The 53325-nt window shown below is 39.8% G+C and overlaps 3 protein-coding genes across 4 annotated transcripts; 1 reads left to right on the top strand and 2 right to left on the bottom strand.

Moving 5' to 3' along the window:
- Nucleotides 1-2547: 2547 nt before the first annotated feature.
- ABCG8 (ATP binding cassette subfamily G member 8) lies at nucleotides 2548-14564 on the bottom strand. The gene is made up of 13 exons (XM_040059499.1): nucleotides 14478-14564; nucleotides 12975-13079; nucleotides 12092-12248; nucleotides 10071-10309; nucleotides 9550-9682; nucleotides 8248-8517; nucleotides 6233-6398; nucleotides 6061-6144; nucleotides 5548-5747; nucleotides 5357-5433; nucleotides 3797-4064; nucleotides 3146-3273; nucleotides 2548-2685 (listed from the first exon to the last, which is right to left on the bottom strand). Exons 1-13 carry the CDS (start codon nucleotides 14526-14528, stop codon nucleotides 2548-2550), a joined length of 2016 nt encoding a protein of 671 aa, XP_039915433.1. The 5' UTR covers nucleotides 14529-14564.
- Nucleotides 14565-14996: 432 nt separating this feature from the next.
- ABCG5 (ATP binding cassette subfamily G member 5) lies at nucleotides 14997-31260 on the top strand. The gene is made up of 13 exons (XM_040059608.1): nucleotides 14997-15118; nucleotides 15967-16088; nucleotides 16536-16672; nucleotides 16896-16994; nucleotides 17938-18070; nucleotides 19406-19545; nucleotides 20799-20928; nucleotides 23459-23672; nucleotides 23926-24131; nucleotides 24951-25089; nucleotides 28044-28229; nucleotides 29818-29936; nucleotides 31070-31260. The coding sequence occupies exons 1-13, from the start codon at nucleotides 14997-14999 to the stop codon at nucleotides 31258-31260; spliced, it is 1938 nt and encodes a 645-aa protein (XP_039915542.1).
- Nucleotides 31261-32869: 1609 nt separating this feature from the next.
- On the bottom strand, nucleotides 32870-51604 carry DYNC2LI1 (dynein cytoplasmic 2 light intermediate chain 1). 2 transcript variants are annotated; one of them, XM_040058907.1, is made up of 13 exons: nucleotides 51522-51604; nucleotides 50588-50708; nucleotides 50162-50196; nucleotides 49710-49779; nucleotides 49527-49615; nucleotides 47275-47461; nucleotides 45013-45081; nucleotides 43593-43670; nucleotides 42013-42089; nucleotides 41608-41678; nucleotides 41097-41194; nucleotides 39798-39890; nucleotides 32870-33424 (listed from the first exon to the last, which is right to left on the bottom strand). In XM_040058907.1, the coding sequence occupies exons 1-13, from the start codon at nucleotides 51533-51535 to the stop codon at nucleotides 33359-33361; spliced, it is 1068 nt and encodes a 355-aa protein (XP_039914841.1). In that variant the 5' UTR covers nucleotides 51536-51604; the 3' UTR covers nucleotides 32870-33358. The 2 variants fall into 2 exon arrangements, with proteins under 2 accessions (XP_039914841.1, XP_039914842.1); XM_040058908.2 differs by lacking the exon at nucleotides 51522-51604 and adding an exon at nucleotides 51036-51216.
- Between the last annotated feature and the right edge of the window lie 1721 nt (nucleotides 51605-53325).

The raw sequence follows: 53325 nt of genomic DNA, 5'->3' as shown, positions 1-53325 counted from the left end.
AGCTACTCTCAAACTTGGAAAGCAAAGCTGTGCTGAAATTCAGTTACGGCTTCTAGCCTTGGTTGGAGCTCGCTGGCAGGCTTCTGTTGCCCCATCAACCATTTGCTTTTGCAGCAGCAGCTCTGCTGTCGAGCCAAGCGCAGAGGCCGAGGCACACGTGACCTTCACTGGCTGAGTGGGGCATCGTTCCCCCGAGCTTGCACTATTTGCAAGTGCCAGCAGTGCGAGTGGGCAGGTTGTGGCATCCACCCACTCCTCCCTGAGCTCTTCTCCGTACACAGCCCCACGGGTGCTATTGTTAGGCACGAACGCTAATTGCTGGTGTTTCAAGGCTCCTACCTTCTTATTGCTAAAGCCTGTAACAATAATCACAGCCTATATTCCCCATCTCTCGGCATCAAGGAAACAAGATATGATCGCAGGCAGTGTGCTAATGTAATTGTAGTATATAGAATATGAGCTTTTCCTATGTAAACAGAGGCCTGGCCGCATCCTATGATAGCTCTTCCCGCACTCCGCACGCAGGCTGTTCCTCGGCTCACCGCTCAAGTCCCCATTATGGATACATCCACCCTTGTCATAACACCACCTCTGAAACACTCACACCGTTTGGTCCTGCTGCATAATGGTAAGAGGGTGGAATATTAAATGGAAAAAGGCTGTTTAAGTAATGTCAGCAGCCTGACTAATTTCACAAAAGGAAGGAAATTCAAAGTTAAGGCTACGGTATGTTCTTATCTAGATGCCTGAAGATTTCCGTGCATGACAATATGCCCCTAAAATTCAGAGCTGTCCCTTATGTCTTTAATTTCTCCCATTGTGTCGCTCCTTTTTTTCTATTAAACATCAAAGTGAATTCACAACAGAGAGTCAGCCTAGAATTTAATCCTCTAAATACCTTGAAAATAGAGGTTTAGACTAGAACTACCAATATATACCCTTAAAACTTCAGTGTAATATAAAAGAGATTCTAATCACAACAGATCATTACAAAGAAGAGTAAACCACTTTAAAAAAAATTAAGTGTCTTAAATATAATAAAAAGGAATAATTAAGAATCAAACAGGAAGCTGCTATTCTGACAATTTAATGATGCTGAATTGGACTGAAAGAATTGGCTTTGCCACTAAAAGGCAGTGAAAATCTGATAATTTCAAAATGGCTCTCAGATCAGATCAAGTGGGGTTTTTGAAATCAAATGCAGCAGAATGAGAAGAAACGGTAGAATTCACCTTAGAAGAACCTTGTAGTGTTTTGGATTCCTACTGCTGCACAGGGCTGAAGAACTTATCAGACCTGCCTACCATCTATAGACCAGGGTCCTCGTGGGAATTTAATACCCTGTGGAAAGTAACGTGGCAGTCCTAACTGCCAAGTAGAATAATAAAACACTCTTCCATTCCTGTTTCTTAAAAAAATCCAAAACAAAACCACCAAAACCAACCAAACCTCACAATTCAGGTAACAGTATCCGGGACATTAACAGCTGATTACACTTGGAGTTTCCCACTCTGTGCAACATGCAAATGAAAGTCAAGTAGACAATCTGCTTTGGGTTTCTCTGTGTAAGAGCAGAGATCTAGCAAGCAAGCTACTCTTACAAACCCTCACAGCAACTGTACACCTAATTTGCCCATGCACTTACCATGATTCTGTGAATTATGGCCTTTTATTTACTGATGCTCATTTTCTGAGCAGAACTAGGTGCACCGTGACAAGCGTCGTTAGATTTTTAATTACTCAGGGGCAGGTTGGTGTTGTCTACCCGAGAACCTTAGGAAGCAAATTTGGCAAATTGCTACAATGTGTATTGCAACGGAGAAAAGATGTCATTCATAACAATCAGTAGGTATGCATTCCTATTGTAAAAATAAATCCAAAAAGGCGAGAAAATTTTATTTGTTACAAGATCTCATCTCTACAGTGAGCAAATACCTGGTTTGGGCATCATCAGCATATTACCAGAACACAGAGGCAAAGCTTTAAAACAGAACTAAAGATTTTAAGCACTTAAGCAATTAGAACACAGAGCAGTTAACAGTTGTTTTCCATCCTTGTATGTCCTCCTGAAGCCCCTGTGAAACCCTCTGTGTTGCCTTCCTCTGTGGTGTTCCTAACATATGCCGCACACACTACAGAAAGCGTTTTGATCCCGTTCTCTTGTAGCCCTCTGAATTAAGTCAGTGATCATAGTACGTTCAAACATGGACGAAAACAGCAATGGCGTTTCGGAGTGCAATGGGTCCTTTTATAGCGGCGGCCCATAGCTCAGACTATCTCCAGCTGTGCAGGACTCACAAGCGCCTTGTCACTCGTTCAAACCGTACGCGAAGCGAACAAAATGCCCAAAGCCCGCCCCCGACCCAAATCCCAGGCAGCAGCCGCGGTCCGTGGCAGGCTCCCGGCAGCGTCCCGACTCCTGAGGTTCTGCTGCCATCCTGTGGCAGCCGCGCTGCCGCTCCCCGCTCCTGCCGGGTCCCCTGCACCGGGAGCCTTCCTCCCCTGCCTTCCTGCAAGGGAGGCCGTCACCCGCTGCCGCCGCTGCTCTTACCAGTCTTGCGTTGATTTCTGCTTGATAAAGCGCAGAGACAAATAGTATAAAAGCAGGAAGCTGCAAATTATGCCAGTGAGGACAAGGTAGCTCACGTAGAGAGGGTGGGAGTCCAGGTCCAGAGCCCGAGTGATCTGTAATGACCAATAACACAAAATCAGGAAAAGACACGAACTTTTCATGCTGGATCTGTGAAGTGTGTTTTATGTGTAAGCTTCCCTGGCCCCTGCTACCTTCTGTCTTCCAGCTTGGGTGTAGCTTCCAGGGTGGTTTGATAGAGGGTTGCAGCTACACTATTCCTATTTCAGAACAACACAGTTCAGCTTCTAAACAATTCTGGCAAAGTACATAGTTGGGGCTGGTCTAGGAAGAGTTGCCCTTTATTATTTTGTGATAATATCTTCAATTATAAGAAAGGCTACAAGAAGGAGTGACTGCTGTAGGGCCATCTTTAGGAACAGATTTACAGCTTTGGGTGGTGATTTGGCAATTGCTGAATTTGAGGCCTACACCATCTATTTAAATATGACGGGTATATAAATAACATTCCAATTTCTTATCAGACGCGTGCAACAATTTTTATTACTGACTTACAAGTTTCCCTGGTATTTGGTAAGTAATGTTTCGATCAGTCATTTCATATGTGGTGTCAGTGAACTGAACTTGCATCATTCCTTGAAAATTCCATCTGAGAAAAGAGATCTTTGAAACCCAGAAAGGAACTGAAAAAGAGAATGACAGAAATTGATACACACACACAAAACTTGAGACCTTGAATACTGCTGTGCTGCTGCCAAATACAGCAGGTTTGTCTCACTTCTTGACAGCCAGAGGCTGTAAACATGTGACAGTTTATTATTGGACAAAATGGCAGATATGCTTTACATAGTTACATGGAGATGGGAAATCAGGAGTTATGATATCCATATCCATCAAACTCCTCCTGTCAACTAAGTCTTCCTGGAGCTCCATCATCTTCTTTTGAATTCAAATGTTTTTACTGAAGAATTTAGCAACCACATAAGAAGCTAACCTTTCACGAGTGCTTTTTTGACCAAACTTCTTGTTGCCTCATTTTCAGATGGAGAAACTGATGTAAAATGGATGACCTGACTGCAGGGTCCCCATCCAAGAAGGTAATTACAAAGGTAAGAATAAAGCAGAGTTTTCCTGCACAGGACTCACTGTCACTGACGGAAGCCATTGATGTTTCGGTCTGGAGGGAGGGTGGGAGCTTTGTCTTACCTGTCCAGAGGCTGTTCAGGCTTATCACAAAGCCCCCACTCAGGTAGAAGGACGTGAAGAGGACATTGCCAAGGAAGGCTGAGAGCTGTAATGTCGGCAGCAGAGCTGACACCCAAAGTGCCATGGCACGGGCACTGTAAACAGCCAACCACAACAGCAGGAAGTTCAGCAGGAAGTGTTCTGGCTCAGGAACAAGGTTTGCCAGCCAGTAGATGGGAATCCCATAAATTATAACAAAAATGCAGTGTTCTGGGAGCTCCCCCAGAATCTGTTGGGAAGATGAAAAAGAAAATAAAATTTCAAAAAAGGTGAATGATACAAAAATATGTGAGATGTGCCTTAATTTACTTAGGGACTGTTTATAAAAGCTACAGGAAATACTCCCTTAGAAGGCAGTCATCTCCCTGTCAGGGCTTGCCAGTGACATGCAAAACCAATCCACAACAGAAACAAATCCTTGCTGATTTTTTCTCAGGTTGTGACAATGTCTAAAACTAATTGTTACAGCTTGTTTTGTTAAGAGTTTTGGGAGCTTCTAAGAATGCAATACACTTTTGCTTCGAGCTGGTGTGCTCCTTAACAGTAACCGTGTTACTGACTCACGGCAAATGAATGTTTTGTCCCAATTTGGTTGAGATCCAATTTGAGACAAATTTGGCTGTTGGTCCCTTCACCTCCTCGTCCCAAAGGCAGTCCAGTCAGCAACTTGATTCAATGTAAAACAAAAGCATAACGGGAATTTTCTCCAATATCAAAAGAGGTATATAGAGAGAATTAGTTCTTCCCAAGAGGGTTGCTACTATCCTCTTAATACTAAGGTTGTAACAAATTACATCGATTTCTCTGTGAATAATGTGCAATCTTTGTGACACAATGCAAAGAATATTTTTCTCTGGCAACCACTAATAAGCATTTAAAATCTTGTGCAGAAATGGAAACCTAAATTACAGATGCCATGGCAGGCAGAACTCATCTAACATCACAAAAGAGGGATTATTCAAAACCCTTGTGAAAAAGAGAATGTAGTTTTTAAAAAGTTCTAAATTTAATTCTAGAAGCTCTGGCTCTTTGTGCACATAATGCATTTTTTAGCTCAGTCCCATAGAGGTCCAAACAACTACTGGAAATATCACAGCCTTTTGTCGTTTCTGTTTTACCTCTGCTTTAGCATTTGATACGAATGTTTTGTTTTACAGATCAAGACATGTAAGCAAACTTTCAAAGATGCTGCAGTGAATTAAATATGCAGGTATGTAAAATTGTCTAAACCTGGAAATCTGAGTCTGAGATTTCTCACATTTTGGCCAAAGAGCCCAGTGAAAAGTTCTTCTTTGGCTTTTCTGGTGTGGGATCTCAGCCATGACTTATGGCAAAGTCCTAAACTAGTGTGAGGCTTATTCTGTCGATACTAAGGAAGTGAGACTGATAGCCTTAGCTGGCAGACACAAAAGAACAAAGTCTGATATGAATGTGATTATTTATATAACAAGGCTTTGGTTTCCTTGTGTTTTCTAATGCTCAAGACAGCCGCTTGTATTTCCTGGCAACAAAACCAATTACCTTAGCAAAGAAGTATGGGCTGACAGAGTACATTCCACCCTCCAAGTCATGATAAAGCATTGCTCTTTCTGAATGACCTGCAGGGTAGGAACAAACACATTGGGTTGTAATAAGAAGTTGAATTTTTTCGTCGATTTAAGAATTTTTTTATTTTGATTCCTTATAGCGTTTGCAAGAAGACTGACACTTACATTTGGCGATAACATCCAAAATGATAGTGAATGGGATTAGGGCACCTATCATGTACAGCAGCGCTGTTGTGTCACGAATAGAGAGTCCGTTCTTTTCGTGGCCATAGTACAAAAATCCAATTAGTAATGACATAAGAAGGGCTTCAAATCCATGGATTAATAATGTTGAAATATCTCTGAAGTCATTGGAGATTTGTCGACTACGAAAACAGCAATATTGACCGTAAGATGCAATACCCGCTAATGCCGGTTATATTCAGACTCACAGCCCCAAAGTGTTAAACTCAGTTCTTGAACTCGCTGGCTTTGGTTAGGATAGGAGTTGGGCTCCCTGTTTCTGTAAAGGATTTTACCTAATCAAACCTATGAAGCAGCTGTAGCCACCAAGTACTTCAGGTCTAAAATGCTGAAAGCCTGAAGGGAGGAATTGGTGTGGGATGTTCTGATCTTTCTGTTGATTTTAAATACAAATGGGCACAATACAAAACTATTTATGCTGAAGATAAGGGTTACCTCAATAATATAGTGAACTGCTTTAAGGCTCCTGGTAATTGATCACTTGAATGGTGAGGCATATTGAGAACTTCCTCTGAATTCCTGCCCAAAATAAAAAGAGGAAAAAAAATTAAATTAGCCCAAGATGTAGATATTATCCAGATCTTCTCTATGACCCTCTTTTCTTTACCTCTGCTTGATGACTGTGGTCTCAGCATTGTCTCCCTCAGTAGCTTTCCATAAGAAATCATCAAAATGTTTGACCTTTTCTACAAACAAGCTGGCAAGAGCATTTGCTCTTTTTCGGCTTTCCATCTCCTTTTCTGCAGTCTGTTTATCGATACTGGTCAAGTCAACTGCAAGACATTATTTGGTGTGAGTCCTTGTGCTACAGAAGAAATAACTTTCTGATGTGTTTAGAATCAGGGATTTCATGGGGAGCAAACAGTCCAACCTGTTTGCATTAAGTAACAACAGTTAAAACTATCAGTTATTTTAGGTAATTAGAGATGAACAGATTGTTAATGTGTATGTTTCTTACCTAGTCACTCAGTGAATCAGTGAGAGATTACATAATTGCTTATAGTATTGTAAACTTCTATTTCAGATTTTTATAAATTTCATAGTGCCTTGAGAGCAGTGCTGAGAAAAAATAGCTTGAATTTCCTTCCTGGCATGTAGGCATTTACAGTCTTTCATGTGACTTTGACTTAAATCACGCTTTTCTTAATCTGTAAAATTATAGTTACTGTCTCAGTTGTATTTTACAGAGGTGCCATAAACTTTACCGATACTGAGAAAGTCCAAAAGAAATATTATCTAAGGACAACACAGTCATACCAATAGTAGTTGACTTAGCTTTTTTTTTTTTTTTTTTTAATCTAAACTTACAGTAGTATTTTCCCATTATGACCTTTGGTGTAGATTGACAATATCTGATATTTTACAGATACTTTCTAAAAGAACTATCACTGCACATTTCCTAACTCCTTGCACTGGGCTGATCAGTCTGTTCAGCCACTCTTAGGAGTCCATCAGAAATTCTTTGCCTGCCCTTCTGCCCTGGTCACCTGTTTCTCTGTCAGAAACAAAGCCAGCATCTGTGTGTTTCCATCAGGTGCTCCCTCTTGCTGTGGATGCTCTGCCATCCTGTCCTATTTCCACCTTCCTGCTGCCCATATGTCTCTTCCTGTGGGCACTGACTTGGTGCATACCATTCAATGATCTTCCACCTACCCCTCTGCTCTCCCACCTCCACGTCACAGGGGTTTGTCCCTGTAACCACAGGCTGTAGCTACAGGTTTCCCCAGGACTGCCTCTCGTTCTCCATTCCTTTACAGGGGTGCTGCAAGCCCTCCCCAAAGCTGTGCTTGGCTGAGGAGTGCTCTGAACCCTGATGGTGACAAAGGTCTTTTTGCGGAGCTCGACACCAAGGTTAACTTCTGTTTATCTCTGGGCAGCTGGCACTGCCTGCCACACACACACAGCTGAAGAGGTTACTCCAGAACATTATGGCTGTCTGAGGTCTATACCAGGTTTTCTGGCCAACTTGAGTGCAAAGACCTAAGAGCTGGAATTGAACCAGCCTGTGTAACGAGATTCCTGCCATTAGATTAACAGGGGCAGATTCCCCTTCCACGTTGCAAAAACCAGACAATGAATGGATTTGAAACCATGTAAACTTTCTTTGGGGAATAAAAAGATTGCTGATTTGGATTAGGATTTTCTCCCTTCCAGTGTGCTCTGTAGGGGAGCACTCCTTTTTCCCATTACCTGTTCCAGGTTTGTCTCAGACTAGTAACTAGCTTCTGGGAAACAAACTTCTGCATTTTCTTAATTGAGAAATCACAGAACTGTCTACAGAAAGCAGTTGTCAGTTTATCTGTGTCTTTCCCAGAGAAGAAGTTTCAACCAGCTACGACATGGGGATAAGTATGCTAAGCATGTTGACAAGTTACTGCATCTGGCACAGTTAGGAGGAGCATTTTTACAATTAGTTTTGTCTGTACCTCTTGTTTTTGCTACATTTCCTGTACAGACAAATAAGGATCCTGTTAAAAACTGAACTTGCTGCAATATTGATTTGAGTTAGTTACAAGGAATTTCTAAGAGAGTCATGGTCAATAAAAATCAATGTTATGTAGCCACTTAGGAAAGCAAATGACTTCCAGTAACCCTTTTTTTATGACAGTGCTTGATACTGACCGTAGAAATCTGCAGGATTGCTGTACCTTGGGCAGGGATAGCCTAGTTCTGTGAAATACTGGACCATGTCTTTAGCTGTTCCACAGTACACAGTGAGTCCAGAAGTCATCAGAAGAACCAAATCAAACAGTTGGAAGATATCTGACCGGGGCTGATGAAGTGAAAGAAGAACCAATCTGTTTCCTCTGGCCAGTCTGGATAATGTTATCACAAGGTTATGTGCAGTAAAACTGTCCAGTCCAGACGTGGGTTCATCAAGTATGAGTATTCCTGCCAAAGACACTAAGTTTAAGCTGTGGAAAGCAGCTCGTTTGTTTTGGAAAATGTGTTCTAAGTGAAATGGTGCATGAAATTTCACTCATTTGTAAATTTCAAGAAAATAATACTTTTTTTTTTTTTTTTAAACTTCAGTGCATAAGTACTTCAGTACAAAAGCAAAAACCTGCTTTCCCCATAACCACAGAAGTATAACTTTATACAAGCAAAAAGTTTTCAAATCGATTTCCTAGGGGAATCCTATTCAACAAGAGGCTCAGTCAAGGTTAGTAGTGCTTTTGATATATATAAGATCAGAGGGGGGATTCAATCCATCAAAATCAGCTGTGGATTTAGCCTCATGTTTTGCTTCTACTGAAGACAATGGAAGTTTCTAGTTCACCTGCAACATGAAGCCATGTCAGTGAGTTGCACAAGACTGCAATGACAGACTATGCACTGAAGAAAATGACCTTTCCTGTTAATACTGCACAGGTAAATGGGGGCAGTCTCAGAGGAAAGGAAAACAATCTCCACGTTAAAGCCAAAGTAACTTGTGGCATGTGGTCAGATAAAACCCAAACCTTATACTGATGTGCACAAACCAGGGCACAGCTGTGACAGTAACTTCAGGCAACTTTGAGTAATCTTTGTGGTGGTGCTTTAGAGTGGTGAGTGAATGCTCCTCGGGGCTCTGTGCCTTGGTCTGTCTCCACTTTTCCACTGGCAAAGGTGACCGAAGCAAAAGTGTGTCAGCTGCTGAAACACTGTGTCTACAGAATTATTCCTGTCATAATTACAGTATCATCTGTGATCAGCACCGACTGCATTTGAAGCAAATGGACCAGCAGCAGTCACTAACTGTGCTGCGGAGAGGCAGCCTCTGGAAGAGGGTGGTGCAAGGCCTGTTAATCGTCCCATTATGAGCCCCTCCAGCTGCCCTAGGGGCAAGACAGTGTGTGGCTCTGCCCTGAAGGCTTCCATCTCCATGCAGTTATGCCCCAGCGGTGTGTGGTGGGCCGCAGGGAAGGTGCGAGTTGCGCTCACCCGGGTTCCAGAGCAGCTGCACGCCGATGCTCACCCTGCGCCTCTCTCCCCCGGAGACGCCCCGCAGGTACTCGTTGCCCACCCTGGTGTTGGCGCATTGCCGCAGGCGGAGCTCTGCGATCACATCTTCCACCTGCGGGATCCAAGGGTGACAGGCGTCACATTCGTGCATTGATAAAACTGAAAGTAGGATTCGTATGGTTAAAAGTCATCTGGATATTTCAGTGCTAGAGACACTTGAAAACAAGTCTTGATTTTAGAGGTAACATTAAAAAAGACTCAGCGATCAAAAATTTAGTTCGTCTTTCAGCCTCTCTAATGCTTTCTCTAGATTGTCATTTTTTATGAGCTTTGGAACAATTGCTGGTTTCTATCTTGAAAGATGAAAAAGGTTTATAATTCATAATCTACATAAAAAAATGCCAGATTAGCTGTTCTGACTCCAAACACACAGGATCTCTTGGATAATTCCTGTCAGACACATTTTTGACAACTTTATTTTTTCCCAACAGCTTAATTACCCTTTTTTTCCTTTGTGAGTCTGAAAAAAACTTTGGAAGGCGCAGTTTGGCAACGAACAATAGTGTTTCTCTGACAGTCAGGTGGGGGAGCAGTCGGTCATCCTGCCTCACGTGTGCTATGCATTTCCTAACAAGCTGGGGAGTGCTGGGTTTGTTGTTGATCATGACTTGACCAGACTTGATTTTGCCTCCATGATCCCGGCAGGTTATCACGTCAAGCAAGGATGTCTTTCCACCGGCTAGAAAAAAACAAAAATTGAAAATTAATTTCCGAGGGGTGGTTTTGAAAAGTGGTCTTGTCATAGACAGAGATGTTAAGGAAAAAAAATTCTTTGCCAAACTCTCCTGAAGTTTTCCCAAAGTAACAGAGACAGGATGATCTTCAAAGAAAATACCGACTACAAGCTCCTGTTCAGGAAATCTCTCTCCTCCGGAATGGAGTATGTGGTTTGAACCCCTATAATTTCTCAGCAGAACTGGGTAGTTGGGCTTTGAGGATGGCTTCATGAACACAAGAAGTGTCTCTTATCTCTTTGGTAAACTCTCTTTCATTTTTGAAACAGAGGGGAAAGATGGTCCTGCCCTGGCTGCAGGGCTGGCACCCAAATGCTCAGCAAGAGCTTTCCCTGTGGAGGGATTTGTGAATTCAGAAACAGCAGTTGGATCAGCTGAATGACTAAGGCACTGAACGATTACACAGACAATAAGAACATTAATCACGATTGAAATAAAAATTATTATGACTTAAATAAGACAAAAAGTCATTTAAATAATTAAGAAAATCTGGCTCATATCCAGAGGTAGGAGAAGTGAAACAATGAAAACAAAACCTGATTTGGAGTTAAACAGCAAATGAATTTTTCCTTTTTGTTGTATGATTCTGTATGTAAACACACAGAACTCTCTTATGATTAGATGTCACTTATTTCTAGTCTCCCTGTTGAAAGATTAACTCCACGCTTGGTTCTTAATACCTACATCTTAAAAAAGAAACCCATCCATCTGTAAACCACGTATTGCTCTGTTTAAGAGTGACATATTGATTGCCATAGACAATGTGAAACCCATCAGCAGTTTAATCCCTTTTACTAAAGCATTTGATGAAATACATGATAAACAGCTTTTGAAAATAGTTTGACTAGTTTGCTGAAAGGTGTTTGTGCTCAGTGTGTGTTGCCTTACAAAGGTGCTATATCTATAACTCAGTATGTTATTTCATCACAAAGCTTCTCCTTTTATTATCAGGAGAATCTCTAAGGTAAGCTTCACTTACATTAAGAATATGTGCTAAGGAAAAATTCCCATGGCAATAGGGAAGAAAACTCTCATTTTTTAGGAATAAAGTTAAAACTTCTTTGGCAAATATGCCTTACCTTTGAGAGAGAGCATTTTCACTGAATCACTGAGCTAACCTGACTTAAGACTCTAGTGGAAACACACAATGAGGGGTTTTACCTCCTAAGTATGGCACTTTTTGCTTCAGTTTAAATGTCCTGTGTCTACTTCTTGTCCCCCTTGACCAGTCCCACTAGAAAATGAAAGAAAAAAACTGAACCCCAGTGTAGTAAAGCAGTAACACCAGACTGCAGGAATTTCTGCTTATGGTCATGCAAGTTGGCACTGATCTTTCTTACGGGGTCCGGCCTCATTTGTTTGCTCTCTGAGTATGGTCTGCAATTGTCCTGTTTTGAATCTGAGCCATGAAACTGATTCATGTCCAGCAGATCTGGGGCTGCAAGGCCATACTTGTAACAATACTTCATTACACCTCAGGAAACAGAGTGCAAATGTGTGCAGGGCATAACAAAATCGGGTTTGAAAATAAATTTTAGTTTTCCCCCCCTCAGTACCTTTCTTTGTTTCCTTGTTCATCATGTCACTTAAAGAATGTGTTTTAGAGATGCATCCAATAGTTTTTTTCTAAACTAGATTTTGACATTATAAAGACAGCAGAGTGCTGCTCTTGATTGTGTACATTTTACCTGAGAGCTGGTCATATAGTGAAATGTTGTTGTTCTTACCAGTGCTTCCTATAATTGCAAGCATCTGACCGCTTTGCACTTTTAGATTCAGATTTTGGATGACTGACAGGTGGGAACGGGGATCCGATTTCCAGGTCCAGGGCATTTTCATCTGAGCAAGGTTCTCATACCAGGGAATCTGGGATGCTGTGTTAACCTAACAGAGAAGGAAATGAGTCCCTTCAAGTCAAGCAATAAACTATTTAATGCCTTCAAAGTTACAATGTTTCAAGCAAAACATATATTAAAACATTATTGTTCATCTTCAGAAATACATAGAAGGAAATTTTTTTGCAGCCACCTAATGCTTTCATGCCTTGCTTCTTGTTCTGTTAATCACTAAAACTGTCTCTGTCCTTTGTTACTTTGGTAACTTATTACTATTGTAAATTTTAAACGTTTCAAACTTTACATATAATTAGAAATTCTACAAAACCGAAAATTGTGAAATCTTATTCAGATGCCATGGTGATAAGGAGATGAAATATTTCACTGATTCACTGAAATCCTCCTTGTTAGTCACCTTTTTTATCCCCTTCCACATACTCGTTCTTGCCAGCAGGGGCTCCTTTCATCCCTAGTTGAACAGAAAGTCCCTCTGCCCCAGCCCTCAGAGGAATAATTTTGCTCAAGATGGAAACAAAGCAGGGCCTAGAAACAGATCTCTCTTCCTGTCTTATCCCTTAACTTTGCTGGATGTATTTACAGGGGTTAGTCTGCTGTCAGTATTGCAGCCAGGAATGTGATTCTGCTCACAAGCTGCCTGTGCAACAGTTGTGAACTTTTTCGACTTTATCTGGCTTTTAAAATGGCCTGGGTATAGAAACAAACACTGCTGGATATGCTTCCTGCTGAAGGGAGGTGTATAAATGACAATTTTTACCTGGTAGTTGAGTTCTTTGACCTCCAGAACGTTTGATTTTCCACTGTATGTGAAATAAAGACTGTTATCTTCTTCAGAGTGAAAAATAGTATCCTGGGTCTTGGTCTGGAAAAGTTGTTAGGCGGATTACAACAGTTAATTACAATACCTAAAGTGCTGCTAAAGTCTGAGTTTAGAAAGATTGAAGCACAAAGGGAAATATATTTATGGGATGTAACAGAATTATTGATGAGTTACTGTAGTGCAAAAGTCTGAAGGGTCGAAATGAGTTATCAGTTATCTGTTAATCAGTGTGAAACATACTTTGTTCTATTGATGTGTGAGGGCCAAACATGCTGTGCTGTGCTTTTCTAGTTGCTTTCAGATTAAAAGGGAAAACTTTCACAATGGAGATAAATGTCATGTCACTATAAAGAGATAAGACTTTTCTTTTTTTCCTTGAGGAAAAAAGATGTACTAGTTCAGCAGTATTAATCTACTGAATCAAAATGGTGCATATTTTAATTGATGGTTTTTGGCAGCTAAAAATGCAGGTTCAGTGGAAGTATGTCCATTATTGAATTCCACATGGACTTGCAGACTTGGAGGCTTTATGAACAAATAGGTGTGCAGCCGCTAGTGCAGTCTCTTTCTTCTCTTTTTTTTTTTTTAAATTCACCATTTTTTCAGCTGGAGCTTAACGTTCTGAGATATCAGTTAAAATAACAAGAGTCTACTTGGCCCTTTTGCTTACAGCTGCAATTATGAAGTCCTAGCCAAGGCAGTTTTCTGGCTTTGGGTTCCATTTTTTATGAATTCTGTGTGCATGCCTGCAGTTTTCCTTCCAGCCAGCCGTATCTCTCCCACAGCTCTGTGCTTTTCCTACTTGTCAGACTCATACTCTAGCCAAGGCAAATCTGTTCCCTGTGTACCAGACCCTGTTCGTGCCTGTGGTACCTTTGGCGGGGGATGACCATGGTCCTTGCGTGCACCTCCTGCCCTCACAGGAAACAAGGCTGACAGATATTTGCAGTCTAGATACACAGCAGAAAGCAACATCACACCAAGCAGCCTGAAAAGCCACAGGAAAGCCCTCCAAACTACCTCTGCTGCAAAAGCACTCTGAGCCCTTCCTTATGCTGAGCCCAGTTTTTAAAAACAGGTGCTCCCCAGCAAATGTGGAGGTCCAGTCTGAAGGCATTTCCTGGGAATGCCAGCCCAGGCCATGTTCAGGGGCATTCTCCTCCATCCACACCTTTGGAGACCCTCTCTCAGCTGCACCGCGGTGGCACCTGAGCAGGGCACCAGCCTCACGCCCAGGGCGCTCGGGCGGGGGCCGTGGGTGCTTTCTGCTCCCCGTGGCGGAGCGGGACGAGCCCAGGGCTCGCTGGCGGTGCCAGCCCGCGGGCAGGATGGCTGCCTGCCCCTGCCAGCTCCTGGCCAGCGCCGCAGCTGGGGCTGGCTCAGCCCCTCGGGCCCCGCACTCCACGCGGCTCTCACTCGCACCAAGCCCTCGCACATCACCTGGCTCCAGCTGGCATCGCCCAGAGAGACGCTGTCAGTAGTTTCCTTCATGGCGGCGGTGGTGGAAGGTCTCGCACCGTGCGGTGGCTTGACTCTCGTCTCTGTGAAAGCTGTGCAATCCTTCTCCTCTTGGTTTGGAACGCAGTCCTTTCCAGGCACCCTCACCGCAGCACCATTGCTCCTGGCGCGCTGCGTCTCTGCAGCTGGCATGACCCCGTGGACGGGGAAATATTCCCCTCCTCTGGGACACTAATAGCTCAGGCTAAAGGTACATCAGATAGCGGCTTCAGCTAATCGCTGATCAGTTGTTCTCCGGCAAAATAAAGAACAGGGAGCCCTTCTGTTTTCTTTGAGGCTGCAGGTGCCGGGGGGCAGCGACCTGCTCTGACCCGGGGCAGCGGGAGCTGCCCCTGCGTGCTGCCGGGGGAGGAGGCATGGTGGCGGCGGCAGCGGCAGTGCCAGGCACCCAGCCAGCAGCTTGAGGGACTCGGCGAGGCTGCGGAGCCCCGGCACCCGAGGATGTCGGGCAGAGCGTCTCCCACCCTGGAGAAGAGTGGCAGCATCGGCCACACGGGTCAGGGGAAAGCTGCGGGGCAACTCCCCGACAGCATCAGCGTCCAGGGTGTCTCCTACACCATCAGGTAGGGCTGGGAGGGCGGTGTGCAGGGTCCCTGCTCCGGCGCCAGGGGCTGCGGGAGCGGGGCTGGCGCTGCGGGCTCTGGCTTTGGCCGCAGCCCAGCAGGGCAGAGCGATGGCGCCGTGTCCCCTCATGGTGCCGCACCCCTCATGGTGCCGGGCCCCCTCATGGCGCTGTGCCCCCTCATGGTGCCGGACCCCCTCATGGCGCCGGGCCCCCTCATGGTGCCGGGTTCCCTCATGGTGCCGGGTCCCCTCATGGCCCCGGGTTCCCTCATGGCGCTGTGCCCCCTCATGGTGCCGGACCCCCTCATGGTGCTGGGCCCCCTCATGGCCCCGGGCCCCCTCATGGCCCCGGGCCCCCTCATGGCGCCGGGCCCTCCGCCTCGGGGCAGAGCCCTCCGGAGCCTCGCCGCATCTCCTTCGCGCCTCTCTGAAGGACCTGCTTTAGAGGAGATTTCCCGAAGTTGTGCCCCTTCCCACTGCCTTTCTTGCTGCTGCCGGGGGGATAACGCGAGGCCCTAAAGAAAGGGACGGGTGGATTAATGGCTGGCAAACATCATCAGCTAATAAAGGCACAGTTCACGTTTACCCTTTTGGTTGTGCTCTGAAAGCCTCTTAGCAATCATTCTGAAAAAGGTGCTCATACCTTGTTTTATCTTCCCGACAATGCCAAGGTTACAAGCTTTAGGAGGGGAAAGGGTAAGGGGGAAAATACATTTTATTTTTCCATATTTTAAAATCCTTGCAGCTCCCATCCCACATACAAGTAGCTGTGAACCATTCACTTGCTTTATGCAAAATGTTTCCGTATTCCCTGTCTTAATTTTTTTATTGATGTTTGTTTTCCAAGAGAGCGCGTTGGCCCGTGGTGGAACTTTTCTTTGTATTGTAAAAAATGGACACGGCAAATACTGAAGGATGTTTCGTTTCACATAGAAAGTGGCCAGATTATGGGGATTTTAGGAAATTCTGGTAAGTTGCTCCGGTAATTTAAAAAAAATAAGATCACAGTTAATACTGGTGACTTCCACAGCGGCATGATTGTGATTGAGGTCTGTGTTTTAAATAATGAAATTGTGGCTGATTTTAACTTCTGCTTTGTAAAACTGGTGCTTGGTTTTCAGAGTTCAGTCTTCTGTCATCTAACTAATAATTATAACTTCAGTAACAGACAAGGTTACTTCAAAACTCAAATGTTTCACTGCAAAGTGTGAATTTTTAATGGATTAAATGCTAATTTGCATTCTAGTTTCCCCATTTACTTTCCCTTAATTAGCTGCATTTTCAGAGCCTATTATTTTAAAGTTATTGAGGAAAAACCCCAACTTTACTTTTCATATGTGTCCATCCAAGTCAGGCTGCCACTCTTGGAATCATAAAATTCATCTCAGCACATGATTAATTCCTTTTGTTTGAAAGGATCTGGGAAAACAACACTTCTGGATGCAATATCAGGAAGACTGGGACATAAAGACAACTTCTTTGGTGAAGTGTATGTGAATGGACGTCAGCTGAAGAGGGAACAGTTCAGAGATTGCTTCTCTTACGTGCCACAGGTTGGTTTTTACATTTATTTTTTGTGTACTGTGCTTCCTTTTGTGTAAAAAAAAAAAAAAAGTTGCTAGTGTAATGGAATAGTGTCACATGAATGTGATTTTGCTAGTAAATTTGTGACAAATCCATTATTAAGCTGTATGAATGATGAAGCTTGCGTGAAGAGGGACAAAATTTTAATTACTACAGGACTAACTGCTTCTTTCTCTTCACTTTTTTTTTCAGAGTGACACTTTGTTAAGCTTTCTCACCATCCAGGAGTCTTTGACCTACACGGCTTTGCTAACTCTTAAGAAATGCTCCAATGACTCCATCAAAAAGAAGGTTTGTATTTTACAGTCTTCTACCAAAAGTCATGCAGGATGTCATGTAATGCTTTCACCAGCAGCACCTTCCATCCATGGCTGTGTGTTATGTTTGTGAGGTTTCGTAATCCTCATTCTGCAGATGGGGAGAGATCTCCCTGCTGAGGAGTAGGACACAAGCTCTCTGGTGGTCCCACCTCTTCAAGGGTTTGTGCTGGTGCCCCAAGGCATCACCATTATGCTGGGACAAATCCCTGCTGAAGCAGTTATTACTGCAGGAGATGCTGGTCCTGGTATTGAGGTCAGCTCCCCTTCCCCAGAGGGGAACCTCACTTCTCCGGGGTATGTAGGGCCATGTGTGCTGGCAAGTCATGGGCAGCACGACTGAGTCTCCTGTAAGACATCTCTCACTAACCACAACAGCTCAAAAAAGCACTGGTCTACTAAGCACCCTACAAGCTACTTTCTTGATAAAATTGGTGTGGTTTAGATTTATTTAAAGGGCTCTTTTTGAATTCTATTAAAAATGAAATTAGATGTTCCTGACCAGAGTCTTGCTTTCTGTCTTCTCTCTTTCCCAGTCTTCCACTCAGTACTTTATACTTTCCCAGAATTGCTGTGCCTTCCTGCTCCCTGATTTTGGAAGCCAGAGCAGCACATTATGCTGCGTACCTTAGCTTCTAGTCCCATCTTTGAACTCTTATCTCTTAATGTCAAATGAAGCTAAAATTTACTCATTTCAGAATACATTGAAATATTTTTAAAAAATAATTTGAATAATATATTAAAACTAGTCAAATAGAAATTCGGCCAGATACTGTCCAACTAGAATGGATGCAAGCAGGATATGGGTAAAGCTATAACTTAAAATGATGTCTTTTTTTTTCGCTGTTTTTTACCATTGCACACAGGTATCTCAGTTGGACTGTGTTTAGTCTTTTGAAATTGTAATTATTTTTCAGGTAGATGCAGTTATGGCTGAGCTGAGTCTCAGCCACATTGCTGACAAAATAATTGGAAGCCGGAACGTTGTGGGAATTTCCGGGGGTGAGAGGCGGCGGGTATCAGTTGCAGCCCAGCTTTTACAAGACCCCAGTAAGTACCACTGCATGGATTTTCAAAACAAAACAAAACAAAACTGTGTCACTTTGTGCCCCTACCACAGGCCTCCATAAACCACTTTAAAATACAAAAGCCTTTGTTTTCTTTAATTCAGCAGAAGCCAGTCTGGTGATGACAGGAAAGAATAAGCAGTAACTGAGGTCTGCCATTGATCTGTTGGTTGATCCTGGAAAGCAGACAATTTAAAAATCTTAGGGACTGAGCATAGGTTTAGACTTGGATTTATCCATTTTAAGTCTTTCTGCGTTCACTCTTCCCAAATGTTGGTTGTGAGCCATTAATATAACATTTTTGAGCACATTAGATCCATGTATGTGCAAGCACTGAGCCTTGTAGTGGAGTAGCTGCCCTTGATCTGCATGTGTGAGTGTCATGTATGTTCCAGAGCCAAAAAAATTAAAATGAAAATAAACCTAAGCTGAGTAACTATGGAAGGATTATCCATGGGAAAAATTTAGTCAGTCTGGAGAAAGTGTCTTGAAGGTGCCAGAATCTCACTGACTGAATGTACAGCGCATATTTATTGGATGCTGGAGTCCTTGTAGCCATGTGGATGTGCTACAACTGCATATTAGGCAGGAAGGAGCTTAAACAGCACAGCGAGGGCCATCCCTGCTACTGGTGACCCCTCGGGTGAGGTTGCTGCTCAGGACCTCACTAAACTCTACAGTAAATGCTATAGTAACTCTGTGTAGGTAAACCTATAGTGAAAACTCTCCTCCCCTCGTGCCCTGATTGGGGTTGGGCTTCCCTCCTCTGTGCTATCGCTATAAAAATAAGGAATTAGACTGTATGTTTTTCCCTTTGATGTGCAATGAAATAATGAAGAAAAGGCAGTAACATCTGATTCAATCTGTGGAGTTGCATCTGCCGTGTTGTAACAATTCTCGGTTCGTTCATAACAAATTCTCTGTGTATATATAAATTTAGTTCTGAATATATAACTCCTTAATTTTGTCGCTCATATTTACAGTTTCATACATGCTGAAATTTATCATTGTTGCTCTTAGAAGCAGATGTATGCATCAAAACTATTTTTTTAATTTTCAGATTTCACATGAATTTAGGAAAAGAAGTATTATGCTCTGAAGTATTTTTTAATGTCCCTATTCCTAGTCATTGAAACCACTGAAAGTAACTAAAACGGAAAGATTATGTAATGGCAATATCTGTGCATACCCTGTTTTATGTGTGGAACTTCTGTAAAGTCATTTCTGTGTTATTTGCCAAATCAGCTTTAAGGGCAGAAGTGATGCCATTTGCTCCTCATTTACCTGAATTTTAAAGCTATTCCTTGTCATTTGACAGAGGTCATGCTACTTGATGAGCCAACGACAGGGCTGGACTGCCTGACTGCAAACCAGCTTGTCTTGCTTCTCTCAGAGCTTGCACACAGAGACAGGATTGTGATTCTTACAATCCATCAGCCTCGCTCAGAACTTTTCAAGGTAGATGTTATCTACTCACTATTGGCTTTTCCAGCAGGCCTTTCAGTAATGAGGTTCTTTTCAGGATGGAGGTACAAGATCGGGTATAGCTGCCTCTTCTCCTTCCCTTTGCATGATGAACATTGAACTTTGCAACTCTGGCCTTGTGCCAGTCAGAGGGCAATTTGGGACGCACGTTGCCTTGTGAAAATAGCATGGACTCTGACTGTGTGCCTGGTGCTTGTGTTATGCAACTACCCAAACCAAAGCCAGTGGGGGAAGCCATGACAAGGCATGTGGGTACATCTTGGTCCTGTGGTGGGGCAGTCCTGCCTTGCTTGCAGGGTTTGTGCTGGGGTGAGCTTTTCTCTCTTCCCATTACTGTTTCTCACTTTGCTCTTATCCACCACCTGCCTCGTGAATGCAAAACTCCTCTTCTTTGGCCAACTGAATGGAGTGTGAATGGTTGTGGAGCATTTACGGGGGAGAGGAGCAACGGTGCTTTTCTGGGCTGAAGGCATCCCTGGTCTTGAGACCATGGATTGATCACAGCCAGTAGGAACCTTCAGATGTTCACCTGGAGAGCAGTGCTGTTAGAGTCCCCAAGCACTTCAGGATAACCTTGCCAACAATTTGGAGGGTTTTACAGACTGGAGCTGTTAAGCACCGAAGGAGGTCAGTCAGTAAGTGCATCTGCATTAGAAGTGAAGTTAGAAAGCCGCATTTCTTTCTGTGGATTACCTCTGTACGCTGTTGTCATTGACAGTTTTGAGAACCACTAGTGCTTAAAGATGTGTCATTTTGCATAAACCACCAATGAGAGGAGTGAAAGCAAGGATAAACTTCTTTTGGGAGAAGTACAGTAAGGAAGTTTGAATGTGTCAAAACTGTTTTTCCCATCAAAGCATTTCTATTGCCACGACAGTAGCTGTACTCAAGAGTAAATGCACTCCTGATCTGATTGCTGTGGTGACCAGTGACAGGACCTGAGGGAATGGCCTCAAGTGTGACAGGGGAGGTTTAGGCTGAATCTTGGAAAAAGATTTTTCACAGAGGGTGGTTGGGAACAGGCTCCTCAGGGAAGTGGCCACAGCGCCAAGTCTGATGGAGTTCAAGAAGCTTTTGGACAATGCTCTCAGGCACATGGTGTGATTCTTGGGGTGTCTTTTGCAGGGCCAGGAGTTGGACTCGACGGTCCTGGTGGATTCCTTCCAAGTCAGCATGTTCTGTGATTCTTAGTACATACTGCTAATATATTAATTTCCCCCCAACAGTTATTTGATAAAATAGCCATCATGAGCTTTGGAGAAATGGTTTTCTGTGGGAACCCTATGGAAATGATCACATTTTTTAGTGACTGTGGCTATTCTTGTCCTGAACAATCAAATCCTTTTGACTTCTATGGTAAGTTTGTCAAAGTTGTTTTGGTAAAACAATTTGTTTTCTTCCCCAAGTTAATGTTTTTCCAGAGATAGAAATGTGTTTGAGTTCTGCTCCAACTTTTTAATTATTTTCAGCTCACAGAGAAGGCTGGCCCCATGTCTTTCCTAATGACTCCATAAAATAGCCATATTTGCAGCAAAGGAGTAAACTATTGATAAAAAAGGAATCTCAACTTCTTGAAACCCGTGGATTCCTGATGGCATTTCCCTATGGCTGTGCACTGGATGTTGGAAAATGAATCTGATTCCAAAACGGTGGAAAATCCCATGCTCTTGCAGACTCTCCGATGCCAAGCAACTGAAAAGAGTTGTTGCATGGAGAGAAGGATGTAGGATAAATATGGGATGACTTGAGGCATCAGTCTCCAGGAATTCTGATTTTGAGGTTTCTGAAAGTTTGGGGAGTTATTAGGACCAGAGTGAACTACTGGAACAGAATGGATATTTCAGGAGATGATGATAACAAGCTGTTGGCATAAGCTGGAGAGTATTGTTTTACCAATTCAGGAATTTAAAAAAAAAGGGTCAGCAGGAGACTTTGGAAATGAGGCTTGGTTTTGCTGCAGGACATCCATGTCCCTGATCCATACAGGCACAGGTTTGAAGAGAGTGTGGATGTGTTTATATGTGTACAGATATGCAGCCATGTATATAACTTTATTTAAATCCAGCAGCTTAATTTGTGGCAGTACTAGCTGAGCACTAACCAGGGAATTTGACCAATCCAAAAAGCTGCATTCAGAGCAGGCAGTGTTTTCCTATTGTCTGCATGGCATTCTAAACTCAGTGAGAAGAGAGGATGGTTGTTGACATGAAGCTGGAATGGGATAAAGCTGAAAATACTGGTATGACAGTGAGGATAATTTTGCCTTCATGAATTTGAATAGTCTTGAAAAGCATAGATGATTTGAGATTTAGACCCACTTTTAAAAAAGCTTGGTAAAGAGAGTACTGCATTCTTCAAATGTCAACCTTTGAATGTGACAAGAAAGGGAAAAAATACCGATTAGAGCAAAGAATCATAAGAATATTTAGTCTTTCGAAAATTGGTAGTTTATATTTTTTGTGTGATTTGATGTGAATGAAGGGACAGATTCTGATATCATTTACACCAGCAGCAGAGGAAAATAGATCCTATGTATTTAGTGTGGATTATATTGTTGAACTGTCATGTAGATAGTTGGTCTAGTTAGTAGTCAGTGTTACAGTTCTTTTAAAGTACACTCAGTTGGCATTTATTTCCTGTGTGACTTCCAGCAAGTCACACTGACCAAGCTTTAAAAAGTGTTTCTCTGTTTTGGATGTTCATGTTTCTAAAAGCAAAGGCTTCATTTTGGATATGTCTACCATTAAAGACAATTCTGCTGGATTCCAGCTTTTAGAACACCAGGGAACTATTCATAAGCCTAATTTAGGGTTTGAGGACAAATGAAGAATCTTGGACAAGACCTCCTCTTGTTGAATTTGTATTTTGAAGTTGAACGGAACATTGCAAAACTGAAATCTAAGGATGAGAGAAACCTTAGGAATAAGTAACTGATGAAGACATCTTACCAGATGTAGAAGAGTAATATAAAATTGGGTAAGAGCAAATACTGCTGAAAACAACATTCCAGTTTTAAAAACCTTGGCTAATTCATTGCTGTTAGGGAAAAGGGAAATATCTCAGGTGTTTTAGCACTGTTACTGAATCTGTATGACTTGTAAAAATGGAACACATTAATTTCCCATCTGCCAGCAAAAGAATTGCTAGTGTCAGGAATATGTTTATGTGGACTTACTAGAAAAGACCGTTAACTCTGTGAAATAATTACCTTTCCTGAGTTTCATGGCAGTCAGTAATACTTCCTTCAGCTTGGGCTGAGCCTGCTAGGAGAGTTTGGCCAGCTGAACATCCTCTGATTTGACATTAAAAGAGAAGTACATCTGCAGAGGAGGTTGGTGAAACCCAGTGCAGCAATGCGTTAATAGCTCAAGTAGAGAAGAGCGGCATCTCTACAGTGTGAGTTCACACTAACCAAACAATAAAGCTCCACAGTTATGGAGGAGTGGGCGGAGGACAAGGGGGAGCCATGAAGCCATGTCTGAGCACTTGCCTGAAAACCTGAGAAATATATGACCAGATAAGTCATCTCTTCATAAGTGTTCATTCTGTGGTGCTTTGTCTTGCTCTCTACAGCTCTGTGTTGTGCAAGGAGAATGCTAGAGGTCTGACCAGCACTGTGCTCAGGCCTTGCATTTCCAGATCAAGGACCTGAACTGCAGGGTCCTACACAGGTCACAAAAACCAGATTTCTTGTGGCTGCACAGTTAATTCGTTCATGCTGCTTCTAACAGAAAGGAGAAAGAAGCCTTGAATACTTTCAACTGACCTTTTCATCTTTGCACTTTGTAGAAGGGAGACAAGAAGTTGGTTGCAAGGGGAAAAAAGATACGAAGGGAAAGCAATGTGTAGTGATGTTATATAGAGTAAAAACTTTGTCATTTTACAGTGGACCTGACATCTGTGGACACCCGAAGCAAGGAACACGAACTCAAAACCTACAGTAGGGTTCAAGAATTTGTATCAGCCTATAGAAACTCAGAGATCTTTAGCAAAGTACTGGCAACCATTGAAAAAACTAAGTGTATGAAGGAGCTGCCACCAATACCATTCAAAAACAAAGACTCCCCCAGTGGCTTTTACCAAATGTTGATTCTTTTACGGTAAGGCTTTCCATCCCCCCCCATTTTTAAAGCAAATATTTTTTTCTTCACTAATCTTTCAGGTTTCCCCTCCATGTATAAATGTACTTCATTGGTTATTTGATCTCCCACTGTTCTCGTCCCTTGTCTTTTTTAATATCTTAGCTCTTCGTGGACACTGTGTGCCTGAGATTTGTTCAAAGCTTAATACCCTACCAACACGTGTTCGGTTGTAGCTAACAAGCCTTTTGTTGCTGTTTGGTTTCATTGTCAGGAGAACAACAAGAAACCTCTCCAGAGATAAGATAGGCATCATCATGCGTCTCCTCCAGAACCTGTTATTTGGCTTGTTCATAGCCTTTTTCCTTCTTAGACTGAGGAATGACCTGGCCCAGGGAGCCGTGCAGGACCGCGTGGGGCTTGTCTACCAGTGCGTGAGTGCCCCCCCCTACACAGGGATGCTCAATGCTGTGGCCCTGTGTGAGTTTCTGTCCTTACGTGCAGCAGCAGGTGTTGCTGCTGCTCTGTCTTAAATAAAATAAAGTATTTTCTTGAAGATAGTAATTTAAAGGATCTTCACTGTTCTAGGTAATGTCAGAGTTGATATACAACTGATACAGAAGCAAAAATTCAATGGAATTTAAGGGAATACACCCTGATCCCTGCCTTTGTTTTTTACAGCTGGCCTGTGTATGAAGGCTTTATTCTAAACTGTGCAAAAGATTTGCCCGTGTGTAGCATTTTATAGGCAAGACAAAGTCTAGGCCTAGTTAATATCTGAGCTCAAAAGCAGACATGTGGAAAGGATGGAAATACAAAACAACTTTAACAGCAATTAAGCATAATTGGATTTATGAGTATTATGTGATGAATAAATTTTTTGAAAGTATTTTTCTCTTACAGGTGCCATACTGAAAGCAACAGTAGCTTCTCTTTACAGCCCTAAAAACACTTTTGCTCATGTAGGGAACATATACTGCTGTCGTCAGCTTGAAATCAGAGCACCTCAATAAATTAGCCAGTGACAGAGGTTTTCTCATGTCTAATTTGTATATGCAAAAATAGGAGGCTGTCTTGCATGCTGACAAGTTAGGCCTCTTTCATTAAGCCTACCAATGTTTGCAATCTGCAGGGATCATGCTTTGCATAGAGTGGGGGAAAAAGTGATCAGAATGGTTTAGGCAGAATGTTTGTGATATAGTCACAAAGTTGTCTCTGTGCTTCAGATCATTTCTACTAACAAGTCTTGCTCTCTCTGTTTAATGGTAATTTACTTTATTGCTTATCTGTCTAATACAGTCCCACCTCTACGTGCTATCAGTGACCAAGAAAGTAAAGATGGCCTGTATAAGAAATGGCAAATGCTTGTAGCTTATATAGTCCATTTCCTGCCCTTCAGTGTCATCAGCGTGGCCATTTTCAGCGCCTTCATATACTGGTAAGCATTTGGACCATCTGTTGGGTTGTCATTTTCTTTTTGTTACCAGTGTCAGTTAACATGTCAGCAAAAGGCCTCCTGGCATGGCTTCCTGCTGTTGTCTCTCACAATGATTACACAGAAAGCATAAGGAAAGATGACACAAATGTAGCCCTTCTCTTTCAGGCGGAGCTGAGAATACTTCCCCAGTAAGTAAATTACCAGTTCTCTAGGTAACATGGGAAGTTTTAATGGACCTGGGACAGGTACCATGCTCGTGTCGTATTGAAAACAGGAAGTGTCATTTTACATTGCATTTAGAATGAGAGGAAATTAAAAAAGAAACAAAAAAAAAAATCTGAGAGTGAGGAAGTCACCTTTAGGTACGTGACAATAACAAAACTTTAATTTCCTGGGACATTGGTATTTAGCTACAGCATATGGAAGTGATGAAATCTGGATCCCTTTCTTACGCTCTCCAGAGAAAAGCACAGACTTCTGTCCTTCAATCTTTTTATTTTCTAATGTTGAAAGATACCTAGTGCACCAAAGTTTTCCTGGGACAGTTGCAATCAGTTTGCAGTCTGTAGTAAAATGTGTACAAGTGATGAGCAGGCTTGCTTTGTGTTGTGGAATCGTGTTCTCTGATGAGCTATTCAGAAATGGTAAATGGATACACCCTCATAAAAGAGCTAAAGTGCAGAAGCTATTATGCTGTAGCAGTGCATGCTAGTGCTCTTACTTTCCAGTAGGACCAATGGAAAATGGATAAAGTAGGACTACACAAAGTTGCTTGGACTTCTGAATCAGAATTTCTGCACAGGGAATTTTGTAGTAGCATTTTTTCCCCCATCTGGAAAAACTCAGGAAAAAAAGATTACTATTTTCTTCCTTCTGGTCTATAGCAGGCAATGAGAGGAAGTGCTCAGCATTTACTTTTTTTTTTTTCCATTTGAAATGTCAGTGTAAAGAGAAGATCACTGAGAGGAAGATTTCTGCTCTTCCAGGTGTGAGGACTTGCATGCATGGGCAGTTTTTTTTTGTAGTTTGGTGTTGATGTTAAAAGTAGTCACTTTTGTCCCTTTAGCTGCCTGGGTTTTTATTTCTGCAAGGTGTCAGTGCTGCCTGCTTCAGGCAGGGCTCCCTGAGAAGCCTTTTTTTCACAGACAGACAGACAGAAATTACTCTTCCTCCCACTAAGTGCTGTGCTGACCTTCTGTTTATGACTGGTGCTGAGAAAAAAGCCACTTGGAAAGCAGCTTTCCAGGCTCAGTGGCATTCTCAACTCCTTAGCAAACAGGGAATCCACATGGGCAGAGACTTTGTGCCTGAGCTTTGGTTGGCTCAAACACAATCAACAATAAATAGCGAGGCTCCAGTTAATGGATAATATTTACAGATATTATCTTTCCAATACTGCGGTTGTTTGGAAGCCATCGAGGATGTGTCAAAGCGATTTCACAATGCTCTTGGACCTCTGAGGGCAAGGAGCTTCTGGATGAAATTTTGGCAGTTCTTATGCAGGGCTGAACTTTCCTGAATGGACTAACTTTTTGAGAGGCTTTGACAGCCTCTGGCATGTGTTCTTACAAGCCATTTCTCATTGAGTTTGTGTTTGTGGGGTCAGACGGTTGGGTCAGGCAGACCCAAACCCTGACCTGATCAGACACAAGGCAGGTCTGGCCAAGCTCAAAGAGCCTCTTTTGCAATCAAGTAAATGTCTTGTCTGTGCATATTTTTCTAGCTGAAGATACCTCTGGGAGATCTTCTGACAGTTCACATCATGGTTTTATTCTATTGCTATAATATTCTTTCTTTGGGATTTTTTTTTCTTTTTTTAGGCTTTCTTCTGTTCTATTCATACCCCAGATTTGCTAGCCTGCATCTCCGTATCTCTGTGTAAACTATTTGAGTGGCTCAGAGGTAATAGTTTTCGGCTAGGACTTTGGAAAGCTGTTTCTTCTACACCAATCTGTACTTAAAAGTTGTTAAATACCTGCTAGCTCGCTGAGTGTTTAATGCTGGAAGAGTCAAATGTTCATCCATCTATTTATAAATTATTCTGGTGTTAGAAAAAATGCTGCAGGAAAGCCTGTGAGAAAATTGATACTTCTGTTTTAAGACCATACTCAAATGTGATTAAAAAAAAAAAAAAGACATAGGGTCTTGCACTGAGCAACAAAAAAAGAAAATTAAATGTCGAATTGCTGCTTGTTAGCTAAGCAAAGCATGCAGTGTGCACCTAGTGTGAGCCAATTTTGGTATGAGGTATTTTGGAAAAAGAGTAATGTGTCACAATGTAATAAAGGGTTTTGTCATCTGTCACGTACGCTATAAGGCTGAATTAAGTTTGTCAAGCAGTTTCTGGCTTTCCTTAACTTTAAATCTTGAGTACAGATTGAGAGGACTCTTTGCCTTGGGTTAGCTCAGGGTAAACTGAACAGCGTGGTGCATTAAAGAATGCAGGAGTATGGGGAAATTGCACTGATATGAATTACATGGGTGGTGAATTCAATTAGTTTTTAATTTAGTTGAGTATGTCCATACTTACGTTTGCTTGCACATTATCAGAAGTGCACAATCCCACCTGTTAAATACCTGCATAAAGATGTTCTTTAAATACGTGACTTACGTGAACGACTCCCACTGCAAAGACTCTACAAGAAGCAGCAGGTTAGTTTAAGGAATTGAAAAGCCATGGTGATTGTCTTGAAACAGCCTGGATTTCTATAAGAATTACATAATTTGCATAACCCTCTTCAATCTAGATGGAGAAAACCTCATGTATCTGCACTTTACATCATGATAGTAAGTGGGTGTCATTTGTGTTAAGATTCCAAACAATATACTAAGGATTATAGCATAAACTCTTCACTGCAAAAAAAAACCCAAATAGGAACAAAAGTAAAAGGCGCTTTCCAAGTTTACTGCCCAAACATTGTTTTTTAACTGTTCTTTTGCTCATCTTTGTACAGGACTACAGGATTGTATCCTGATGCTTCCAGATTTGGAATTTTCTTTGCTGTTGTCCTAGCATCTCATATGATTGGTGAACTACTAACGCTTGTTATACTGGGCATGGTTCAAGACCCAAATATAGTCCAGAGTGGCGTGGTGCTACTTAATTCAGCTGGTGTGATAGTGGGAACAGGACTAGTAAGGTAGGAAAAAATCTTACTTTGTTACAGTCTTGCTAATAAAATGCTCCAACTGTGGAAGAGTTTCTAGAACAATTGGTATTTCAGAAATCCAGTAATCCACAGGTAGCAATGGAAAAGAAAGAAGAGCTGTGCTCCTTCAGTGGCAGAACTACCTAATCTTGTTGGGCCTTGTACTAAACACAAAACCAGACAATATCTGTAGATACCAACAAAGATACTGAAGATTTCCCCCAGTTTTTGGAAATACATTGAAGATAAAACTGAACAATTAATATCTATCAGCTCATCTGAATTCTTTTACTGATGCTGACATGATGATGTGAAATGCTGTCCTCATTAAAGCAGCCTACCAAAAATCCCTGTTCCTACATCTTTTAATAACTGCTGGAACTTACCAGACATTAAACACTAGTAATGCTGGTTTAAAAAAGCAGTTGCTCTCTACTATCTGACTAGTAGTATTATCCAGTTTAGCCAGTAAACTTTTCAGTCACTTTTTCTACCTGTACAGACTGAAATCTATAAAAAATATTAAGTAGTGTATTAAATATGTGGGAAAATTGTGATCCACATGCTCTATTACTGTGCAAACAAACGGGTTTGTGTTTTAATCACATGAAGTTTGAACAGTTTTCCCCTTGTATTTGTCAATAGTGAAATTATTGGGTTTTTTGAGGGACATACCTGAATAAATGTATAATCGTTAAAAGCAGTTTTCCTAAGACGTTGAGCAAGTAGGATGTGCTTACCTGTGACCCTCCCAATGAAAATGAAGTAAGCCTAACAACAGATGTCCTGTTGTCCTCAAGAAAACCATTTGAACAAAGTTGATGATGCTTTGTCTCTTTAAAGTAAATCTCAGCTCATACTTAGGATATAAAGCTAGTTTAATGTCTACTGCTACTGTAGTCTAATGCCTTAATGATAACTTAAAAGCATTAGAGTGGTTTCTAACCTTATTTTACAGCACAGACAGTGCTCATTAATATTACTAATCTTTTTTATTAATCTTCATAAGCAGTGAAGGACAATAAAAATAGCATTGCTGGGTTGCTGGGTGTTTTTCCTGTTAATTTTTTTGCTCATGTTGAATCTTGAGTCTTGAAGTATTTTAGATCTTGAAATTGCCCAGTCTTGTTGAATGTTTCTTCTCATTATTTTTGCTTCATTTCTGCTTTGTTATTATTGCAGCAATGAATTGCTATCCAGTCTTTCTTGGTTTTGAAGATGAAGGGAGGGGTGGTGGTTTCTTACTTTGAAAGCAACACATTTTGGCAAGTAAGGGTCTTTATATTGGGTCTTGTCATTTTCAGTTTATCACTGCCATGTGAATAGCAAACAACCACAGAATTATTTGTGACTGTCCATAAACAAGTCAGGGCTGAATTTTGTGACAGTGTACCAAAGTCAGGGACAGCCTTCGTGGTTGTCTCATCATTTAGCCCTAAAATTGGACTTTATCTTTGAAAACCCTACAGGTAGAGACAAGAACTGTTTCTGTCACAGGTTACAAACAACGAGAGCTTGCTTTAACTTGGGGGCTCTTGGTATGTAGCAAAAGCCAGCTTAACTTTTCTGTTTCTTTAAGGACCATCGAAGAAATGCCAACACCTTTCAAACTACTCAGTTTTCTGACGTTTCAAAAATACAGCAGTGAAGTCCTTGTAGTCAATGAATTTTATGGCTTAAACTTCACATGTGGTAAGTGTTCAAAAAAAAGTCCATTATAAATAATTTTAATGAGATGTTGATGCTTATTTTCCTTCTATGTACACGTATCCTGATAAAATAAAGGTAACTTTTGAATTCCTAAAAAGAGCTTAATAATAAGTAAAGACTATAATGCCACATCAGCAAGCTAGAGCAGAATTCCATTCTTTTATTCCAACCATTTCTCATTCTTCCAGTTCTTCCATCTTTCTCTTTTTCACCTGTTCTCTTAGCCCCTCTTTGGAGGAATTTTGGAAGCTAAGTTTGTTACAGGCTGGAATTTTTTTTTTTTGAGCAATGTTACACAAATAGAGCATCAAGAGAATTGCACAGGCTAAGACCAAACATCAGTGGAGGGAGTATCGAGAGGTAACAGACAGCTGACCAGGTATCTCCTCTAATACTAGAGAGGTTTCTGTTCAAATGTGTTTTCATGGCATTTATTGAGCAGCTTGGGTCTGTCAGGCTGTACTTTGCTGGTTGTGAGCAAGATAACCTACAAAACAAGAGAATCAATCAGGGTGGCAGGGTTAGTAGCTAATGCATATTAATGGGGTAAAACGTACAGCTTTGGACCTACCCTAAGATGTTGGGGTGTGTCCAGGTGTCTGTGCTCCTCTCCAAGGCTACATATTTCTTATACATTAATCTCTCCTGCGCCTCTTTATTACAAGAAGAACAACTGTTAGAAAACGAATCCATGACTCCATTAGTACCAATAAACACCTCATTTTTAATGTGTCCTTCAGACAGTCACCATTTCTTGCATTTTGGAACCCTCAACACATATGCACACTGTTAAGTCTACCACGTGGGGCAACTTGCTTCTTGATGCCACTCCAGATAATGTGTCTGAAAAGCCATAAATCCTTGTTTGCCAAGAACAGAAGAGAGAGCTCATAGTGACCCTTTGTTCTCCCCTTCAAAAAGTCTGTCGTGGATTAACCGCAGAAACACAGGGTTGTCTGGTTTTATTCCACAGTGATGAGAAATACTGCTGTGGGTATGGTTCTTCATGGTTCTTCATGGAAGTGATGTCAGGTGTGTCCAAGGCATGAGCTAGAGACGAGTCTGAGTTTTAATTTTACTGGTTTACCTACTAAAGAAATTGTTTCTTTTGACAGGTGGAGCCAACAGTTCCACTGCAAATAATGCTGCGTGTGTTTTCTCGGAAGGCATCCGGTTCATTGAAAAAAACTATCCCGGGGCACTGTCCCGGTTCACAGCTGATTTCCTCGTACTCTATGCTTTTATACCAGTACTTGCCATTATCGCAATTCTAAGCTTCATATTAAGAGAGAGAATTACTGACAGACAATGAAAGAGTAGCAATTCCAACAGTCTCTAATACTATACTTGTATTTATATTATGGTCGAAGGCTTATATTGCTGGATTTTAGATAGAATTTAAGTGATTACACATAAAAAACCACATTCATCTTCTCGTGTTTGTTTTCATCTTGAAAGCCAATGTTCTCTTAGGAATGTGAATGAGTTCTGATAGTGGTATTCCCCACCCCTCTCCTCTGTCTGATTTCCAGATCAGCCATAATCAACAGTATTTCATGTTTTAAAGGGCTTTCTGATTTAATTTAGTCAGCTATTGCTGACAATTTTTAACAATGTAGCAATGGTGCTGTAATTTTTTTCCCCACTTTTTTTTTTTTTAAAACACTACTAATAAGCAGAGGTGTCCAGCTGCTAGTAAATCTCATTTCTAGAATTGTATTTTCAGTCTTATGCCTTGTTTTGGTACCATTGGAGGAATCTGTAGAAAGGAAACAACCTAAATACATGTAAAGACAGAATCAAGAAATCACTCCATTCTAATCTCATACACACTATAAAACTGATGAGTATAGGATCTTGAAGCACTATCAAAGCTACCCAACTCATTTTTGCCTTGTAAATGATGGTAAATCACTAAAGACAGGTTATTTATATAAATTCTTGCTTTTCTCTGTCAAGTTCTAATCTTGGTTTGGAAGCAGTTTATGAATTACAAGGAAAAAATACGTTTGTTTAATAACGTTTTGGTTTATTTAATAAAATGTCAGTTTAACTAGGGAAAAAGTATAAATGTTGTTTGTTGGAAGCAATGCCATTTTCATCTTTGGAAATTATTCTCATGGGCCTTTCAAAATTGAAAACATTACAGACAGAATTCCTAAATTTTGTATCTTATTTTCATGTTCTGTGAAGAAACTAGTTTTTGCAGAAAAATAGATTTCTCCAAGGAGATAAGTATATTTTTATCTTAAATTTCTGTAATTATATAACCAGTTTTATTTGATGGTTTTGAGGTGAGGCAGTTCATAACAAAGAATTGTAAATCCAATCCTCAAGGTAATACAGTATTTCCACTTAAGAGTATTTTTCTAATATCTTTATGTGAAATATTCTGAGATACAAATGCTGTTACCAGAAAAACATCTGGTGAAGGAATATGTTCAAAATAACAAATAGCTTTAAATAGCTGGAAAGGTACAAGATTAGTGTGTCTCGACCATATTTATGAGCATGTAGGGTTGATCTGGTTTGCCATTGTTCAGACATTCACTCTCTGACAAGTCTGAGCTCTCAGGAGACACCTCTGCCTTTAATCTGGATTGTCAGATTAGATTAAATTAAATAAAAAATAAAAAGAATCTGTATTCTCAGAGCACCCAGTGCATCTCGCACTAGTGAGGTGTGCATGGACAAAAACCCATTCCTAGTTAGGCAGAATGTGAATCAATAATATTCTCAGCACTAACCAAGTATCTGTCAAATTAATTAGACTGACTTCCTGGCATTTCAATATATGACAGAAACATCCATCTTCCAAACTCTGAGTGACATCATACATTGCAAGAAATAAGTCCTGTGACAGAGAGAAAGCACACTTCTGAATTCAGGTCAAAGATGGTTTTAACTCCACTTTATTCTGCCAGTTTTAGTTTTATTTATTTATTCAAATATATCAAACAATTATGCAAGTATTTCTTAGGCTTTGGCTTTGAATGACAAAAAGATGCCTAGCACACTACATAATTTCATACTTTGGGTGTGAAAACTTGTTTATATTTAAATATATGCTTAGGCTAGAAGTATTCAAAAGTAAATTAAATAATGGGTTGTAACTTATAAAATAGATAGAACTGACAAATTCCAGTCTCCATAAACAAACCCATTTGAGAGCAATCTAGAATTCCTTTCTCCCCACTTTTTAAAAAAACTCTTTGCCAAGATAAACAAATTTGGACTGAGTGAATAAACAGCTCCTTTTATGAAAAATAACATCAGGGATGCTTAATAAATTCTAACTTTGTAGGTTGGTATTAGATATTTTCAACTGCATCAGATGAAATTGCTAACGTAATGTAAAAACGATAAAAATAATTTTGTAAATGGTGTTAAACTGAAGACAGAGCAGTTCATCAATCAGAGTCAAAATCCATTTCTTTCCAGGATTTAGAAGCATTTCTTTTGTATTGCTCAAGTTCCTAAAAAAGAAACATAAATACATATTAAGCTAATTTTCTCATTACTAAAAGTATCCAGAAACTTCACGTATTTATTTGGCAAATGTATGTATGTACAAACATTTTCACTGTAGAAAAAATGTACTATATTTTTATATTTAACAAAATTATCCTAAAAGTGGTAAGAATTTTGCCACATTTGCTGTCATGTAGGGAGCTACATTTTCCTGTACTTTAGATCAGTAGAGTGCTATCAAGGCAGACAAATGACCTCATCTCATTCAACTGGGAGCACCGAAGCCTGTAATAGAAGGTTCTAGCACCATTATAAAGTTTCCTCTGATGAATTTTTTGTAGGGGTGTGTACTGTCAGGAGTAATTTCTAAAGATTTTTTTCAGAAAAAAAAAATTTAGGAAGCATTACGATGGCTTTTCATTTATTTCAGAGTAAGGCTTCCAGCAGATTTACAGGAAGATGATGCTCTAATGAGGTACTGTTAGACCTAACCCTGTACCGCTTTCAAGATAAAAATCTCACAATATCTTACTTAGATCAGCAAAGAGGTGGACATAAACCAGTGCTTAGGATAAATGTAGCAAAGACCTTCAAAAGTGGACGTGTGATTTACAATTTATTTTGGTTTTAATAGAATGGACTTCAGAGGGTAAGAGAGGTTTTGCTGTAGGCATGCAAGTATCAGCAGCATGACAAAAATAACAACATTCACACCTGGTGAACTTAACAGAAGTATTAACTATCAGTCTAGAGCACACAGGGAAAAAGAAGAAATTAAAGGACAGAACAACAAAACAATCATTTTAAGATTGTATGGAAACAAATGGAATTTTCTCTAAGGAATTAACTTCAGCAGCTTTGTCAGAGGTGCAAAGTTTTCAGAAAGCTCCCCAGCTGTATGAGCAGGGAGAAGATTTTTAGTCAGTGCACATTGTTCCTGATGCTTGTAGGAGTCTGCTGGTAGGGTTATGCAACTCCATGGGTGACTGACACAGAACATATTGTGTCTAGGCTAAAGCCAGTAAGTTGCATTATTAGCTACAACTCCAGTACTATCAAACTGTTCTATCTCTAAGCTGGTCTTTATTCAGTATTTTTCATTCCCTCATTATTAATATAAAGTAATTATGATCTTGGAACATACTGAACTGTTGGAAACTTGCCAGCAGTTAGGAGTAGAAAGAATACTGTGGTATTTTAAGGAGCACATGGAACCTGCTTTATGCTAAGTAATTTCATTTAAAAACTTTCTCAAAGGCTTCAGGAATGGGGTAAAATTAGATAGTCAGGTTTTACATATAATGACAGTACTGGCTGGAGGTCATGTCTACAGGTGTTGGCTAAATAATTACCCTTGCAGATTTATCATCTGATTAATCTCCTTCAAGAAAGAGGCAGATAATTTAGAAGAATTAATTTTGCTGTAGGTTTAGCTAGCCTAGAAGGCAGTTAAGTGTAAAGACAATTCAAAACAATACAAACATGCGAACAAACGTGTCAAACCACAGCATATCTTAAAGCTGTATAGCTACTCCACTACATACAGAACAAAACTGTAAGTATTTATTATAGATGTGTATCTAGGTAAGACTAACATTTAAACAATGAGAAATGGAAAAAAAAAAAAGAAAGAAAAATTGATTAAATGGGAGGATATTTAGGAAAAAAGACTATTTTAATAAATATCAGTGATTCAGGAGGGAAAATGTTGTCACCAAAGTACACTTACCTAGTTTCTATGCAAAATAGAAAGTAAAATACATCTCCTTAAGTCAGAAATGTAATGCAAAATTCTTTCAAACACTACTTGAAGATTACTCCAGAGACCCTCTTGATAAAGGGCTCCTTGCTGCTCATTAAGTTCTATACTGCAAACATGAGCAGAATTCTGGAATAGACTGATGATACAGTCAGCTAAGAGATTATCTCTCCAAAGTGAAAGAAGATCATACAAAAGAATATATCTCAAAGTACACCAAAACCTTCATGCTAGCATTATGCTATGCTTATTTTGTGGGTGCAAGTACAGGGGACTGAGATCAGATATAGAAAGAAAAAAATAATTGCAGTTTCAATGTGCTCTCAGTGCTTTAAACGTAATTAGTGCTAGCAGCTTATCACAGATGTCTCAACATTGGCATAAAGTGGGCTTAATTTTTTTTTTTTTTAAACCTTAATGCTTCTGTACTTCTGTGTTTTGTAAATTCTTCATCTGTCAAATGGGGAAGATCACACCTAATCTCATAGAGATTGGGAAGAAAGACTTAACTGATGTTTGTGAGGCACTCAGATAAGATAACATTACCACACACGCTCAGATAAAAAAAAATTAATACTTTTGTGTTCATTGAAGTGTCTGAATGGCAGGTTGAAAAATAAGGTACATAAAGAATAAGGATGATGAAAAGAAATACTGAACAATTGAATTGAGACATCAGCAAAATAGTATATGATCATGTAATTAAAGACAATAGTACAATGTCTACAAACAAGAGGGAAAAATTAAGATTGTAGGAAAAGCCTTAATTGTTGCATTTCCTCTGTTCTGCATGACTGATATGGCTTCTTTTCATGCAGTTTCTTACTGGAAGTGCCCTCAATCTGGAATATGGTGGAAGCAACCAAGTACTGAAACACTAATTAAAAGTCTTAAGCACACAAACTTTAGTAGAAAATTTAATAACAGTGCTCTAATAACGCTCTTTACTTTGGTTTAAAAATTAAATACTTTTTACCCATTTGCATGCTTTCATGTGAAAACTGCCAAGAAAGCTTGTTCTTGGCAGCTGAGTAAATAGCCTAAATAATTTTTCTCTTATGAAGACTAGCACATGTCCTCCTGTGGAGAAAATGAAAGGTGGTACTGCTCTGTTATGCAGTTAAGGGTAGGGGCCTATTATATTTCTCTGCCCAGTAACACTGGTGTGATCAAGGGCATGGTATGAAATCTCCTGTTTTATGGAATGAGACTGAAATGGTCTCCTGAAGTTCAGCAATGTGTTCATGTTAGCAAAGTATGCTGAAAAAATATGGCTCTCAGTCTGTTGGCCAATCCCGTCCCCATATCAGCTGCAGATCTGGCATGGAGGAGACATTTGGTTTGGTGTGCCATGGTTGATTAGGTTGCTGTAATTTTAGGGAAATGCAACTATTGTTCCTCGTGAGATGTAGAATCTTCTTGTGTTTATAACTTAAAGTCTTAGCTCTTACATCTCTGTCTGTTAAGATCAGCTTCCATGACTTGTTAGCTGACACCAAATGGCACGAGGCATCTACTTTTCTGACTTTACTTCATGGCATGAGGCTTCAGCTAGAACTGGACCAATCCCTGAAGGAATAGCTCTGAGTAACAAGGACCAGTCACTGTGAACTTTGGCACTGCATGACTTCTGAAGCACCTGAGCTGGAGGCTCTCCAGTTCTTTGAGCTCAAGGCTGAGCTTTATCTGTTGCATCAATGACTGAAGCTGCAGTCAAATGTCCAGATCAAAAGGTTCAAGAACCTATTTTGAGTATTAGCAGTGAAGGCATAAGAGGAAACAAAGCAAAACCTTCAAAAAGACACCTTAGAGTACTTATATATGTGGCAGAGAGCAAACCTAAAGGAAAGAGAACAGACATTCCCATGTGCCAGGCTCTCACTGCCACAAACATTTAGAAGGAACTGATGAACAAGACTTTTCATGCTCCCCATACGTGTTCACAGATGCAGGTGTGTATATGTAGCTCCAATCAGAAATATTATTTTAAAAGATCTCACTCTAATTCAAGTTACGTGTGTACCAAAACCCAAATTAAGGTGACCTGAAACATCAAAAGCCAAAAAGTTAACAGAGAAGGAATAGAGGATGCCAAGTTTGCCATGTGGGTTATGTATGAAGAATTAACCAAAACCTAGACATTTAAGGCCTAATAACTATGCAGAATGAGTATTTTTTTTAATCTTGAAAGTCTTGCAGAAAACACAATATTCCAGTAATTCCTGGAGAAAATCTGCTAGTTAAGAATTACATTAGAAATACAAATTTCAAAAGGGTCCCTGGTGCTGTATTCTCTCTCAGAGTTTAACTACAGGGAATGAAAAGCAGTGAACAATTCCAACAGCACTATTTGATATAAATCTGTGCTATGCATGTCTGTGAGGCAAGGACTAGGAAAAGAATTCTGAAAAGACATAGTTGAGAAAGAGAGCTGTGCTCCATCTTGAAGAAAGGCACAGTGAGGAAAAGACAGCCTCAGGAAGCTTTCCAGAGCAAAAATGTTTAGAAAGAAAGTGGTACATCTCATAGTTAACTCTGAAAGAATTAAGGAGGCAAAATAACCTGGTCTGAAAGAAAACTTACGTCAGAATGCCGATGAGCTGGACTCTAAACTTCTACAGCCAGTCAGCACCTCGGATAAATGCTGACAGTACCTTGGAGTCTGCCAGGGACTTTGATTTTTTTTTTTAACTGTTTTCTTATTTTATACTTAAGAATTAAAATTCAGTCTTTTACTCTGCCAGGAATGCAGGCAATTCCTTCAATCAAAACTCCAAAGTTGGAAATTATTTACTTAAACTTTGTATTGCCACAGTTATCTCTAAATCTGTTACAGTAGTATTGAGCAGTCCTGACCAAGACTGAGTCAGTCAAGTATTGCTGGTTCTTCTATCAGATGCACTGACAGGGGCTGTGTTTTGCTTCCCTTGCTGGTTTTGTGTTTGTTTTTCTTTTAAAGCTTATCTTTGAGATAAATAAGTAAACAGGCGATCACCTGGAGTCCAAAGTAACATTAATTAACCGAAAGTAACCGAGAAAAATGATAACATGAAAACATTCACTATCATCACATGATACTTTTCAATTTTGCATTAGGTCCCATGATTTCATTAGCAACATGTTGCATATTGACCATCTTAATATACTAGTCCTCCCAAGCAGCAGATACCATGACACTCTATAATGTCAGACTCATGATTAATTTAAAAAATTGCTTTAAAAATACGCTTTTTGTGCTGCTTTCCATTGAACAGGAAAACAGAAGGACACTTTAAGAAACACTGCAACTAGAGAGTTCTTTTCTTTTAGATGTCTATTTCTAGATTGGTGCATTTCAATTTCCTAGCATAAAACATTTTAATAATGTGCAAATAATCTTGTAAAAATTAAACTTCCTGATAGAAATTTAGGAAATAACTGCAGATAACAAAAGTAATTTTCTCTTTAATGCTCAAATTACTTGTAGTAGTCCAATAAAAAGAAGCTATAATGGTTTGCAATGCCCTTGAACAGATTAAGATTCTAAAAGCCTGTCTCTTTTGTTTAAAAACAGAAAATAATTTCCTGTATGATTTAATCAATACGTACCAGTATCTTCTTTTGCAACACATTATTATTTAAAAATAACAAATCTAGTGCACTATATAGTTGTTTCCAGATATGTGGCTATACTGAGTATGTTTGTATTATAAATTCCAAAAGCAGCACGCTTTACAAATTTCAATGATTTCTAAGACTGCTCTTGATGAGACAGAAATTCAGAACTGATACCCACATTAACAGGATATTGCAGGTAATGTGCAAGTTCAAAGGCTGTGGGGGATTTTTGAAATTGTTTTATTCTTTGGATAAATCTTGGTTTGATTTTAACAGACCCATACCTATGATACTGATGTAATATACAGTACTGCTACTCAGCTGATGTTATTTGCTGATAGCTGTAAGGCAATCCTTTAACCTTCATCTAGTTTGCCACAGAATTTTTCCATAAAAATTAATTCCCCACTAATCTAGAGAAAGGCAGAAACACTTCAGAATTAATAAGAAAAAATAGAAGACTCTTTCCCCACTAAAGGTCTTTCCTGGAATTCAGGGGTTAAGCCACATATCATCACTCTGTGGAACAATTCCATTCACTGTTTAAGATAAAATGTCCATAGCCTGCAAACTCAAGTTAGAAATGTTATCATCTCAGTATCTTTCCAGTTAAATTAAGTTTTGAAGGAGAAAGAGAGCAGTAAGGAGTCCCCACCACGGACCTTGATATTGCTTTCTACACTTTCTGTTAGCCAACACTCAAATGAGAGTACAGGGTGAAGAAATGAGGAAATTATTGTCAAGAAAGCTTCAAAGTTTATTTTAGTGAGTTTAAGAACAGTTTAAGGGAAAATTTGAATTATTAATTTCTAAAGAAACTCAGAGCCAAAACTTTGAGATCTAACAATGATCTACTGGCTTAATATCTTAATGGGAAAAAAAACTCATAACCAACTACTAAACTGAAATCTAAAGCTGAAATTATTTAAGGGCAAAAAGGGGAGGTATGAGTATCTGCTATTAGTTCAGCAGTGCTGGTGGTTCTGGAATACCTGACTGTGAACAGCATTTGGAGAACACACCTGGTTTTTCTGAGCTCTCATGACATCAACTTCATACTCAGCATACTGACTATCCTGTGCAGGGTCCTTGGTATCTTGTAAATCACAGAAACTCTAAAAGGAAAAAAAGACAAAACCCCAAATGATAGAATTTATCTTATTTAATACGAAAAAGCCACGCTATGTTTTATTACAAATATAGTAAAAGCTTGCATTTGTGGAACAATTTTGTGTTACAGGACACAGGTTAGTTAAAAAGAAATGCTCTTCTATCAGTAAAATGAAGAAAAAGTAGGAGTGCAGCTAGATTCTAAAGGGCAAAAAATATTCTTCTCTGGTGGTTGGTTATTATTCTTGAGCATCAAAATGAAAATACTGTTTCTGGTCCACGACGTTAGGGCACAGTTGGGGTTGCCCTTGCTAAACCATTGGGTACTCATGCCTGGAATTCAGTTCTGGTTATCAGGAGCATTACCTCAGTAGCTGAGAAACTGATTGCTATCTTTGCCAAATATCAGAATTCTCATTTCCTAACCTTGAGCGAACTATAACTTGAATTCCAGAGAAGGAAATACAATAATATAAGAAAAAACTATGAGGAGGGGTTTTTTAAATGTTGTCCTGCACATTTCTCCTTAATCATATCAAACAGAAATTAGCAAGAAGGCAATAATATCAGTGATGGAATAAAATAATGGAATTCTACTTCTTAGGTGAGGCAATGGAAAAAGAAGTTTGCAATGCATAAAAATAACTCTGAAGTTTAAAACCTGCTATGGAACCAAAACAGGAGACCGTGAATCTATTTGGCAAATGTTTAAATCTTTACTTAGACTGATACACTGATGAACAGCGATGGAGCTTGCAAGATGAGAAGTGTATTTATTTCTTCAGCTGTTTCAGGGGGTACTTGGAGGGGTGGGTGCAGGAGGAAACATTTGTTTATCGTGTTTTTAAAGGCTATGAGGAAAACTAACATGAAAAATAACACTTCTGTATAATTTCTGAGAAGTTTAGTCTTTATCATGCAGGGGCATTTTATACTGAGAACAGCATCTTTCATAATTTCTAAATTTAGGAAGGTGACTGAAGACGCAGAAGCACTACTACATACAATACTTAATTGTATGTACTAACTTATATAACTAATAATTGTATGTATTAACTTAATACTTAAACTAATACTTAAAAATGTATTAAAGACAGCTACTAAGTGAGACTGAAATTCCAGTCCGTGGACTTGAAAGACAAAAAGGAGCAGGGATATTGGTGCTATTTTGTGAGAAAAAGCAGCAGTGTGCATGGCATATATATCCCTACCTTGGGAGGAAATGCTTTCTCAAATACTTTTTTCCATAGTTCCAAAGGCGTGTTGGCACGCATCTTTCCAAGATCACTGTCGGAGGCAGGTGGTGGTCCTGAGGATCACAGCACACATAAGACAAATGTGTTGTCATAACAACATAAATCACAGATGCATAATGATCCATCTAATTTAGAATTTTACCTTCTACACTGACAAGCTGCAACAAGTTTGAAAAAAACATTGATCTCCTACCATGAAATGGGCTGAGAGGTTTTGTATATTTTGTTTTCTTTCAGATCTAAGCTTATTGGTACTTTACTATTTTACATAGTCCAGAAACTTTACGAAACTACCTAACAAACCTGCACAAATAATTCTCAGTAATACAATGAATCATGATTTTAAAATCTATAAGCTATTTCCTTCAATAATCTGTTAAAACTGATACTGATGCTGTATGTTTGCTTAAAATGTTTTTCTTGTTTTCAAAACAATTAAGCAACAATGAACAGGAAATGTTCTAACCTATTTGGCTCATGGAATCCAGGCCTGCTGGTATAAAGAGAGGTTTGCTGGGATCCACTGATACAGACTTGCTAAACAGAAAAAAGAGAAAATGTATCAAGTGAGCATTTAGCAATCAACAAAAAACATTATTCTGGCCAAGACTAGTGTCTTACTGGGGTTTGTATATAAATACAAAAATAGTACTCCACTCCAGTGGTAACCACATTTTTCATTCATTGGTTTGAGGATCAAAATTATGGAGTTATCACAGTCCTTAGCAGAGATAGGCAGCTGAGTCACAGAAGTCCAAGTCCATGAACAAAAATCTTTCAGAAATAACATTTAAGAAAAAAAAAGTTTTTATGATTAAAATATTTTTTAGGCTCTGAGCAAGACATTTAATAGTTGAAGAATAAAAATTACCTTTTATCATAGCCAAATGCCAAGTGATTAATGAGAGCACGGGCTTTCAGCAGGAGAGCCTCAGATTTACTGGTAAACTAAATGAATCAGAAAACAAAATTCACATAATGAACTTCCATCATAAATATATTGCATTTTGCCATCTACAGAGAGGATGGAGCCTTGCTAATTAATTCCTGACCCAAACAAATTTGGTACATGTTCACTGAATTGACTGGAAGAAAAATCTCACATTCCCATTCAGAAACATGAATATGTTTGTTACTGAATATATAGATCAAGAAAGACTAAAAAGTAGCATAAATAAAGATTAAGGAATATTTTTTGTAATACTGATTCAAAACTTTTGAAATATGCACATTACGAGACACAAATCTTTTGCCCAAGACTAAGGAACTACGATTTTAAATTACATTAAAAATTATCCAGAATACCTTAAACATTTAGAAGTGTAATGAGTAACTATATAATTGTCATAAAAACAGCTTCCAAGTGGCAGAAGGTACAGATTTTTCAGAAAGCAGCTCTCAGAATATATTCTCGAACAACATGCTTCTCCGTGTCTAAGGGCTTTTGTATCTAACAGATTCATGTCTTTGAGAAAGAAGTCACATCACTGCTGTGGGAAATTAAGTTTCTCCCTCTCATTTCAATGACAATCAGGATTTAGCAGACAAAGAGTTTTATATTCTATTTTTAATTTTTACTTACAATAATACTAAAATACAAAAAAAACCAAAACCGACCAAGACAGTTGTACTCTCAGTTAACAGAAGACAAATTCATGCGTCAGAGTGAAAAAGCTTTACGTGCATGTAAAAGGACATGCCGAGATCATAAGTATTCAAAGTAAACATAGGTTGTTTCGATAATCACTAAGCTACTATTAAATATTATTTATTGCATAAATGGTGGTTGATACAGTTACACCCATCTTCTGATGCACAGTGAGCCCAAGAGGCAGCGTTTTTGCACTGTGAATCTCAGCATGCATGTTTCTGTCTTTACTCAGAGGATGATCTGCCAAACTGAAAGAAATACTTCATTGTCCTCATGTTGGCATCTTTCTACCCACTTCTGTAAGGAAGCTCCTGTCCTTCTTCAACACACTAAGTGTAGTAATCTGGTATACATAAACTACTGTGAAAATGAGCCCTCAATTTCAAGCCTATGAAAGCTGGATCACTTAATGTAAGTTCATGCTTCTACCAAAAGGGCCAGTTCTCTAATTCAGTCTAAGGCCCATTTCTTCCCATTCTTCTTTCTTGTACGGAAAAAAAAAAAAAAATTGCCCAAGATGCAGTAAACTCAGTGCAGGAACTAAGTTAACAGTAGCAGGTAACTGTTTTAATTTAGTTTTTGTTGATACTGGGACCTTGTGTATTTGTTCACAAGGCATGTCCATCCATCTCCTGCCAGTACAGTGGCTTGTTCAAAAGATAGCCTCATGAAGAAAGCTACTGTAAAGCCAATGAAATCCCACTTTCTCTAGTTTTACAGTACTATTTTAAAAAATATTGTTTTGTAGCAGAAATATTGTTCATCTTCTCTATCCTTAAACGGAAAGTGAGTATACATACCACTAATGATGCTCCATAATAATGCGAAACAAATCGAAGTGTCTTGCTAATTATTTTCCTCATTTCAGAGTCAAACTCCTGAAAAAGTTGATAGTGGAATATAGACATAAGAAACAAAACCCAAACTACAGTTAGAACTTTTATTTTTTTTCATATAAACTGCAATACACTTAAGCTACAGCATATAAGGCTTTCAGCTGTCAGCTTAATTATATCTTAAGACAGAATCAGTAACAGCCTACTCTGAAAAGAAATGTCACAATTTCTCTTTGTTTCTTTTTTACAGATGGAGCCTAATTCAGGCAATATATTAGTCCAGGAAAAGTTTTTTAATTGAGAATGCACATTTAATTTTCAATTTATTTGTTTGATACTGTTTTAAATTTTTATCAGTAGAAATGCTGCCTTACTAGAAGAATAGGGATTTTTTTAGAAAATATATAAGTAAATCTTTGGGTATATGCTGTCTAAATTCTAATACCTGCAAGATTTGAAAGGTGCATCAAAATACCTTTTCCTCCATGTCTGTTTAATCTAAGATCATACAGGTGGCCTTCCCTGGATAAAATGGGTGAAAATTTGGTCCCAGTGACACCTGCAGGAGTCAATCCACAGACCCCCAAAGGAATCAGGCTGGCATTTTGTCATTATTGCATGAGAGTCATTGAAGGTCGTAGCTCAGCATAAAGCTTTGAGACGAGAGGAGGCAAGTCCCTTATTAATAAAGAATTCAGTAACTCAGGGAGTTAGCCAGGTATCAAGTGCACTGTGTAGCCGTCCAGAGAAGCACAGGCTGCCAGCACAACTGCTAAAAATCAAACATACCATCCCTAGTTTCTCATGACCAAGTGCAGTGAGTATGTGTTCGTTTGGGTTTTTGTGTCCTGGGAGAGAATCCAGCAGTACTACGACATTTCTTTCCCCTGTGCCATAAAGGATGCAATTACTCACTTGTCTCTAGAAACTTAGGAAGTACTTTAAAGTAAGTACTAGACTGAAGTTGCCACAACTACTGAAAATATCTGATCAGCTTGACTCGAGGTACAACCCTCTTTCATTGCCATAAACTTACAGCTGCTGTCACAGGGGGCACGTGGAGCTGGATTTCTCTCCTTATAAAAGGAAATCATTCACATGGTGTTTTCTTGCTCCCCTTTTTGGTCTGCAGCAACTTTTGTCTCAACATTTTCCAAGTACACCTCAAAAATCATCAGTTTGGGGGTGGTTTGTGAAGGAATGACAGTAGGCCTTCCTTAATGTTGTTGGATGGAAAGGTTTTGGGGTTTTTTTTTTTGGTGGTAGAAGACAGGCTGTCCACACTTTAGTTCAAAAGATTACTATTATATTAGTGAAATTTTAGTATATAGAATATTTACTGAGAATAATTTAATTATTAAAAATGTGCTTAAGTATTACTTACATGAAAAATATCGTATTTGCTTCCAATTATCACCAAGGGTATTGGAAAAGGGTCGATTAATGCACAGTCCTGTTAAAAAGATATAGGACAGGTAAGCTCTGTAAACAAACTGTAGAATATTTCAACTATTAAAGCAACTGAAAGGGGTTAAAATTAATTCACAGAAGACACGGTTTTCCAAACATTAAGGTAAAGGAATCAACTTTATTGCAATATCTGTATTCTACCGTTTTCCCATTTTCTTCCTAATGGCCAGGAAATAATCCCTCTGAGCAGTCAGAACACTTACTTAAACAATATTTAATGTGAATTTCCAATGCTTGATATCAGCACAAAGAGGAAACACTATCCAACAAACTTGAAAATGTGAATACTGATCAGTGGAGGAAAACAAGTCTGATACTACAGACTTAAGTGCTAAATAGCTAACATGGAATAAAAAATTTAGTAAGTGTATTACAAGAATTCTCAAGTGATCTGGAAGGGCTTGCTGTAGTCCATATGAAATGAGATAATCCCCTCGTGTGTTCAAGCAATTATTTATTCAAGCTGCTATGGCTGCAGCAGTGCCAGAAAGATGTGTTGTAGCAGAGGTTGATCCAGCTGCTCCCTTCTAAACCCAGGTATTTCACAGACATGTTAAATGACAAAATGTTGACAGGAGGTGCACACCCTGAAAATCCTCTACTTGGAGAGGAGAAATAATGGCTTCACTCATGCACTGTCAAAGCAAAAGCTTTGAGCAAAACTATCACAACTTAAAAATGAGTGTATAGAATATAAAACTGAAAAAAATAGTTTTCATTTCATAACTAAGAGGAAAATTTGGGATAACATCAGAAACCTTAAAACTAGCTCATTGAACCCTATTCATGTTTTGACTGTGGAATTTATTTTTGACTATGGAGTATGTTGAATGCATCCAGCCTTTTTAAACAAGGTCTGCAGGTGATATGTTTTATCATCATAGCAAATAATTCTTTAGCCAGGCCAATGAAATGTATCTTCATCCTTAAAAATATAAGTCTTTCATTGATTCCTGTTTATGATAAAAATATGTTTAGCCATTAAAAGGCACATAAAGATCTCCATAAAGTGTAATTTAATTTGACTATAAAAGATAGTATTTTCTTCTAATAAATTGATACATTTTCTTTGAACAAAGATGAAAGCTAGAATAGAACCAAGCAGTAATACAATATTTGCATTATTTATGTCTTTGATAATGGAATCTAAACAGAAATTTTAGTTCAGAAGGTATAATTGTGTTTCCTACAGTGCAATAATAACAAGTTTTCTTAACAATTAATAGCATTATTATTTTTCTTTATTGCAATAAGCTTGCAATTTTCTGATACGTAAACTCCTATATGAAACTAGACACCGTGGTCATAGTTTATTGCCAGGTGTGCATGTAGGTGTTAGCTTTTTGTGAATTCCCTTCTCTAAAAGTAACAACCAAAATAAACCCGGTATACTCTAAATCTGCGGAGTGCTGCATATGTTGCTTTCTCATATATTTCAAGTTACTTTTAAATTTCGGAGCTCTACGAGCACTTGCTGTATTGAAGCATTTTATAGAAGTTACAGCAAGTAGATTTACATGCCAGGTCTTTGAATTGTTGAATGCTTATTTGTGCATTATATACACACAACATTTGCAGAGGTTTAATGCACAATGACTTTTCATTTCTATTGCGCATAATCTAGTTTAGCTTTTCCAGAGATTTAGTTAGCAACTATGTTTAAAGGACTGATGTTAACATTTCTGAAACTTTATAATTTAATTAGTTGTCAGATTATCAAAAGGCATTGAGTTTGTGATAGACATTTAAATAAATGCAAAGTATATAGTCATGTTGATGGCTGTTATAACTATATTCTTTGCTTAAATTTGTACCTTCAGCTAGTCTCTTGCTAGATGACTTTTGTACATTCTAGTTTTCATCTTCATTTTAAAAAGATGAGGGGGGAAAAAAGCAAACTGCTACTCTAAAACTATTTCTTTTGATTGGTGTAACATGCCATAACAATCACATTAGATATCTAACAAAAAGATATAAGAAACCTTCTTTCCTTGTTTCTGCTCTTATTGAATTTTTATTAAATTGCTATAATTTTCCAGTGAACAGGTTCATCTACATCAAATGGATTTTCAGTCATGCATAAAAATCTAAAAGAGTTGTTTATGATTTTCAAAAGCATTATCTTTAACTGTATAAAGGCCTGTGACATCCGGAGAAAATATTAGAAGTAACTTACAGGGTGATCCCTCTGCAGATGATTCCACATTCTCTGTTTAATTTCAGCAGCTACTTCAGGGGTTTTCTTTTCTAGTTTGGTTAAAATTTTGTTCACGTGGTTCCTGGTGACCTGCAGAAGGTTCTCCATAGTAGTCCAGAGTTCATGAGGTTTGGAGAGATCCAATACCAGAACTACAGCAAATGACCTATTAAAGAGGCATTATTTGGTCCCATACTCAGCGCATGATGCAGTCAGCATTTTCATACAAAACCACACCTGGAGTGTAAATGGGAACATCTAACTGCTAAGGTAGAATTAAATGTGACAGCAAAGCAAGATGGCTTTTAGGGATATTCTGCACTCTGAAGAAATCTTTCCCTTGTCTCTTGTTCAGAAACTATTATTTTGGCGACTTTCAATCAAGCGTTGTTTTGGGGGACTGTCTTCAAACAGTAAAGTATGCAGATACCCTCCGTCCTGTAGCTCCTTCCTATGTGACTTGAGGATTTCTGCTGTTATGTATCCCTGCAGTCTCCTAAGTCTACAATTCTAGACCAAGCAATGTTAGCCAATGGCTAGGATCTTTTCTAACTATTACCTGTATTCCCTGCATACCTGGGAAAGGTCCCTACTTTCATTATTCTTTTCTAATATGAAATGAAGATGACCTGGTTAAGGAGAATATTCCATGTCATGGACTGTTTGGAACCTTGAATGGGTGCAGAAAATCTTCCGAAAGATAAAACATCCTTAGCTACTACCAGGCTTCTAAAGGTGGCTTGTTGATGAGAAATGTTTTACATCTGAGTCCCCTCTTTCTAATACCCTGCCTCCCAAAATACCAGCTGCATTTAAGTGCAACTTGTAAAGATCATTGCAAATGCAGTAATCTGAATAGATGCCATCATTCTATCCTATTCCAGCCTGACTTGAAAAAGGGGATTCCAGACTAGAGGGGTATTACAAAAGCTACAAAGCAGCTGAGTGTTCAATTTCATTTAAAAATACTGTGGGGAAGAAAAATCTGGTGAAAAGTCTCTTGATGAAACTAAATATAGTTTATGGAACTTTTAAATAAGCAAATTGCTTGACTACAATGATGAGAAAACCAGCAAAATGCACTTACATTTGTTGAAATGGTAGAATTTTTACTGGCATGTTAAAATATTGCCTTCTGAACAGAAGTGAATTGTTCTTACAGAACACTGCTATTCCAGCAAAGCATCTTAAGATTCTCCACATTAGAAAATCCCTTATCAATAGGAAGAAAAGTCTGATGGAGGTAGAGCTCAATTAATTTAATTTAGTCAAGGGCTGAAAAATTATACTTCATTTTTTCTCTCCCAAGCTCTTCTAGAGACAAAGAGCTTCACATGCCATAAGTGTTTTATTTCTATTCCCTCTTAAGTCCCTCAGCAAATAATGGCATTATCTCAGTAGTCAAAACAGGAGTAAATGTACCTGGTAAAAATGATATTCCTCCTTTTTCTTCCTCACAGAAATTAAAGCTCAATACCAATGAAATAAAGCAATACATCATAATACAAAACTTACCTTCTGATTCTTTTCTCCCTTTTCAACTCCCATCTTCCCTAACCAAAAAAAAACCATAAAAAACACCCCCTATCACCTTGTCATTTCTTCATGCAACTTTTCATGCATTTCTTCTTAGGCTATCCATTCCTTTAATGGGTTTTTCTCACTACATTCTCTTAATTTGATCAAAATTTCTGTTTCCTTTTGCTGTCAAATAATTTCAGTAGCTCTAGTTGCTCCTGGAAACGTCATCTCTCTGTTGGGAAATTACTTTCTCATTAAAAGGTCATTTCCCAAAAATCCAGAGATTTTTTTTTGCTTTGTTTTTCACCTTAAAATATCTGTCACAGAAGGAGCATCTATTGTGTGCACACAGAAGTAGGAAGCAAGATTTTACTTTTCATATATCCCCAAGTCTGTTAATTTGCTCTTCATTGAGCATAAAGATATTATGCCTTCTCTTCTTCTGTATTTCTTGTTCTATCTACTTAAGGCCAGCCTACTTCATCCATGTTTTGTTGAGATGACTTATAACTTGTTTATTTAGGAGAGAAGCATGAAAAGGAAGAGAAAAGCAAAGCATCGTGGTATTACAGCGACTCTTAGCAAAACACTAAGATAAATCTTACACTTTGAAAGGGCTTTTCACCTCAAAAAAAAAAAAAAGGTCATGAGATTACCAATGTTTGAAGAAAAGCTCAAATTAACTCTGGAATTGTAATATTTACACTTACCTTATGTTGTGGCTAGTGATTGGTATTTGAATGAGTTCCACTAATGAGGTTCCACCACCTAGTTCCCAAAAATGAGCTACATCTTTAGGCTGCAAAAGAGTTTCTTTATGTTATTTTTAGGTGTGTGTATATATGTGTATATATATATATATAAAGATATGGTAAATTAGACATTCTACTCACTGTATTGTGTCTCCTTGCCCTTCTTCCAAAAGTATATTCCAAGGCTAACGTTGGCTTTGGAGACTCTTCCCTAAATTAGGAAAAGTAACTGAATTTTGTCAAGATCCTCTAAAGAAAGGAAGGTAATTTTACAGTTACTAAATTGTATTTCTCAGTCAGCTCAGAATTTGGCTTAGAGACATCAGTATGGGGAGGACACTTTTAGACGGGAGGTGTCAGGTTCTGAAGACAGGAGAGGCAGAAGCACCAGCCCAAAAAAATGAGTCATTTCAGCTAACACTGGAGAAGGACTGACAGGGTCACCTGAGAGGTTATAATGAAGGGAAATAAGTTCATTCTTAATGATCAACCAGTCACAGAATACACCTGCATACATATATTATGAATTATCATACAGTATGACTGGTTTTTAATCTACAGCTGAAAACTGTTTTAAAATATTTAACACATACCTCTCAAGGCATCTCAGTATGATAGTGGTCTTCCCCTGGAAATTGAAAACAAACAGGAACTCTAACTATTTAAAGAATAAAGTTGTATCACTAAGCCAAATTCATTTAACATTCTAATAATAAAGTACCAGAAAACTGCAAATGCGAGTAACTGTTTGCAGCCTTATAGTGGAAACTTAAGTCCAATTTTCAATCAGAATCAAGTCACACTATTATTTTAAGTATAAAGTAATAGACATGGCAAACATAGTAATAGGAACACTGTACTTAAAACAGACATTAGTGATCAATTACACCTCTGCAGAATGAGACCATGAGATATTATGTCTTTAAAATTAAGTGAACCTTAATATCTGAAAATATGGGATGTTTTCCCTGACACAAATTATGTTTGAAAAGTGTAGAATTGTACAGTATTTAGATTACCCCGTTTTTGTTTCCCATAAATAATATTGATTTTTCCCAAACTTCCCCTGGCTTGACATCATTATCATCAGGATTTTCTCTCTTCTCCACTTCAGCTATAGCAAGATCCCATAAAGTATCACTAGTTGGAAGGAAACAAGAAGAGAATAATTAGAGAAAACACACACCTTAGGCCCTAATTCCTGAAAACACCTAAATGAAGGTTATTATCGTGTAGATTGTTGTTATTATTTCACATCACCTGTTCTCTGTCGAAGTGCTTCTAACCAAACCAGCTCAAGTGAGGCTCCTCAATAAGCCCAGCAGCCGCTGGTGGCACATAGGGAGCACGTACAGGCTGTGCAGGGGAGGCTTTGCTTGGAGTACATTTAATCACGGAATCACACAATCAATTAGGTTGGAAAAGACCCCTGAGATCATCTAGTCCGACCTGTGACCGAACACCCACCAGAGCGAGTGCCGCGTCCAGGCTTTCCTTAACACCTCCAGGGACGGTCACTCCACCTCTTCCCCGGGCAGCCCATTGCGGCACCGAGACACCTTTGGAAGGTTGTGTGGCGTGCCAGGCTTTCCTTTCCGCGGGAGCCTGGGGAGCCGGGCAGCCTCTGGAGCCGGGCACGGCTCGGAGGGCTCGGGAGAGCTCCGGCCGTGGGCTCGGTGTGCCGGGAGCTGCTCGGGCAGCGCGGGCTCGCCGCGATCAGGTCCACCCGCGGCCTCCTGCAGACCCCGTTTATGCGAGATCCCGTACGGAAGCAACGGACAAGGGCCAAGCGTGCCCCACATGCCCTCGGCCCCGCTCGCTTTAGGGGTAGAGGCCGGAACCGCCCGTTTTAAACCCTCCGTCCCCTCCCTCCCTCCCTCCCTCTCCAAGCTGTCCTTCCCCCAGGGCAGCGGGAGCGATCCCCGTCTCCAGCGCGGGCAGGACTCCCGGTACCTGGCCTTGGGCATCGCTGCGCGGGGCGCGGGCCCGGCTGCCCGTGGCCATGGGAACGGCGCGGGGCACGCCGGGAGCTGTAGTTCCCCGGGGGGGAGGGATGGGAGGCCCCGCCCCGCGCTGGGCCCAGCCCGCCCCACAGAGGAGGGGCCGTGTGGCGGTGCCAGCGAGCGTCCCGCCCCGGCTCTTATGTGTGCCGCCTGCGGCTGCCTCCGGCGCCGGGGTTCCCGTGCCTCGGTCCCGGTGCGAGTGTGAGTGTGAGGGCCCTCGGGGGATGAGGACAGAATACTCCAGCCGTGGAGGAAGCCAGGGATAAGCAAACAACACCACCGGGTCTTATTTTACCTCGGCCTTAAGCACTGGCTCCTGATAAATTCATGGTCCCTCAGTGAGCTTCGTTACTAGCGGGGGGAGTGAAACGAGGCCCGAGTCGTTCCCACTCCCTGGGAACGGCTGTGTAACACACAGTAAGTGTAGTCATCTTGTAAAAATAATTGTGTAATTATTTTATTGTCCAGCGGAGGGCGAGGGTGAGGGGCTGGAGCATCTCTCTTAGGAGGAAAGGCTGAGGGAGCTGGGGCTGTTCAGCCTCGAGGAGACACGACTGAGAGGGAAACCTCGTCAGTGTCTGTCAGTGTCTGAAGGGAGGTGTCAGAGGATGGAGCTGGCTCTGCTCGGTGGTGCAGAGTGATAGGACACGAAGCAATGGGCACAAACTGATGCACAGGAAGTCCCACCTGCACACGAGGAAGAACTTCTTCACTGTGCAATGACCAAGCACGGGAAAGGATTGTCCAGAGAGGGTGTGGAGAATCCCACACTGGAAATATTCAAGAGTCCTGTGCTATGTGCTCTGGTATGACCCTGCTTGAGCAGGGAGATTGGTTGGTCCCTTCCAACCTGACCCATTCTGGGATTCTTCATAGTTACAAGGGACACACAACTTAAGACACTGTAACAAACAGGGACTGGATTATTTCAAATAAGATTATCAAAAATCAAGTCAAAAAATGCTGGGCTTGGACTAGAAAGTAGGATTTAAAGGGTGCAGTAAACAGCACGATGACCCTGAGTATGAAAGGGGCATAGGATGTAGGTGAACCCAACAAGTCTGAAGTGTCCTAAATCAGAGAAGTGACCCAAAATCCAGGACAGCAATTACAGCTTTCTTCTGTAGCTGAGGAGCCGCTTTGTATCTTGAGAGAGTGGAGACAGAAAAACCTGACTAAAATATTTCAGTTACCTGTTTGATCAAAGCCAGGAAAGCAGCCTCCTTCATAATGATTAACTCAGATTTCATTTTAACTGTTCCTTCTTCCTTACCCAAAGAAGGCTGATGTGTCCTTCCACTGACCCTAAGTAATGCTCATTCTTTAAATAAGAATGTTTTTCTAAATTTAGCTTGCATAATCATTCAGTTCCAGAAGCCTTTATATGGCTATTTTTGTCTGTTTTTAATTACTTCCAGGTTTCTACATGCGTATTATCAGGAATTTGCTAACCTCCTATGGAAACCATGGTCTTGCTAATTAAAATCCAGAAAGAAACTTAATTATGTAGTGTTGTACAATGCAGATCATGCTGATGCCTGTCTAAGTGCATTTCTTTCATCAATTTCAGTTCAACAGAACACTTACAGATATACAGATATCTCAGTAGATCTGTGAAGCCAGTGTTGATGTGTAATCAGCACCTAGAGGTAGAAAAATCCCTGGACAAAGCTGCTCTTGCTCTGCCAAAGAGAGCAAAACTATTGTAGGAATTGCTCCTGGCACTATGACCATAAGGTATTACTGTAAAAACA

This window comes from Hirundo rustica, chromosome 3 (genome assembly GCF_015227805.2).
Source record: "Hirundo rustica isolate bHirRus1 chromosome 3, bHirRus1.pri.v3, whole genome shotgun sequence".
Lineage (NCBI taxonomy): Eukaryota > Metazoa > Chordata > Aves > Passeriformes > Hirundinidae > Hirundo > Hirundo rustica.
This window is presented reverse-complemented; position numbering and strand designations above follow the sequence as displayed.

Excerpts from the sequence above, each read along its gene's own strand:
- DYNC2LI1 (XM_040058907.1), bottom strand. Across the intron at positions 45,082-47,274 it reads ATCTGCAGAGGGATCACCCT|GACTGTGCATTAATCGACCC; the intron begins GTAAGTTACTTC and ends TCTTTTTAACAG. Across the intron at positions 43,671-45,012 it reads GCAAATACGATATTTTTCAT|GAGTTTGACTCTGAAATGAG; the intron begins GTAAGTAATACT and ends CAACTTTTTCAG.
- ABCG8 (XM_040059499.1), bottom strand. The coding sequence starts at position 14,528 with ATGAAGGAAACTACTGACAGCGTCTCTCTGGGCGATGCCAGCTGGAGC. Across the intron at positions 9,683-10,070 it reads ACTCACAAAGGAAAAAAAGG|GTGGAAGATGTGATCGCAGA; the intron begins GTAATTAAGCTG and ends TGGATCCCGCAG. Across the intron at positions 4,065-5,356 it reads GCCCATACTTCTTTGCTAAG|ATTCTGGGGGAGCTCCCAGA; the intron begins GTAATTGGTTTT and ends TCTTCCCAACAG.
- ABCG5 (XM_040059608.1), top strand. The coding sequence starts at position 14,997 with ATGTCGGGCAGAGCGTCTCCCACCCTGGAGAAGAGTGGCAGCATCGGC. Across the intron at positions 16,673-16,895 it reads GCTTCTCTTACGTGCCACAG|AGTGACACTTTGTTAAGCTT; the intron begins GTTGGTTTTTAC and ends TTTTTTTTTCAG. Across the intron at positions 23,673-23,925 it reads CAAATGTTGATTCTTTTACG|GAGAACAACAAGAAACCTCT; the intron begins GTAAGGCTTTCC and ends TTTCATTGTCAG.